Source organism: Miscanthus floridulus, chromosome 7, assembly GCF_019320115.1.
Source record: "Miscanthus floridulus cultivar M001 chromosome 7, ASM1932011v1, whole genome shotgun sequence".
NCBI classification, from domain to species: Eukaryota; Viridiplantae; Streptophyta; class Magnoliopsida; order Poales; family Poaceae; genus Miscanthus; species Miscanthus floridulus.
This window is the reverse complement of record NC_089586.1, coordinates 102742311-102813742: the sequence shown is the minus strand read 5'-3', so window position 1 is coordinate 102813742 and position 71432 is coordinate 102742311. Positions and strand designations below refer to the sequence as shown.

The 71432-nt window shown below is 45.3% G+C and overlaps 3 protein-coding genes, 1 long non-coding RNA gene and 1 pseudogene across 21 annotated transcripts; 1 reads left to right on the top strand and 4 right to left on the bottom strand.

Annotated features, from left to right (window-relative positions):
• Window positions 1–47590: 47590 nt before the first annotated feature.
• LOC136464043 (14 kDa proline-rich protein DC2.15-like) lies at window positions 47591–48330 on the bottom strand. The gene has a single exon (XM_066463011.1). It carries the CDS (start codon window positions 48253–48255, stop codon window positions 47893–47895), a length of 363 nt encoding a protein of 120 aa, XP_066319108.1. The 5' UTR covers window positions 48256–48330; the 3' UTR covers window positions 47591–47892.
• A 3302-nt stretch (window positions 48331–51632) lies between these two features.
• LOC136467454 (uncharacterized) lies at window positions 51633–58242 on the top strand. 15 transcript variants are annotated; one of them, XR_010761581.1, is made up of 12 exons: window positions 51633–51873; window positions 52279–52471; window positions 52615–52687; window positions 52979–53084; window positions 53382–53505; window positions 53581–53663; window positions 54680–54803; window positions 54879–54961; window positions 55977–56100; window positions 56176–56258; window positions 57267–57390; window positions 57466–58036. It is a non-coding gene; the product is annotated as an uncharacterized lncRNA (long non-coding RNA). The 15 variants fall into 15 exon arrangements; XR_010761576.1 differs by adding an exon at window positions 58094–58242 and having other exon boundaries at window positions 52279–53084; window positions 57466–57548; XR_010761582.1 differs by adding an exon at window positions 58043–58150 and having other exon boundaries at window positions 52279–53084; window positions 57466–57548.
• A 207-nt stretch (window positions 58243–58449) lies between these two features.
• Window positions 58450–60458, bottom strand: LOC136467453 (putative pentatricopeptide repeat-containing protein At1g03510). Of its 3 annotated transcripts, none has more exons than XM_066466166.1 (3): window positions 60096–60458; window positions 59316–60007; window positions 58450–58834 (listed from the first exon to the last, which is right to left on the bottom strand). In XM_066466166.1, the coding sequence occupies exons 1-2, from the start codon at window positions 60146–60148 to the stop codon at window positions 59572–59574; spliced, it is 489 nt and encodes a 162-aa protein (XP_066322263.1). In that variant the 5' UTR covers window positions 60149–60458; the 3' UTR covers window positions 58450–58834; window positions 59316–59571. The 3 variants fall into 3 exon arrangements, 1 of the variants encoding a protein (XP_066322263.1); XR_010761573.1 differs by having other exon boundaries at window positions 58456–58834; window positions 60227–60458; XR_010761572.1 differs by having other exon boundaries at window positions 58467–58834; window positions 59222–60458.
• Window positions 60459–60775: 317 nt separating this feature from the next.
• LOC136464042 (uncharacterized) lies at window positions 60776–63435 on the bottom strand (annotated as a pseudogene).
• Window positions 63436–64478: 1043 nt separating this feature from the next.
• LOC136464041 (probable lipid phosphate phosphatase beta) lies at window positions 64479–65928 on the bottom strand. 2 transcript variants are annotated; one of them, XM_066463009.1, is made up of 3 exons: window positions 65263–65928; window positions 65058–65187; window positions 64479–64840 (listed from the first exon to the last, which is right to left on the bottom strand). In XM_066463009.1, the coding sequence occupies exons 1-2, from the start codon at window positions 65853–65855 to the stop codon at window positions 65091–65093; spliced, it is 690 nt and encodes a 229-aa protein (XP_066319106.1). In that variant the 5' UTR covers window positions 65856–65928; the 3' UTR covers window positions 64479–64840; window positions 65058–65090. The 2 variants fall into 2 exon arrangements, with proteins under 2 accessions (XP_066319106.1, XP_066319107.1); XM_066463010.1 differs by lacking the exon at window positions 64479–64840 and having other exon boundaries at window positions 64880–65928.
• Between the last annotated feature and the right edge of the window lie 5504 nt (window positions 65929–71432).

The window sequence follows — 71432 nt, the reverse complement described above, 5'->3', positions numbered from 1 at the left end:
CGGGCGAGAAGGGGTCGCGGACCTAGGCATCGGGTGTAGCCGAGGGATCAGGCGAGATGGACTCGTGGACCTAGGTGTCGGGCGTAGCCAAGCGATCGGGCGAGACAAATTCGCGGACCTAGGCGTCGGGCGCAGCGAGGGATCGGGCGAGTCGGAGTCACAGATCCAGGCGCTAGGCGCAAGGAGGGATCGAGCGAGTCAGACTCATGGATCTAGGTGCTGGGCGCAATAAGGGATCAGGCGAGTCAGAGTCATGGATCTAGGCACTGGGCGCAACGAGGGATTAGGTGAGTCAGAGTCGCAGATCCATGTGCTGGGCGCAATGAGGGATCAGGCGAGTCAGAGTCGTAGATCCAGGCGCTGGGCGCAGCCAAGGTGTTTGGGCGTCAGAGTCACAGATCCAGGCATTGGGCGCAACGAGGGATCAGGCGAGTCAGAGTCATGGATCCACGTGTTGGGCACAACAAGGGATCAGGCGAGTCAGAGTCGCGGATCTAGGTGCTGGGCACAATAAGGGATCAGGTGAGTCAGAGTCATGGATCTAGGCGCTGGGTGTAATGAGGGATCAGGCAAGTCGGAGTCATGGATCCAGGCACTGGGCGCATCGAGGGATCGGGCGAGTCAGAGTCGTTGATCTAGGCACTGGGCGCAACGAGGGATTAGGCGAGTCAGAGTCATGGATCCAGGCACTGGGCACAATGAGGGATCGGGCGAGTCGGAGTCATGAATCTAGGTGTTGGGCATAACGAGGGATCAGGTGAGTCAGAGTCGTGAATCCAGGCGCTGGGCGCAACGAGGGATTAGGCGAGTCAGAGTTGTGGATCTAGGGACTGGGCACAGCTGAGGTGTTTGGGTGTCCTAAGCCCCCAATCCCCATTAGGCTCAGTAGGGGTTGGTTTGAGTTTTCGTGCGTTACCCCATCCGTGGTTTTCGCAATCGGTGGGGCTGAGCTAACGTCGCTTGCCTCGATGGCTCGAGTGATGCACTCGGTGAGCTCGCAAACGGGCACGTTCGAGTGAAATCCAGGTCCATCGTTCATTACGGGGTCGGCATAGCCCTCATGTGACATTCCATTGCTCCTTAACCCATGTCCCAATAGATGCCTGGGTCATTCCAGAGACCGACCTGGGTGGCCCACTGGCCTCCCCTCGATGGAGATTCTGTAGGCATGGCTCGACATTAGGATCAAGCGAGAAGGTTGAGATGACCCTGTCCACTTCAGAAAAGACTATGCGAGGTCTGCTAGGGCTCATATGTGTTTTCTTCCCTAGCTCTGTTTGATGCGAGGTGGCCTTGAGCCCTTCGTGGGCTAGCCTTCAAACCTTGATCAGTTGAAGCTCATGTTGAATGAGGCAACTGCGGCTTCGTGATGCAACACGGAGCATTGTGATGCATTTAACTGCATATGCGATGCTTCAGAAGGGATGAATGTGTGGATGTGTGTATGAATGACAGCAGATGAATGAATGATCATATAAAGAAATAGTGGGGGTTTGGTAATATCACCTTGATGACTCGAGTGACGAGATTTGAGGAGCTCCTATCGGATATGTCCGACCGGGATCCGTGCTCATTGTTCGTGACGGAGTCAGCATGGCCCACATGGGGTGTCCCTATGCTCCCTACTTGTCTCTCGGCGTTTGCCTGAGCCGTCCGATCGACTCAGGAAGCCCGTTGGTCTCTCCTGGGTGGAGATCACATCATTGGGCCCTTCCAAGTTTTGCCTAGGAAGGCGGTGGGCCACCTACATGCGGTTGAGCCTTGTTTCCCATGCCTGACGTGCGGTATTGGTGGGCCATGCCCAAGCCACGTCCTGTCTGACCGGGTACCATATCATTGGGCAGGGAGCATCCCATCAGTCAGGGCACGTCCCATCGTATCCCATCCGCATTGAATGGGGGAAGAGAGAGGGGTTTTCACCCCAATCCTTTGCCTTTCCCCAACTGCCATGCCTCCACTTTAAATACGGGAAGGGAGAGGGCTTTTTGCTGCAATCCTTCGCCTTTCTCCAACTGCTACCTTTCCTCCTTCTTCCTTCTCGCCAAGAGTGCTTGTGTGACACGGCGGTTCCTAAGTGAGAGGGAGGGTAAGCGAGGGGGATAACTCACAGATCTGTTTGTGAATCCGGAGCGCAATGTTGAGTTGGAGGCCATCCGAAGCGGTGCTGGCCGCCTTCACCGAGAAGGGGTTGCTTCCGCCGAAGGAAGTGGCGCACTAGATCCTACGCAGGCTCCTTAATGAGTAGGGCCTAGAGCTACAGCACCTCAATCCGACTGGGGTGCTGCACATCACCGGCTTTGTCACTGTCTGTGAGGCCTTCATCGGGATGGAGCCGCTTGTGGATTTTTTTCTAGTGGATCTTCACCGGGCGAGCTTTGTCGGAGGGGAAGCCACCTAGGACCACACCGGTGGGGGGGTTCGCCCCTGTAGCTGCTCAGGTTGGCTAGTTTATAAAGTTTGATGAGATGTTAGAGACATCCTACAACTGTGGTGGCCATACTTTGGTAGGCAGCATCCCTGTCTAGGAGCTACTCCATTTGTGTGGGAAAGTCTAGAGCTCCATGCTCTTTTGCTGAGCATCTATGGTTGCGATGCCCTTGAGGTACCCGTTGCGCTCGCCGAAGTTGAGGGAGCAGAACCGGGCGGGGCCCTTGCAAGTCTCCGAGTTGTGGGTGATGGAGGCTCACCGTGCGAGCATGGCTGAAGGCATGCATCAAGAAGACGTCACCTAGCCTGCGGATGGAGCGTTGCCCCATTGGAGGGCGAACAACCTTTATCTACGCCGGTCATGTTGTCAGCCGATGCCGCCGAGAGGCCACAGTAGAAGTAGCCAGCAGATGTAATAGTTTAAGTTCATGGGGGGAACCCCCGTGTGAACAGTTGTATTAATGAATACATCAATTTTCATTTTGTGATGAATTACTTCGTTCGGGGAAGCTTGTCCCGTCCGTTCCTTATTTTTACGTTAGCATAGCTTTTTTTATTCTTTCTTTTTTGCACCTGCCCATTCGTTTCGTAGGCTGCAACCTTAAGAGCCCATGTGTGGCCCGCGAGGCTCAGCTGCTCGTAACCGTAGGTAGAGGCAGGGCACGATCGGTCGGAATGTTGAAGCAAAGTTATGTAAGATAATTAAAGGAACTGACTACCCTTTGAAAGGTCCTAATGGCTAGAGGGGGGGTGAATAGCCTAATAAAAAGTTCTACAACAACACTTAACAGAATGGTTAGACAATTATGAGGCGAAGCAAGTGTTGCACTAGCCTACTCAAAATACAAGCCACCTACCACAATTCTAGTTTAGATAGTATCTATTCACACAATAGCTATGACACTAGCCTATGTTAGTGTGCTCTCAAAGGCTAACTAAAGAGCCACACCAACCAACCAAGCAAGCTCTCACAACTAGTTACACTAAAGAGCTTGACAACTAGTTTGTGGTAATGTAAGAAGAGTGATCAAGGAGATTATACCGCCGTGTGGATAAAGGAACCAATCAATCACAAGGATGAATAACAATGAAGACCAATCACCTCGGAATCAATGATGAACACAATGATTTTTATCGAGGTTCACTTACTTGTCGGCAAGCTAGTCCTCGTTGTGGCGATTCACTCACTTGGTGGTTCACGCGCTAATTGGCTTCACATGCCAAACCCTCAATAGGGTGCCGCACAACCAACACAAGATGAGGATCACACAAGCCACAAGCAATCCACTAGAGTACCTTTTGGCTCTCCACCCGGGAAAGGTCAAGAACCCCTCACAATCACCACGATCGGAGCCAGAGACAATCACCACTCTCTGCTCAATGATCCTCGATGCTCCAAGCCGTCTAGGTGGTGGCAACCACCAAGAGTAATAGGCGAAATCCGCAGCGAAACACGAACACCAAAGTGCCTCTAGATGCAATCACCCAAGCAATGCACTTGGATTCTCTCCCAATCTCACAAAGACGATGAATCAATCATGGAGATGAGTGGGAGGGCTTTGGCTAAGCTCACAAGGTTGCTATGTCAATGAAAATGGCCAAAGGTATGAGCTTCAACCGGCCATGGGGCTTAAATAGAAGCCCCCATGAAATAGAGCCGTTGTACCCCTTCACTAGGCACAACGCGGGCTAACCAGACGCTCCGGTCATGTTGACCGGACGCTGGACCTCAGCGTCCGGTCGCCCGATGATAGCCATGTGTTCCAATCACAATGGTCACTTGAGTTGATCGGACACTACGCACAATACTGAACGGACGCTGAGCCACCAGCGTCCGGTCATTTCCAGTAAGGTTCCAGAAATGCCTTTTGCCCACCGGACGTGTCCGATCAAAGACCCTAGCCTCTGTGTGCTGCCTGACAACAGGACCGGACACACCTCTCTAGCATCCAGTCGTTCAAGATCCAGCGTCCAGTCGTTTGACCGACGCCAGCATCTCTGCTGGTACAACTGACCGGACGCACCGATTCCACTGGAACCAGTGTCCGGTCACCTTGTGACCAACGAGACTAACTCCTCTTCACCTCTAACTTCTTCACCCTTGCTCAGATTTGCCAACCACCAAGTGTATCACCTTGTGCACATGTGTTAGCATATTTTCACAAACATTTTCAAGGGTGTTAGCATTCCACTAGATCCTAAATGCATATGCAATGAGTTAGAGCATCTAGTGGTACTTTGATAACCACATTTCAATACGAGTTTCACCCCTCTTAATAGTACAGCTATCAAACCTAAATGTGATCACACTCTCTAAGTGTCTTGATCACCAAAACAAAATAGCTCCTATGGTTTATACCTTTGCCTTGAGCTTTTTGTTTTTCTCTTTCTTCTTTCCAAGTCCAAGCACTTGATCATCATCATGGCATCATCATTGTCATGCTATGATCCTCATTTGCTTCACCACTTGGAGTGTGCTACCTATCTCATGATCACTTGATAAACTAGGTTAGCACTTAGGGTTTCATCAATTCACCAAAACCAAACTAGAGCTTTCGCCCTTTTGTTTGGGTAAAAAATGTATTTACCATATGATAGTAAAAAAGAGGTGGTATCGCACCCTCATGGAGCCCCCAAGCGACCCGGGCCAAAAGTGTTTGGGCCAGGGTGCTTTGTAGGAGCGAACGGTGAAGGAAGAAAAAATGATAAAGACCGAATTTTAGGGGAAGAAACGACATAACTGTTTGATGTTCCAAGTGTTGGTGAGAATGTTGTCGTGGTCGTCCTTCAGTTGATAGGCGCCCGGTTGGATCACTTCGGTCACTGTATAGGGTCCTTCCCATGGTAGGGAGAGTTTGTGCTTCTCCTTAGTCGATTGGGTCCTTCGAAGCACGAGGTCTCCGACCTCAAGGATCCTTCCTCTGATTTTCCTCTCATGGTACCTATGGAGAGTCTGCTAGTAGCGAGCGGAGTAGATGATGGTCGTCTCACAGGCCTCCTCGAGTAGGTTGGCTACATCTTGTTGAGCCTCCATGGCTCGGTCATGGTCAAAGGCCTTCACTCTTGGGACACCATGGTCGATGTCAGAGGGCAGCACTACTTTAGTTCCGTAGACTAGGAAGAAGGGCGTGAACCCTGTGGATCGGTTTGGGGTCATTCTCAGGCTCCAGAGGATCGCTGAGACCTCTGCAACCCATCGCCCAGCATACTTATTGAGTCGGTCGAAGATGCATGGCTTAAGTCCTTGGAGGACCATACCATTGGCACGCTTGACCTGACTATTAGTATGTGGATGCTCGACCAAGGCCTAGTCGATCCTAATGCCGTATCCATCACTGAAGTCTAGGAACTTCTTCTCAGTGAAGTTAGTTCCGTGGTCAGTGATGATACAGTTAGGAACACCAAACTGGTAGATGATGTCAAGGAAGAATTTGACCGCCTCTTCCGAGCGGATGTTGGTGATGGGCTTCGCCTCTATCCACTTGGTGAATTTGTCCACTGCTATGAGTAGGTGAGTGAAGCCACCAGGGCCCTTTTTGAGGGGTCCTACCATGTCGTGGCCCCAGACCACAAATGGCCAGGTGATGGGAATGGTTTGGAGCTCCTGTGCTGGTAAGTGAGTTTGCCGAGCGTAGAACTAGCATCCCTCGCACCTGTGGATGACCTCCTCTGCATCTCATAGTGCGGTGGGCCAGTAAAAACCTTGGCAAAAGGCTTTTCCGACCAGCGACCTCAGGGCCACATGATGTCCACAGATTCCGGCAAGGACATCGAGGAGGAGCTATTTCCCTTGATTGGTAGGGATGCACTTCATGAGTACCCTCGATGGACTTCGCTCACCTACTTGTGTGCCATACAATGTGAAATGCACATTCAAATGCACCATACAATGTTCATGAGCTTGCTCCCCCTACTTGTGTGCTCAAAGTTTCAATTGATCCCTTTCCATTTATCATATCTCTTCTCTTATGCCAAGTTCTCCCCCTATCACTTGTATCTTTATTTCTCTTCCCCTTTGTGTTGTCTTTTCACTTATCTTTGTGCACTATCTCTCCCCCTTTTGTCACTTATGTCTTTGTTTCACTTATATCTTTGTTTCTCTCCCCCTTTGTCATCAATGACCACAAAGACTTGAAATATAGATAGTACCACTTGTGGGGTCGAGATTATCAATGTCAATCAATGGGGTGAGGATTATATTCCCAAATTTGGTCTAATCTAGATCATTTACCAAAGTTATTTAACTCGGTTTGATCCAAGGACAAGCTTCTTCACACCTCCAAATAAGGGTTATCTTGTACCATGTTGAGTTAAATACTTAGAGCTCATTTTCTAGATCAAACACTAGGTTTACAAGCCCATAAACATGTCATATGCTACTACTAGATTAAGTCAAGCATAGAAGCAATAGTGATATCATATAAACATCAAAATCATTTGATTTTTATGAATGAGCCTAATAAAATGGAACCACTTGAATGGTCCTAATAAAAAAATATGACTAGATGCACTAACCATGTCCTTAGCAAGGATGTATGTCATGCCAATCAACTTTTACCTTAGATAGCTCGAAGGAGAGGCATGTCATAGTGAGTGGGGGTGCATCAACACATATTTGAGAAATCTAATATGTTCAACTCATTCCTTAGCTTTCAAAACCTTTTCTCATCTAATGGATTGGTGAATATATCGGTAAGTTGATCTTCGGTGCCAACACTCTCAATGCAAACGTCCCCTTTTTGTTGGTGATCTCTTATGAAATGGTGGTGGACATCAATGTGCTTTGTTCTTGCATGTTGAACTGGATTGTTGGTTAACTTGACTGCACTCTCATTGTCACATAGCAATGGCACTTTCTTGAACTTGATTCCAAAGTCACTCAAAGTGGCCTTCATCCAAAGTACTTGTGCACAACAACTACCGGCGGATATGTATTCGGCTTTGGCGGTTGATAATGCAACAATATTTTGCTTCTTTGATGACCATGAGACAAGTGATCTTCCCAACAATTGACATGTGCCTGATGTGCTCTTTCTTTTGACCTTGCATCCCGCATAATCCGAGTCAGAGTAACCAACTAGCTCAAACTTTGCTCCTTTGGGATACCACAAACCAACATTTGGTGTATGCTTCAAGTACCTCAAAATTCTCTTTGTAGCCTTCAAATGACTTTCTCTTGGCGAGGCTTGAAATCTTGCACACATGCACACACTAAACATGACATCCGGTCTTGATGCGGTCACATAGAGTAGGCTTCCAATCATAGACCGATACAACTTTTGATCCACCATGTTTCCACTTGTATCACTATTCAAGTTGCTATTGGTTCCCATTGGTGTGCTAATGACTTTGCTATCACTCAAGCCAAACTTCTTGATCATGTCCTTGATGTACTTGCCTTGACTCACAAAAGTACCATTCTTCAATTGCTTGATTTGAAGACCAAGGAAGTAACTCAACTCTCCAATCATGGACATCTCAAACTCATTAGCCATCATCTTTCCAAACTCATCACAAAAATCTTGATTGGTTGATCCAAATATGATATCATCAACATAGATTTGCAATACAAATAGATCTTTTCCAATTTTCTTGATGAAAAGAGTGGTGTCAACCTTGCCCATTGTGAACCCTTTAGAGAGTAGGAAGTCCCTCAATCTCTCATACCATGCTCTAGGTGCTTGCTTCAAGCCATACAATACCTTCTTCAACTTGTACACATGGTTGGGCTTCTTGTCATCATCAAAACCAGGAGGTTGCTCAACATACACTTCTTCATTGATGTAACCATTTAGAAATGCACTCTTAACATCCATTTGATAGAGCTTAATGTTGTGGGCACAAGCATAGGCTAGCAAGATTCTTATTGCTTCTAATCTAGCAACCAGGGCATATGTTTCTCCAAAGTCAAGACCTTCAACTTGTGTATAGCCTTGTGCTACCAATCTTGCTTTGTTCCTTACTACTATCCCATCTTGATCTTGCTTGTTTCTAAAGACCCATTTGATTCCAATTACATTGTGTCCCTTTGGTCTATCCACTAATTCTCATACTTGATTTCTTGTAAAATTGTTCAATTCTTCATGCATAGCATTCACCCAATCAACATCCATCAATACTTCATCTATCTTCTTTGGTTCAATGGATGACACAAATGAGAAATGCTCACAAAATGAAGCCAATCTTGATCTAGTTTGCACACCTCTTGAAATATCACCAATGATAGTGTCCAATGGATGATTCCTTGCAATATTGGTTGGTTGGAGGATTGGAACTTGATTGCTTGCACTTGCTTGATCATTGGGTTGAGATGATGTACTAGCCACTTGATCTTGTTCATTATCATGAGATCCACTTGCACTAACTTGATTTGCATCATCTTGCACATTTGAGTTAGAGAGCACTTGCACTTGATCATCTTCATCATCATTCACTTGCCTTGACCTCAATTCACCAATATCCATGTTCTTCATGGCATTTGAAAGTTGAATGCCTCTAACATCTTCTAAGTTCTCATTCTCTACTTGTGAACCATTGGTTTCATCAAATTCAACATCATGAACTTCCTCAAGAGTACCACTATCCAAATTCTAAACTCTATATGCTTTGCTTGTAGTGGAATAACCAAGTAGGAATCCTTTATCACATTTCTTGTCAAACTTGCCCAATCTAGTGCCTTTCTTCAAGATATAGCATTTGCAACCAAAGACCCAAAAATATGCAATGTTGGGCTTTCTACCATTCAAGAGCTCATATGGTGTCTTCTCTTTCAATCGGTGACAATAGAGGCGGTTGCTACAATAGCAAGCCGTGTTGATAGCTTTGGCCCAAAAGGATTGACTCACATTGTACTAACTAAGCATAGACCTTGCCATATCAATGAGTGTTCTATTCTTCCTCTCAACAAGGCCGTTTGATTATAGAGTGTACTTGGCTGAGAATTGATGTCTAATTCCAAATTTATCACACAACTCATCAATTCTAGTGTTCTTGAACTCACTACCATTGTCACTTCTAACTCTCTTGATGGTTGTTTCAAACTCATTGTGAATGCCTTTGACAAATGATTTGAATGTTGCAAATACATCACTTTTGTCCACTAGAAAGAATACCCATGTGTATCTAGTGTAGTCATCCACTATCACAAATCCATATTTGTTTCCACCAATACTAGTGTATTGAGTTGGCCCAAACAAATCCATGTGTAATAACTCAAATGATTTACTAGTGCTCATCATACTTTTCTTAGGATGGGTGTTTCCAACTTATTTGCCGGCTTGATAAGAGCTACAAAGCTTATCCTTTTTAAACACAACTTCTTTCAAGCCTTTAACTAAGTCATGCTTAACCAATCTATTCAATTGTTTCATTCCAACATGACCAAGCCTTCTATGCCATAACTAACCCATGCTAGACTTAGTGAACAAGCATATAGATAATTTAGCTTCACTAGCATTGAAATCAACCAAGTATAGATTCTCATATCTAAAGCCTTTGAAAATCAAGTCAGAGCCATCTACACTTATGACCTCTACATCATCTACCCCAAATATGCATTTGAATCCAAGATCACATAATTGAGCTATGGATAGCAAATTGAAATTCAAGTTCTCAACTAGCAACACATTGGATATGCTCATGTCATTGGATATTGCAATCTTACCAAGCCCTTTGACCTTGCCTTTGCCATTATCACCAAATGTGATATTATCATAACCATCATTGCCATTGGTGTTGATTGAGTTGAATATTCTTGCATCACCGGTCATGTGTTGAGTGCACCCACTATTAAGAACCCAATGCCTTCCTCTGGCTTTGTAATTGACCTACAAACGAATTTCAATTCTTTTTAGGTACCCAAACTTGCTTGGGTCCTTGAAGGTTAGTCACTAAGCTCTTTGGTACCCAAATGGCTTTCTTCTTTGAGCCCATCCATGGTTTACCAACGAACTTAGCCTTCACACCATTTGTACTCTTAGTAAGCATATAGCATGAATCAAGCTTTATGAAGGATACATTAGCTTGTGATTTCTTGTTCATGCATTTTTGCTCTACATGACCAACTTGCTTGCAACTATTGCAAAACCGATCATTGTTCTTCACAAAACTAGTCTTGTGAGGAGCAAAGGCCGCCTTGTCTTTCTTGGGGGTGTAGCCCAATCCCTCTTTGTAGAAAGAAGCTCTTTGGCTACCCAAGCACATAAGCAAGCGGTCCTCACCACCATAAGCCTTCGCTAAGGTGTGAGTGAGCTTATTGTCCTCCTTCTTGAGGTTCTCATTCTCAACCACTAGTGAGACATCACAAGTGAGACCATCACTACTAGATGAGGTAGTAGTGGAAGTGCTACAAGAAGGGTTAGTGGGAGCAACAATGATAGGCATAGATTGTGATTCATCAATTATATCACAAGTTAAACCTACATTGCAAGTTTCAACATGATTCTTTTTATTTTGCTCATCAAGCAAAGAGGAATGAGCCTTTTCAAGCTTTTTGTGAGCTTTGCCAAGCTTCTCATTGGCTTCCTCTAGCCTCTTATGAGATGCATTGAGCTCATTAAAGGCTTGCTTAAGGTCTTTTAGTTCCTTACGCAAGCTTTTGCATTCCCTTCTCTTGATGTCAAAGTGTTCTCTAGCATCCTCTAGCATGTTAAATAATTCATCTTTAGTAGGTTCATCATTATCACTATCACTATCATTTTCATTTTCATGTTCATTTTCATCATCATGTTCTTCATCACTTTCATCATCACAAGATTGTACCTTAGTGGCCTTAGCCATGAAGCATGATGAATATTTGAAGAGAGAAGGCTTTTCATTCATAGCAATGCTTGCAAGAACCTTCTTCTTGGTGGTCTTGTTATCATCACTATCATCATCATCATCACTTGAGGAAGCATCACTATCCCAAGTGACTACATATGAACCACCCTTCTTCTTCTTGAATGCCATCTTGTCCTTCTTCTCTTTCTTTTCCTTCTTGTCCTTCTTCTTGTTCTTCTTATTGTCATCATCATTGTCGCTATTGTATGGGCATTGAGCAACAAGATGATCTTTGCTTCCACACTTGAAGCACCTTCTTGACTCTTCTTTGTTCTTGGATGAAGACTTCTTCCTCCTAGCACGGTAGCCCTTCTTCACCATGAACTTGCCAAATCTCTTGACAAAGAGAGCCATCTTCTCATCATCATCATCCCATGAATCATCATCTTCACTTGATGTTTCTTACTTAGCTTTGCCCTTGGATGATGTGGCTGTGAATGCCACGCTCTTCTTCTTCTCATCCTTCTTCTTATCTTTCTTCTACTTCTTTTCTTCCTTCTCATCTTCATCTCTATATGTATCATCGGTCATGATGTCTCCCAACACTTGGTTTGGTGTCATGGTATCCAAACCACTCCTCACTAGAATTGTGACCAATGTGCCAAATCTTAAAGGTAAGCATCTCAAGAACTTGTGGGAGAAGTCCTTGTCCTTCACCTCTTCTCCAAGTGCTTTGAGATCATTGATAAGCACTTAAAGCCTATGAAACATCTCCGGCACACTCTCATCCTCCTTCATCTTGAAGCTTGCAAACTTTTCTTTGAGGATGTATGCCTTTGCACCCTTCATGGCTTGAGTGCCCTCAAATGATTCTTCCAATTTCTTCCAAGCCTCATGTGCCATCTCAATATTCTTGATTTGCTCAAATGTTCTCTCATCAATTGCATCATGAATAGCACTTAGAGCAATGTCATTATTTTGGAGAAGTACTTCTTCGGCCACGGTGGGATTCTCTGGATCACCAATCTCAATTTTGGTTTCTACCACCTTCCACACCTTTCTATTGATTGACTTGATGTGTGTGGTCATCTTTGATTTCCAATAAGGATAATTTGTGCCATCAAATTGGGGTGGCTTCTTGGTGTTGTTGATTTGAGCCATTTTTACACCGAAGGTTGTTAAGCCTCAAATCACGGTGACCTCGGCTCTGATACCACTTGAAAGGTCCTAATGGCTAGAGGGGGGTGAATAGCCTAACAAAAATTTCTACAACAACACTTAACAGAATGGTTAGACAATTATGAGGCGAAGCAAGTGTTGCGCTAGCCTACTCAAAATGCAAGCCACCTAACACAATTCTAGTTTAGATAGTATCTATTCACACAATAGCTATGACACTACCCTATGTTAGTGTGCTCTCAAAGGCTAACTAAAGAGCCACACCAACCAAGCAAGCAAGCTCTCACAACTAGTTACACTAAAGAGCTTGACAACTAGTTTGCGGTAATGTAAGGAGAGTGATCAAGGAGGTTATACCGCCATGTAGATAAAGGAACCAATCAATCACAAGGATGAATAACAATGAAGACCAATCACCTCGGAATCAATGATGAACACAATAATTTTTACCGAGGTTCACTTGCTTGCCGGCAAGCTAGTCCTCGTTGTGGCGATTCACTCACTTAGAGGTTCACACGCTAATTGGCTTCACACGCCAAACCCTCAATAGGGTGCCGCACAACCAACACAAGATGAGGATCACACAAGCCACAAGCAATCTACTAGAGTATCTTTTGGCTCTCCACCGGGGAAAGGTCAAGAACCTCTCACAATCACCACGATCGGAGCCGGAGATAATCACCACTCTTCGCTCAATGATCCTCGCTGCTCCAAGCCGTCTAGGTGGTGGCAACCACCAAGAGTAACAAGCGAAATCCGTAGCGAAACACGAACACCAAGTGCCTCTAGATGCAATCACTCAAGCAATGCACTTGGATTCTCTCCCAATCTCACAAAGATGATGAATCAATGATGGAGATGAGTGGGAGGGATTTGGCTAAGCTCACATGGTTGCTATGTCAATGAAAATGGCTAAAGGTGTGAGCTTCAACCGGCCATGGGGCTTAAATAGAAGCCTCCACGAAATAGAGCCGTTGTACCCCTTCATTGGGCACAACGTGGGCTGACCGGACACTCCGGTCATGTTGACCGGACGCTGGACCTCAGCGTCCGGTCGCCCGACGACAGCCACGTGTCCCAATCACAATGGTCACTTGAGTTGACCGGACACTGCGCACAATACTGACCGGATGCTAAGCCACCAGCATCCGGTCGTTTCCAGTAAGGTTCCAAAAACGCCTTTTGCCCACCGGACGTGTCCGGTCAGAGACCCTAGCCTCTGTGTGTTGCTCGACAACAGGACCGGACACACCTCTCCAGCGTCTGGTCGTTCAAGATCCAGCATCCGATCATTTGACCGACGCCAGCATCTCTACTGGTACAACTGACTGGACGCGCTGATTCTACTGGAACCAGCGTCCGGTCACCTTGTGACCAACGAGACTAACTCCTCTTCACCTCTAACTTCTTCACCCTTGCTCAAATGTGCCAACCACCAAATGTATCACCTTGTGCACATGTGTTAGCATATTTTCACAAACATTTTCAAGGGTGTTAGCATTCCACTAGATCCTAAATGCATATGCAATGAGTTAGAGCATCTAGTGGCACTTTGATAACCACATTTCGATACGAGTTTTACCCCTCTTAACAGTACGGCTATCAAACCTAAATGTGATCACACTCTCTAAGTGTCTTGATCACCAAAACAAAATAGCTCCTATAGTTTGTACCTTTGCCTTGAGCTTTTTGTTTTTCTCTTTCTTCTTTCCAAGTCCAAGCACTTGATCATCATCATGGCATCATCATTGTCATGCTATGATCCTCATTTGCTTCACCACTTGGAGTGTGCTACCTATCTCATGATCACTTGATAAAATAGGTTAGCACTTAGGGTTTCATCAATTCACCAAAACCAAACTAGAGTTTTCACCCTTTTGTTTAGGTAAAAAATGTATTTACCATATGATAGTAAAAAAGAGGTGGTATCGCACCCTCATGGAGCCCCCGAGCGACCCGGGCCAAAAGTGTTCGGGCCGGGGTGCTTTGTAGGAGCGAACGTTGAATGAAGAAAAAATGATAAAGACCAAATTTTAGGGGAAGAAATGACGTAACTGTTCGATGTTCCAAGTGTTGGTGAGAACGTCGTCGTGGTCGTCCTTCAGTTGATAGGCGCCTGGTTGGATCACTTTGGTCACCGTATAGGGTCCTTCCCATGGCGGGTAGAGTTTGTGCTTCTCCTTAGTCGATTGGGTCCTTTGAAGCACGAGGTCTCTGACCTCAAGGATCCTTCCTCTGATTTTCCTCTCGTGGTTGTAACACCCAAAAAAAGCCTCTTTTGAAATAGAGCTAAAATGATTTATTTATGAATTTTGTGCACATGAAATATAGGAAAATAAAAATTTTGATTAATTTAAAATTCATCATAAGGTAGTAACATGTGTGAGCATACATGCTGTTGCATCTTATTTATTGTGATGAATGATGTTGATCCAGAACTCCAAAGTATATTGGAATGTTTTCGAAAAGAGTTTGAAAATGGCTTTGAAATAAAAGAAAAGAAAGAAAAGAAAATTAGAGAATAAAAGTATTTCAAAGTTGTAAAATTTATTTTTGGAAACTTACCAAAATTTCTCATTTATATTTGAGATGAAAAGTATATTGAAAACTACACTTGAAATTGATTTGAATCTGGCTTAGGATTGAAAACTAGAAAAAGAAAATGATTTAGAAAAAGAAGGAAAAAGTCCTCTCTCATTTTGGCCCGAGGGCCCATGTTTTCCCCTTCGGCCCACTCTTCCTTCTCCCTCTTTGCTGGCCCAGCCCCTCCTCCGTTCCCTCCTCCTTCTCGGCTTTGGCCCGCTCGGAAGCCCAGCTCACGCGCGCAAGTCATCGGCCCAGCTCCACCGCGTGGCCCGCAGCCACGTCTGCTCACTGCGCGGCCCAGCTCAGCACCGGCCTTCCTCGGCTTTTGCCGCGTTGCCCACTCGGCCTACGCCCACACCACACGTGCGCGTCCGTTCTCCCTTTCCTCTCACTACGCCGTTGGTCCCACTCAACAGCGCTGCCGTCTCCCTTTCCTTCCCCGCGCGCTCACCTTTCCATTTCTCACCGCCGATGATGGCGCACCACGGATGGAAGCCGCCGGTCCTCCGCGCATGCAAGGAAGGCAGCAAATCGACATTTGGATTCATCACATCTAGCTCTGACCCATAGTCAGATGAATCTAAACTATAAAGAGTTAGAAGCTTCTCAAGCTAAACCTACTTCACATGAGGTATGCATAGATGGGTGGACTATCACCTATAAGGAGTTTCAACCTCGAAAGACCAAGCAAGCTAGAAAATAGATCAGTCAAACCAAGGTGAATCTTCAGAGTCAGAAAGCTGACAAAACACCAAATAACAATTCCATAGAGTATGACATCATAAAAGACCTAGCTAAGAGAAGGTGTCATCATTGCCAGCAGGAAGAACATTATGTTAAATCTTGCCCACAGAAGAATCAACAAGTACACCATGGAAGTAGCTAGAGTCAGATCACTATCGGACTGCCACCAGGAAGTGTTAGTGATACCCAACCTAAAAGAAACATTTGGTGAAATTGATGAATGAAGAAGTTATGCTAGACTACCCAAGATCCTTAGTTAAGAAATAGGAGTTTGTGCCCTTTATGTAATAAAAACGATAGTATCGTAGGTTGAGTCAATGATTGAGTTGTGCATATTTAAGTGCTTTGTTGATTTGTCATTATGTTTATGCTTGTTTTGAATCTTTGTAATGACTGCAATGATCTTGTTGGGTGTTCCCACAATTTCATTTAGTTTATAGGCCTAAGATATAAGGATTAATGGAATAAATAGTTGTGTTATCATTTTCTTCTATTTTTCCTATTCTATCTTTGGAGCAGTCTGTCTTTATCGGTTCATATCTCTGATTTTGGATGAACAAAAGTCATAAGGAATTTTTGGACAACAGTAGACTCCAATCACAAGACGATGCAAGCTATACTTTGGTGTCCCCTAGTTTATCCTTTCCTAAGGGGGGTAGCCAAGTTGAAGGGTTTGCAAGATGAAGTTTTCTTGCATTCTAGTGTATCATGTGGAAGAATTGGATATCCTGATGGTTGGGGTTTTCTCTAGTCTTTTATATTATCAACCCTTTCTTATCATCTCTTAAAGCTACAATAAAGAATGCTATGAATGACTGAATCCTAATGCATATATGTTGGAAACAGATGGCCTCTACCAGGAGAAGTGCTTCACAAGATGTTGGAAGGAATGTTCCCACTTCTAACCCATCGCCGACAAGTCCCCCAACTAAAGAGCAAGCTTTGATGACGCAGACTCAGCTGATGGAAGAGAAAAAGAGAAAAAATGATCTTCAATGCCAGCTAAGGAACACTCATCCTCGGTTTGCTACGCAACCAAAATATCAGTCACTTCCTACGAATCTACTTGTGAGAATAGATCAGAATCAGTATCAGCAACCCGATGATGAAGTGCAACAGGTCAGCTCTCAAGAGCCAGAACAAAATGTCCATGGGAAGCAGGTGCATGGAAATAAGTTAAAACGGAATTACATCCTTGGAAAATTGAATAATGTGGATATGACTACCATTCATGGAGCTAAGGAGGTCATTTATGGATAGATTGTAGTAAGCTCAACCAATGCTATGGTGATGTTTGATCCCAGTGCGTCACATTCGTTTATCTCTAGTGCATACGTAAAAGAACATAAGATAACTATGCTACCAATGAGGAAACCAGTGATTGTTAAGTCCCTAGGAGGAGAAATGAGGGCAAACCGCATATGCCCAAAAGTTAGTCTTGACATAAAGGGGATAAAATTTGAAGCAAACCTTATTGTATTAGAGTTAGTGGACGTTGATGTTATTCTTGGAATGGGATGGATGTCTGCATGTAAAGGAGTCATCAAGTATGCCCAGCATTCGATGCTTCTAACCACACCATCAGGAGAAAGAATTGAGTATGAGGGTTTTCAACCTGCACCTGAGGAATATGACAATGGAAATGATCTAATAGAAGGTGTGAATACTGAGGATAGTAAAGTTGACTATGAGTTTCCAGATGATGGTGTAGAGGAACAAACACCCTTAGAGGAGCTCCATCCGTCAGATGGTGATTATCCAGTTAGAATCTTAGAAAGAGCCCAGGGAACTCTTAAGGGAGAAGTGCTTAATGTGTGTAAAGTTCAATGGAATAATCAATTAGAGGAAGATGCAACTTGGGAAAATGAGAATCAATTGAAGATGGATTTTCCTCATCTCTTCGAGGTGTAACACAACTACATTAGAAGTCAAGATGGGGGTGTCATATGAAGTTAGTTATGCCCTTGAGTTTAAGATTTCTGTATTCAAGACAGCTGTATCCCTTGACTTAAAGGGGTAGTCCGTGTGTCCAAATCTTTTTGTTCTTAAGCTTTGCAGATGAGACAGATGTAACTTGTTAAGCTGGTTTACAATGCAAGTTGAAATGTTGGAAAGTTTATCTCAGTTCTATTCCTGGTTTTGTCTCCCTTCCTTGTTCCTAGTTTTTTTTCGAATCTCGGGATGAGATTCATCTTAAGGGGGGTAGAATTGTAACACCCAAAAAAATGCCTCTTTTGAAATAGAGCTAAAATGATTTATTTATGAATTTTGTGCACATGAAATATAGGAAAATAAAAATTTTCATTAATTTAAAATTCATCATAAGGTAGTAACATGTGTGAGCATACATGCTGTTGCATCTTATTTATTGTGATGAATGATGTTGATCCAGAACTCCAAAGTAAATTGGAATGTTTTCGAAAAGAGTTTGAAAATGGCTTTGAAATAAAAGAAAAGAAAGAAAAGAAAATTAGAGAATAAAAGTATTTCAAAAGTTGTAAAATTTATTTTTGGAAACTTACCAAAATTTCTCATTTATATTTGAGATGAAAAGTATATTGAAAACTACACTTGAAATTGATTTGAATCTGGCTTAGGATTGAAAACTAGAAAAAGAAGGAAAAAGTCCTCTCTCATTTTGGCCCGAGGGCACACGTTTTCCCCTTCGGCCCACTCTTCCTTCTCCCTCTTCGCTGGCCCAGCCCCTCCTCCGTTCCCTCCTTCCCGGCTTTGGCCCGCTTGGAAGCCTAGCTCGCGCGCGCAAGTCATCGGCCCAGCTCCACCGCGTGGCCCGCAGCCGCGTCTGCTCACAACGCGGCCCAGCTCAGCGCCGGCCTTCCTCGGCTTTCGCCGCGTCGCCCACTCGGCCTACACCCGCACCACACGCGCGCGTCTATTCTCCCTTTCCTCTCACTGCGTCGCTGGTCCCACTCGACAGTGCTGCCGTCTCCCTTTCCTTCCCCGCGCGCTCACCTTTCCATTTCTCGCCGCCGATGATGGCGCACCACGGATGGAAGCCGCCGGTCCTCCGCGCATGCAAGGAAGGCAGCAAATCACCGCAGCCCTGCTCGCCTTTCCTTTTTCCGCGCCCCGTCCCTCCTATAAAGCCCCGAGCTGGACCCCTCTTTCTCCCCCTTTCCCATCCGCACGAAGCTCGCACTCACCGCCGCCGGTGAATCCCCGTTCCCGAGCATTAACCTCGACGCTGACGAGTCCCAGAGCTCCGAAGTTGTCCCCGCACCCGTAGGTACTATGATTTCTCGGTTTTGGCCTTGATTTGCCCCGATTTCCTCTCACCCGTGCTCCACTTCTCTCTCTAGATTGCCGCCGCCGTCGACCGCCCCTTTGGAGCCTCCTCGAACGCCAAGCTCCGTTCCAATCAACTCGCGGTGAGCTCCTACTGCTCCCCATGCCTTCGGTTCATCAAATAGGGCCCTAGAACGACGTATTGGCGAGCTTCGAACCACCGGCCATGGCGCCACCGCGGGGATCGCCACCCCGACGAACTCCCCGTTTCTATTTTGGTGCCCTACCGACTTCGCAAGCGCCTGTAGATTGTTTCTGTGTATTCGGATTCGATTGGGATGGCCGGAATCACCGCCACGGCGTCCACCGCCGAGCTTGGCACGCCACCGGTCATGGTGTGGCCATGGGAGTCATCTTCTCTGGTGAACCTTCTGTGTACTTGTGCCAGCGCCGTTAGATCTTAAAAGAACGGCCACGATTAGATACCCTTTCGGCTTAAGTGTCCAGTCCACCGTGGACTCGTGGACGTGGTCCACGGAGCAAACGCACCGCGTCCACCGTACGCGTGGTGAACCGCACCACTTGCGCAGTGACACATGGCGCCAAGTCAGCAGCCACGGGTCAACCCACGGTCAGCCATGCACATTTTGCAGATTAGCCCCCGGATTTCCAAGTAATCAACCCGCAGTCCGTTCTAGTTCAAACCAATTATAATTCAGCCCTGTTTTTATTCGTTTAGGACCCTGTAGTTTCCAGATTTAGTGTACGCAGTCCAAAATCCGTTTAAACTCATATTTTAATTATTTTAATTCAAAATAAGTTCGAGTTATTTACAGGAATGCCACTAAACCTTATTTCATGCGTAACTTTTGCGTTTTAAATCCGATTTGACCCGTTCGAATTGCGTTAGGATTGTATTTACGTATTCTACAGGTTTATACAACTGTTAGGCATGTTTGCAACACTTGAAATTCATGAGTAGATTTAATCTATTATTTAATTAAAGGAAAACTTGTTTAAATCATAACTTATTCATTTTAACTCCGAAATAGTCCATTCAAGTTGCGTTTGTTTCATAACGACGTGATCTATGCATTAGTAATGATGTTTACTATATTACTATTTCATAAAAATCATAGTTTGAATCATATCTTGATTAAAGATTATGCAACTGGATTTTATAAATAAAATATGACTTGTTTTACTTTTGTTTTATAATATAAATCCAAAATTGACTTAATTCAATCCATATTATTTATAAAATATCTTTTGTATATGAGTTCATATGGATAACATAAATGAAGCCTATAGTTACTTTTCCACGTATACAACAAATCTCTCGGTAGTTGTAACTTTTCAACCATAGCTCCGATTAGCGTGCTTCTCGCGACTATGTGTACGTAGCGATGCGTAGAATCGTGTTTCAATCTCTTTTACTTAATTTTCTATAATTGGTGTACTATTCTGATATAGATGCAATTGTATGCTATGCATGTACATGTATGGATGTTTGTGTGGTGATATATGGTTCAGTCAATCGGTGAGGTTTACGTGGTGATTAAGAAGCAGTTCTCTGAAGACTAGAAGCTAAGAACTGGAAGCAAAAGATTAAAAGTGGAATACTAAAGGCTTTTGAGCGTATTGCTTTGGGGGAAAAGCAAGTTAAGGCAAGTATAGCATGGGACCATCCTTGTTACCTATTCACATTTAATCACTTAATTCATATTGCATGTGTCTACCTTGTTGCCAATAAGGATATCCTAGATATTTGATATCTTGTACCTTGAAACCTTTGGGTTATTGCATGGAATAGTTTTTGCTAGTGCTTAATCAAAACCATGATCTTGTAACTTGACTAATGATATATGCAATAAACATTAAAACATGACTTTTTAGTAACATGGAATCAGGGGGCTGGAGTGTTTAGCTACTTTCTAAATGCTCTAGATTCCTCTCCCTAAGGACTCATCTGTAAGTGATCATCCGGGACTTACAGTACAGCTGTGAGGGTCATATGGCTCTGGCTTTAGCTCAGTATGAGGACCTTTTCTAGCTTGTTAGTGGTTACCTTTACGGCGCAAGAGGGGCTCCAACGGGTATGATCTTGGTCTGCTAAGTAGATGCACTTGCTAGTCACTACTTGGAGAGGGGTTCATGCTTATTGATGGGAAAACCTTAGCGGCCCTAACTTGTTAGACGAACCTTTGAAAGGCTTCATAGTGATCCCTGCCGACCTTCCTTAGTAGTGGGTCAAGAGGCTGATCACCTCGGGCGAAAGGGTAAATCACGACTCACAGTGAACGTGTACAACCTCTGTAGAGTATAAAACTGTTATAACAGCCGTGCTCACGGACACGAGCGGCCTTGGACCCTTATGGAATAGAGATTATCACTAATGGATAATAATGATGATGCTAATAATTGATTGTTTATGCTATACATTACTCATGTTTACTTGATCATGAGTTTATGGGCTTATGGATAAACTTGTTGCCAGCCAATTGCTAAAAAGATGATCTATTAAAGCTAATCGCAGTTAAACCAGTGTCAACCCTTTTGAGCCTCATGAACCCCATGATATAATTGTTAAGTACGACATGTACTTACGCTTGTTTTACTTTTCTATACATTGGATAAAAATCCCGGATGGGTACCAGATTGCCAGTCTGGAAGAGTTAGGCTTGTGGTCAACCAGTCAGTCGTCCCTGTAGATTTGGAGTCTTCGCTAGAAGATCGGAGTCAACTTTCCGCTGTCTATACTATGAGGGTACTTTTCTTTTACTAATACATTATGTAATAAGTATTGTCTTTTGATATTACCCTTATTTGTGGCTATATGTGAGATTTGACTTCCTGGGCTCACATATAGGGTGTATCTAGTTTTGTCTTTAAAACGGGGTGCTACAAAGTGGTATCAGAGCAATGCTGACTGTAGGACGCAAGCCTAGTTAGAACTGGACGTATTAGCATGCCTTCATCTCTGCTTACTTCTTGCTTTCCCTCTAACCTTGTTATTTGCAAAAAGTTATGCTCACTTCCATCTCTGTTCTGTTATGAAAACCTTGTCTCTATCCTAAATCCTCTCTTTTCATCTAAATAGATGGGTTGTAATGAAGAAACCACTAGCATCAGAAATTAGGAGGATCAAGCTATATTATCCGTGACTGCATTCGACAAGGAGAAGCCTGTAGCTATGCAACAACAAGTGCTAGAAGGAATAACTCAACATAGGAGTTTCAACAGTGCTTGTTACAAGGTCAAATCAACATACCAAAGGGACCAGTGAAGAGACAAGTCACAAAAGCTTGGAAGAAGATGAAGTGTCCTACATTCTAGTTTGCGCAGCGGAAGCGTGGTGGTACTCAAGGATGTAAGAGAGAACTCAAAGTATTAAATAATGAGGGTGTTCATAGCAAGTCTCTTAGAGGTTAGGATCCAAGTCAGTGCTGTAAACATTTTGGTTTTCCCTATTTTTAGGACAAAGTCTAATAAGAAGGAAGTTAAGGTGAACCCGAGTTGTGAAACTAATATGGATAAGAAGAGAAAGGAGGTCTCAACAGAGCAAGTATTGGGAAGCAATCGACATTTGGATTCATCACATCTAGCTCTGACCCATAGTCAGATGAATCTAAACTATAAAGAGTTAGAAGCTTCTCAAGCTAAACCTACTTCACATGAGGTATGCATAGATGGGTGGACTATCACCTATAAGGAGTTTCAACCTCGAAAGACCAAGCAAGCTAGAAAACAGATCAGTCAAACCAAGGTGAATCTTCAGAGTCAGAAAGCTGACAAAACACCAAATAACAATTCCATAGAGTATGACATCACAAAAGACCTAGCTAAGAGAAGGTGTCATCATTGCCAGTAGGAAGAACATTATGTTAAATCTTGCCCACAGAAGAATCAACAAGTACACCATGGAAGTAGCTAGAGTCAGATCACTATCGGACTGCCACCAGGAAGTGTTAGTGATACCCAACCTGAAAGAAACATTTGGTGAAATTGATGAATGAAGAAGTTATGCTAGACTACCCAAGATCCTTAGTTAAGAAATAGGAGTTTGTGCCCTTTATGTAATAAAAACGATAGTATCGTAGGTTGAGTCAATGATTGAGTTGTGCATATTTAAGTGCTTTGTTGATTTGTCATTATGTTTATGCTTGTTTTGAATCTTTGTAATGACTGCAATGATCTTGTTGGGTGTTCCCACAATTTCATTTAGTTTATAGGCCTAAGATATAAGGATTAATGGAATAAATAGTTGGGTTATCATTTTCTTCTATTTTTCCTATTCTATCTTTGGAGCAGTCTGTCTTTATCGGTTCATATCTCTGATTTTGGATGAACAAAAGTCATAAGGAATTTTTGGACAACAGTAGACTCCAATCACAAGACGATGCAAGCTATACTTTGGTGTCCCCTAGTTTATCCTTTCCTAAGGGGGGTAGCCAAGTTGAAGGGTTTGCAAGATGAAGTTTTCTTGCATTCTAGTGTATCATGTGGAAGAATTGGATATCCTGATGGTTGGGGTTTTCTCTAGTCTTTTATATTATCAACCCTTTCTTATCATCTCTTAAAGCTACAATAAAGAATGCTATGAATGACTGAATCCTAATGCATATATGTTGGAAACAGATGGCCTCTACCAGGAGAAGTGCTTCACAAGATGTTGGAAGGAATGTTCCCACTTCTAACCCATCGCCGACAAGTCCCCCAACTAAAGAGCAAGCTTTGATGATGCAGACTCAGCTGATGGAAGAGAAAAAGAGAAAAAATGATCTTCAATGCCAGCTAAGGAACACTCATCCTCGGTTCGCTACGCAACCAAAATATCAGTCACTTCCTACGAATCTACTTGTGAGAATAGATCAGAATCAGTATCAGCAACCCGATGATGAAGTGCAACAGGTCAGCTCTCAAGAGCCAGAACAAAATGTCCATGGGAAGCAGGTGCATGGAAATAAGTTAAAACGGAATTACATCCTTAGAAAATTGAATAATGTGGATATGACTACCATTCATGGAGCTAAGGAGGTCATTTATGGATGGATTGTAGTAAGCTCAGCCAATGCTATGGTGATGTTTGATCCCAGTGCGTCACATTCGTTTATCTCTAGTGCATACGTAAAAGAACATAAGATAACTAGCTACCAATGAGGAAACCAGTGATTGTTAAGTCCCTAGGAGGAGAAATGAGGGCAAACCGCATATGCCCAAAAGTTAGTCTTGACATAAAGGGGATAAAATTTGAAGCAAACCTTATTGTATTAGAGTTAGTGGACGTTGATGTTATTCTTGGAATGGGATGGATGTCTGCATGTAAAGGAGTCATCAAGTATGCCCAGCATTCGGTGCTTCTAACCACACCATCAGGAGAAAGAATTGAGTATGAGGGTTTTCAACCTGCACCTGAGGAATATGACAATGGAAATGATCTAATTGAAGGTGTGAATACTGAGGATAGTAAAGTTGACTGTGAGTTTCCAGATGATGGTGTAGAGGAACAAACACCCTTAGAGGAGCTCCATCCGTCAGATGGTGATTATCCAGTTAGAATCTTAGAAAGAGCCTAGGGAACTCTTAAGGGAGAAGTGCTTAATGTGTGTAAAGTTCAATGGAATAATCAATCAGAGGAAGATGCAACTTGGGAAAATGAGAATCAATTGAAGATGGATTTTCCTCATCTCTTCGAGGTGTAACACAACTACATTAGAAGTCAAGATGGGGGTGTCATATGAAGTTAGTTATGCCCTTGAGTTTAAGATTTCTATATTCAAGACAGCTGTATCCCTTGACTTAAAGGGGTAGTCCATGCATCCAAATCTTTTTGTTCTTAAGCTTTGCAGATGAGACAGATGTAACTTGTTAAGCTGGTTTACAATGCAAGTTGAAATGTTGGAAAGTTTATCTCAGTTCTATTCCTGGTTCTATCTCCCTTCCTTGTTCCTAGTTTTTTTCGAATCTCGGGACGAGATTCATCTTAAGGGGGGTAGAATTGTAACACCCAAAAAAATGCCTCTTTTGAAATAGAGCTAAAATGATTTATTTATGAATTTTGTGCACATGAAATATAGGAAAATAAAAATTTTCATTAATTTAAAATTCATCATAAGGTAGTAACATGTGTGAGCATACATGTTGTTGCATCTTATTTATTGTGATGAATGATGTTGATCCAGAACTCCAAAGTAAATTGGAATGTTTTCGAAAAGAGTTTGAAAATGGCTTTGAAATAAAAGAAAAGAAAGAAAAGAAAATTAGAGAATAAAAGTATTTCAAAAGTTGTAAAATTTATTTTTGGAAACTTACCAAAATTTCTCATTTATATTTGAGATGAAAAGTATATTGAAAACTACACTTGAAATTGATTTGAATCTGGCTTAGGATTGAAAACTAGAAAAAGAAAATGATTTAGAAAAAGAAGGAAAAAGTCCTCTCTCATTTTGGCCTGAGGGCCCACGTTTTCCCCTTCGGCCCACTCTTCCTTCTCCCTCTTCGCTGGCCCAGCCCCTCCTCCGTTCCCTCCTCCTTCCTGGCTTCGGCCCACTCGGAAGCCCAGCTCGCGCGCGCAAGTCATCGGCCCAGCTCCACCGCGTGGCCCGCAGTCGCGTCTGCTCACTGCGCAGCCCAGCTCAGCGCCGGCCTTCCTCAGCTTTCGCCACGTCGCCCACTCAGCCTACGCCCACACTGCACGCGCACGTCCGTTCTCCCTTTCCTCTCACTGCACCGCTGGTCCCACTCGACAGCGCTGCCGTCTCCCTTTCCTTCCCTGCGCGCTCACCTTTCCATTTCTCGCCGCCGATGATGGCGCACCACGGATGGAAGCCGCCGGTCCTCCGCGCATGCAAGGAAGGCAGCAAATCACTGCAGCCCTGCTCGCCTTTCCTTTTTCCGTGCCCCGTCCCTCCTATAAAGCCCCGAGCCGGACCCCTCTTTCTCCCCCTTTCCCATCCGCACGAAGCTCGCACTCACCGCCGCCGGTGAATCCCCGTTCCCGAGCATTAACCTCGACGCCGACGAGTCCCAGAGCTCCGAAGTTGTCCCCCGCACCCGTAGGTACTATGATTTCTCGGTTTTGGCCTTGATTTGCCCCAATTCCCGATCCTGATGCCGTATCCATCACTGAAGTCTAGGAACTTCTTCCCGGTGAAGTTAGTTCCGTGGTCAGTGATGGTACAGTTAGGAACACCAAACCGGTAGATGATGTCAAGGAAGAATTTGATCGCCTCTTCCGAGCGGATGTTGGTGATGGGTTTCGCCTCTATCCACTTGGTGAATTTGTCCACTGCTATGAGTAGGTGGGTGAAGCCACCAGGGCCCTTTTTTAGGGGTCCTACCATGTCGAGGCCCCAGACCACGAATGGCCAGGTGATGGGGATGGTTTGGAGCTCCTGTGCTGGTAAGTGAGTTTGCCGAGCGTAGAACTAGCATCTCTTGCACCTGTGGATGACCTCCTCTGCATCTCATAGTGTGGTAGGCTAGTAAAAACCTTGGCAAAAGGATTTTCCAACCAGCGACCTCAGGGCCACATGATGTCCGCAGATTCTGGCAAGGACCTCGAGGAGGAGCTATTTCCCTTGATTGGTAGGGATGCACTTCATGAGTACCCTCGATGGACTTCGCTTGTGGAGTTCATCGACGATGGCGACGAATGTCTTGGCACATCGAGCGATCTGTCGAGCTTCAGTCCTTTTGGGTGGGAGAACCTCCTTGAGGAGGTAGGTGAGTAGCGGTGCTCGCTAGTCGGTTTGTTCGAGTGCCAACATGGCGGCGTCGGTGGGCGACGTCATCATGGAGGCACTGGGGTCGGTGCCCCCAAGCGCTGGTTTAGCGTCCGGGTCGGAGCCCCCGAGTGCTGGGTTGGCGTCGGGGTGTGTCTAGATTGGACCTTCTAGGATGCGGGCGGATGGCTCATGGAGGTCATTGATGAAGACCCCGCTCAAAGATAGATCCCGCCTGGCGGCCAATTTTCCAAGAAAATTGGCGGCATTGCTATCCTTTCGGGGGACGTGATGCAGCTCGATCCCCTAGAATTTGTCCTTGAGCTTTCGCACCTCTTAGCAGTATGCTGCCATGAGGGGGGTTTTGTAGGGGGACTCCTTCATGACCTGGTCGATGACCAGCTCTAAGTCGTCGTGAATGTAGAGTCTCGTAGCACCAAGCTCGATGGCGATGCGTAGTCCATTAATGAGGGCCTCGTATTCTATGGTGTTGTTTGGGGCTGAAAAATGGAGGTGGATGGCATAGCGGAGCCTACTCCCATCTGAGGAGATCAGAACCCCCCAGCCCCTGAGCCAGGCGCCATTACGGACCTGTCGAAGTACATCGTCCAGTACTCGTGGGTGACGTCTAGGGTCGATAGCTGGACCTCCGCCCATTCAGCGACAAAATCCGCGAGAGCCTGAGGCTTAATAGCAGTACAAGGGATATACCTGATGTCATGGCCCATGAGTTTGAGTGCCCACTTGGAGATCCGTCCCGCGGCGTCGCGGTTGCGGACGATGTCTCCGAGCGGGTATGAAGTGACGACCACGACTTCGAGGTCGATGAAGTAGTGCATGAGCTTCTAGGTCACCATCAGCACGGTGTATAGGAGTTTTTGCACCTGGGGGTACCGGACCTTGGGGTTGATGAGTACCTCTCCAACAAAGTATATGGGTCATTGGACCTTAAGGTGGTGTCCTGGCTCCTCCCTTTCGATGACTAGGGCGGCGCTTACCACGTGGTTGCTTGCCGCAATGTAGAGGAGGAGGGGTTCTCCCTGTTCGGGAGCGACAAGGATTAGGGCCAATGTTAGTGATGCTTTGAGGCTATCCAAAGCCTACCGTGCTTCCTCAGTCCAGACAAACGTGTCTGTCCTTTTGAGTAGCTTGTAGAGAGGCATCCCTCATTATTCGAAATAAGGCATCATTATCTATTTAGCAAACTAATTATTCCAGAGCTACAAAAATTACAGTGAGTACCTAATATTGCTAGGAGCCTACTGTAAAAATTTTAGATCCAACACTATTACCAATTTATCACAACAAATCCTACAAGTTATCTTTTTATAATATTAAGTACCTTAAATTAATTATATGGCTTCCAAGAATATTATCAAATCATGTAAACAAAATACACTAACAGGTAGATCATGATCTTAGGAGACTAACAAAATTGGTTTCACAAATTTTGGATTCCTATACCATCTTATATTGATTTTACAAATCTGCTTCAGCATTCAATTAGGAAATACCTCAAAAATAAAAGAGGGCCGACTGCAACAAACTGGGCCAGCAGCCATGCGCGCGGCCTGCCGACCAGGCGTGGCCCAGCCGCACGGTAAGGGTGCGGTGGCCCACTGGGGCGCGCGGCCCAGTGCACAGCGCGGCAACCGGCCGGCCCAAGCGGCGTAGGTGGCGGCCCAACGCGGGCGAACAGCCTAGGCGCAAGGCAGCCCAACCAACAGGTGTTTTTTGCAAAAACAACCCTACGCTTATCTCTATTCAACGTTAGATCCAGAGTCCTATTTAAATGAGTCATGTATTTCATAGTAAAGACCCTATATAAAATATTTGCTTGGATTTATACCCTCGCTTCCTCCTAAAAATAGAGGGCCGACGGGGAGCACTGGCCGGCGACGGGAATGGCATGACGGTGCCGGGGAAAGTCACGGCGGTGGCGGAGCAACCACCGGCGAGCCACACGGGGACCCACGCGGCCTTAGGCTGGCCACGGCAAGAGCCAAGCTGGCCCACGGCAGCCTGCCCGCACGAACCGAGGTGGCGGCAAACCGGCTATAGCGGCGCCAGCTAGACGGATGGCGTGGAGGAGGCGGAGGCGCACTCGGCCATCCTCTGGGTGATGGCGGACCTCCTCGGTGACCTGGGGTAGGGGGCGCGCCAGCGCCGCAGCTGCAAATGGTGAAGCCATGCTGGTGCGGATGGGACAACGTGGGGTGGCATCGTGGCGGTGTGCTCGGTGATGTCGACTGTGGGCAACACGGCATGGTCCGCAACGGCGTCGGTGGTCTCGGCCCTGGACAGAAACAGGGACGCGGCACGGCGACAGAGCAGAGGGCGAGAGAGCCGGCGCTGGAGCTCGACGGTGAGGCAACACATGGGAGGGCAGCACAGCGGGGCTCGGGCGCGCTGGAAAGGCAATGGCCCAGAGCAGGTCGGGCCATGGGCGACGTGGATGGCGGCGGTGCTCGCGGTTAGGCCGGTGCCAGCAGCTCACGTGCGTGGGCGTGGCATGTGGCAGCGCGCTTGCGCGTGCTGTGGCCAGCAATGGGAGCAGCGCCGGTGCCAGCGGAGGCCACCCAGGAGCAGCTCGGTCTTCAGCTTAAGCACAAGGGCAAGGCGAGCTGGGGATGGCGCATCCACCACGGCAGCAGAAAAAGGAGAGACGAGGAAGCAAACGCACGTGGGCGGTCGGCCAAGGCATGCGCAGGGCAGTGCCAACGAGGGTTGCACGATGGGACAACAGAGGCAGGCAAAGAGACAAGACAAGAAAGCAGAAATAGAAAAGAACGAAGAAAACAACGTGAGCGACCCGACCAACTTTATTAATGCCAGGACAGGGCGGTGTGCTTCGGTGGCTTAGCAGATCGACGAGACGATGCGAGCAGTAGGCCGGCATCTTTCTTACAGGCAAAAGACAGTGGACGCGTAGCAGCAAGGACGCTCGCATAAGGCGTCGGTCGCAGGACACAGTGGCATGGATAGGATGGCGCATAGTTACAATGCCAGACGAGTATGCTGCATGCCAGGAAAATAATTGAAACTGTTGCGCTCTCTTTCTCTTGCCATTTTGTGCTTTCACATCATCACTTGAATTTGTGAAGCTGCCAAATGGACAGCTGTCGCAGGTACGTTATCAAATTATCGTAGGGACTAAAATGAGCCTATATGTAAACATGTCACTAGAGCAAGGCTATATATATATATATATATATATATATATATATATCGTTCGATTTATTAATGGACTTTATTTTATTTATACAAGTTGCTTTTCATGTTTAATCTAACAGAACAAACCATCCGCCATTTACTTGCTAGAATTGTTATCGGACATTCCTCAACATTTCTACACACTGCGTAATTTAACTTGGGCGTTGATTCGAGTCCACAAAACTGAGACACCAGATTCACTTATCACATCAAGTACATTTTTAATCCAAAAAAATCTGAGAAACTTGTTTTGAAAATTTTACTTAGGCCTAAATCACGGTGCTAAACGAGCTCGTAACACCAGAAGTGTTACAACCAACCCCCCTTAAAAAGAATCTCGTCCCGAGATTCGAAGTAAGAACCAGAAGAGGGGAAACGTGATTACCTTTCATAGATCAAGGATTACACAAAAGATTACACGAATTTAAATACTAAACCACATGGGGATCTAGGGATACATGGTTAAGAGCAACCTGGTACAACTGAGACTTAATCCAGAAGTCGAGATAGACGAGGATAATGGAGAAACAACAAGATAATGAGTATCCAAAACATGGCATAGGTCCAACAGATCCAGAAACAGTCGACTAAGAAGTAAAACATAGCGAATCCTAGGACCAACTAACCAAAGGGAACTTGAACTTCTTCGGAACCAGATCCTTCTTCTTCTCAGATTATACCATCAACTCAGACTGACGAACTAAGCTTCACAGTGTCGACTAGACTTTGTAGCTCTACTCCAAGTGCGAGGGGAATGGGGATGGAGAAGAAGAGCAAGGACCAAGGGCATTTTATAGTGGTGAACAGAGGTGGGGTGCAACACACTAGAAATAGATGCGGCGGGGATGGGATACACAGATGATACATGCAGTGGAAATAGACACGGCCATGGTGCGCTCCCTACACAAGCGAGCGTATAGGAAATAAAGGAGAGGAGATAAGTGGGTGCGCTCGACGAGGGAGGCGTGCGGGCAGTCGTGTCCCTAAAAGAAGAAACAAAGGTGAGGGAAGAGGGTCCGGTATGAGGGACGAGGCGTGAGAGTCGAGAGCCGACCGGATGTCAGAGAAAAGCAAAATCGCATAGTGCACAAAGACGGCGAGTGTGGCACGATGCCGAGGCTACGCAAGAACGATGCGATAATGGACCCGACATAGATGGCGTTCGTAGGGCATGTAGTGAAATAATCTAGCATGCGCAGCGTAGTCGACTAATACAAGGATTAGGACATGACATCCACTCAGACTTTCACAATCACTCCTGACTACCCAAGGCTAACCTTCCTTACTACTCTTCTTTTTCTTTCCTTTACTCGACCACATCCATCTTTCATGTAGACTAAGACCATGTCATACAATCTTCCTCCAAAACCACCTCCTCTTTCTTACTTTGAGAGAACACTCTTGCATCAACCCATTATGGATTTCCTGTTGGAACACCTGAATATTTCCAAGGAAAATTATATTGTAGCAAAAGCAGTATGGCAGTGTAACTTGGTAAAGGTACTTGGTTAACAACCTTGATACTAGCACATGCCGAGCAGCATCACATGTGGTAGCTGTTCCATAGGGAGCCCTCGGTTTTGTTGTGGCACCATAAGCTAATAACCAGGCAACTACTACCAACTTACACGCCATGAAGGTGGTGGGATCATAGACCACAGAGTAAGGGGAGTATTGCAAGGGAAGATTCAAACAACAAGGGTTCCCTTCACAATGAGGGACAAGGAATTCAAATCCAATGGTGGATTTGGTTTAAAGATATTCAAGTGTTCTACTGGGACATCCACAATTAGTCGATACAGTGTCCTATGTCATCCAATCATGGCTGGTCAGCTGGTATCTGAATGGCAACTTCTCTTGTAACCCACTTAATATCTCCCTTAGAAACCCTAAACACGTCTAACGGGACTTAGGGGTAGATGGATGCAATAAACACAGCGAAATAAATAAAATTCATATTCTGAATGGTCTTATATGGGTACATCATACAGGCATTCAGTCTCCCATTCACGACACAGCATTCACCTACGGTCAGATGATCTCAACAACTATGGATGAAATCAATGGCAAGAGTACAATACCTGAGGACAGCAATGAAAAACATTACTACTTGGGGTACAGCATCACAAGGCAACTAATCTACACCTTCTCGTGGCAATGACTGAGTGAGAGGAATCAATGGCTCTTCTTCTGACACTTCCGACGGTGGAGGTGTTGGCGGTGCTGTAACACCAGTTCTTCTTTCTAGCAGGTGGATAGGGATCCCTTCCAAGATCGGGGAATCCTGCCTTTCAGCAGCCAGCATCCTTTGCTTGGCCTTGGTGACAAGATAGGCCTCACATAGCTGATGGACATGCCGGTCTTCAGCCTCCTTCAGAGCTTCCAACATGGCAGTCTCCTGTCTCTTAGTAGCTGCAGCACTGGCATGCGCTTCGGCGAGCTGCACCTGGAGCATCCGGTTGAAGATCTTGGCTTCCTCGGCTCGATGGAGGTAGCTCCTCAGTTCCAAGGCTTGCTAGTCATACTGCTCATCTAGAGCAAGCAGGTACGTGGTCAAGTGCACCATGGTAGGACTATCTTCTTGCGCATCCTGCCCTTGCAAAGCCTCCATGCGAGCCCTCCATGCCCGCCAATTCTTGTCCAAAGGTGGAAAGAACCTCATGGGGGTACGGTCAATGGGCTCTTCATAGATCTAGCAAAGGTACTATAAGGCTTTGCGGGCCACAACCTGGTAGGTGTCAATGAAGCTAAACCCGATTACGGTCACACTCCAGGCTTTAGTGAGGTCAGGGAACTCCTCACTCTTCCTGATGTAGACGGTAATCTCACACCACTCGGTGCCATGCTCCTCATACTCATGGCCCTCATACTTGGGACGATCTCTAACTCCGAGCTTTTGTAGGGTGGCATGCAGGATTCTGGGAAAACCCTCAACGTTCAGGCAGTAACTACTAACCCAGGCTCCTGCCATCTCTAGCGGTGGTGTGAGGAAGGCTGAGTGAAAAGCTGGCTCAAAGGAAAAGCTAAGCGAGTCAAAGTGCACTGAGTGGTGGTACCAAAGGCTAAGCCAGGCTCTACTTATAAAGGCAGAACGTTCAGTGGCCCTGACGCGGTCCACCAGGGTTCCTGCGTGGGATCACTATGACTGAATCGACCAAATTCCACGCGTTCGAGGCGAGCGACGTGCGATGCCATTACTGACTAGTACAACTACAGGGCAAGGGTATGACAAGAGCACAGAAAAAGGGGTACGGGAAGACATGGGTCACGACCGACATGAACCATGGATGAACACGGAGCACGAAGCCACAATGCAGACCTAACTCTAGAACAGGAACGTGTTAGTCGTGCACAATACGATATGTGTGACACCTATGGATGGCGTATCTGCAAGTAGTACGACACTACAATGCACAATAGGATATGCATGAATGCATGTCCTATATGTCCTTTCACTGATGCCAACATATAGGGCAACCGTTCTTAAATTTTTGGCACATCATTTTCACCCTGTAGCTAGTCGGTACTATTGGACTGTGCTTGAGTCAGTGTACCTACAGAAAACTGATTAAGCCTACCTAAGTCAGCAGAGTGCCATCTATCATGTATACATAACCATAGTAGTAGGGCTACTTATATAACTTTGCATGCAAACGTCCTATTCTTTTGAAAAGAATTTGTTGTTAAATTTTATTTTAGAAAATGTTTTCGAAGCCTTATTTCCTCATTTATGCTCTGATACCACCTATGGCAGAACCGTCTAATCTAATGCCTCCTAGGAGTGCTTGTCTTCCATTAGACACTAAGCACTCAGGGGAGAACACTAAATTACTCGGTTCCGTCTGGCACACCCCACGGGAGAACCCAAAAATCCCCTTTTTGCCATCAGGATCACAAATGAGAGAATAAAGATTACAACTTCCTTAACCATTTCTTACATCACTTTAATACAACATCAGAGTATAATATTTATTATTATAATAGTGGAATGTAATCATATTATCAGAGTAATGAACAATTTAATTTAACAGCAGAATATAAACATGTGATCAGAATTACAGCGGAAATAATTATCTAATCATGACATGATGAAGCATTGATAAATAAACTAGGACAATAGATTATAAAACTTTTATTTATAAAAGCATTTGGTGAGAGTTATAAATAACAACTACGGTCGCAACGTAAAGAAAATCCTCGCTGAGCCCACCAGGAGGTATCCACACACAAGGGTCAGCTCTAGCATCCACCTGTCACCTGCAACAGGGGGAATAAAACCCTGAGTACGCAATTGTACTCAGCAAGATTTACCCGATAGGAGGAAAGAAAAGACTCCAAGGATATGCAAGGCTATCTGGCTTGTGGGTTTATTGCATCTACAGGAAGCATTACTAAGCATGCGTTCTTATATTTGATTTTTATTAATAGCCGCATTGGTTCATTAACTAACCATTCTATGTAAGCACCTGTGCTACTTTCAAGCAGGTGGTAAGCAACCAGATTTCCCTTTTCCATCTTCCATCTTTCATCTTTCAGTTCTTACTACGATGCTAAACCGTAGACAAGCCATACCGGAACGCCCGGTGATTCACGAATCAATGCCCCCAGCTGGGTACCCCAAAAACACACGCCCTGCTTGTACCCAAGGCACAAGTAGGACCAACCCGTCACCCTTCTGTCCTGGGGTCCTAGGTCCCCATTCAAACTAGGACTCCAAGCCCCCGCCCCTGAGTCCCGGACTCAGTGCGGTGCAAGGACCTCCTCCACCAAAAAGAAACCCTAACAGTCGGTACGAAAAGAGTCAGAACCCACAACAAGAGAGCAACAAGTCTTCCAAGCACCCATCCCCAAGTATGTGCTCGGGATAATAAGTCTATGACTTACCTAGAGCCTTATGCACTGGCCGGTCCTTAACCGACACAGACAGGGAAAGCAGTGTAACCAAGCCATGCCCTGCGTCCATGGCGACACAACTTCTTACACCCACCAATACCCAAACCACATCCCTGTCTAGTCACCATTTTTCTTTTCCACCATTTATATTTTCCAAGTGATAATAATCCAATAATATATTTCCTATCTCTCATGAGTGACAGCCATCACTCGACTTCTACCGAAGTCCTGTAGCATAGCAATCTACACAATCATGTCATACTAGTAAGACTCATAGGATAAAGATATATATATATATATATATGCAAGTGGGTTTCATTCAACTCCTTAAAACTTAATGCACAAGTATAATTTAAACTACAGAAAGTAGGGGTTATGCACCGGGGCTTGCCTAGGTAAGATATATATTAAAAAGTTAGTATCTGTATCTTCAGATTATCCACCATCAACTGGATAGAAAGTCCATTGCATCATCTCCTGGAGAGAATACCATTATACCACCTTTGGAATCTCAATCATCCTTCAATTGATCCGTTGATCCATCATCGTACCTATTTGATATGCAATGCGATGTAATGCAATGACATAATTAATCGACTGCAACCGTGACTCGAAAAATAGGATTTACGTCTCTCAAGTTAACGAGCTAGTTCTAACGACGATCGTACTTAGACTACATATCCATGTTGTCGAATAAGACGCTATTTCTAAACAATTATTTTAGTTACATAACCCAAGTTGTTTCTTTGTTTCATTCTATCGATTTAATCATTATTCGAAATAGGGCATCATTATCTATTTAGTAAACTAATTATTCCAGAGCTACAAAAATTATAGTGGGTACCTAATATTGCTAGGAGCCTACTGTAAAAAATTTAGATCCAACACTATTACCAATTTACCACAACAATTCCTACAAGTTATCTTTTTACAATATTAAGTACCTTAAATTAATTATATGGCTTCCAAGAATATTGTCAAATCATGTGAACAAAATACACTAACAAGTAGATCATGATTTTAGGAGACTAACAGAATTGGTTTCACAATTTTTGGATTCCTGTACCATCTTATATTGATTTTACAAATCTGCTTCAGCATTCAATTAGGAAATACCTCAAAAATGAAAGAGTGCCGGCTGCAACAAACTGGGCCAGCAGCCGTGCGCGCGGCCTGCCAACCAGGCATGGCCTAGCGGCACGGTGACCCACTAGGGTGCGTGGCCCAGCGCACAGCGCGGCAATCGGCCGGCCCAAGCGGCGTATGTGGCGGCCCAACGCGGCGAACGGCCCTGGCGCAAGGCAGCCCAACCAACTGGCGATTTTTACAAAATGACCCTACACTTATCTCTATTCAACACGAGATCCAGAGCTCTATTTAAATGAGTCAAGTATTTCATAGTAAAGACCCTGTATAAAATATTTGCTTGGATTTATACCCTCGCTTCATCCTCAAAAATAGAGGGCCGATGGGGAGCACTGGCTAGCGGCAGGAACGACATGACGGGGCTAGGGAAAGACACGGCAGTGGTGGACCAACCACCGGCGAGCCGCACAGGAACCCACGTGGCCTTGGGCTTGCTGTAGCAAGAGCTGAGCTAGCCCACGACAGCCTGCCCGCGTGAAACAAGGCGGCGGCAAATCGGCTGCAGCGGCGCCGGCCAGATGGATGGCGTGGAGGAAGCAGAGCCACGCTCGGCCATCCTCCGGGTGATGGTGGACCTCGGTGACCCAGGGCAGGGGACGCGCCGGCACCGCAGCTGCGCGCGGCGAAGCTGTGTCGACGTAGACGGGACAGTGCGGGGAGGCATCGTGGCGGTGTGCTCGGTGATGGCGACTGCAGGGCAACGCGGCATGGTCTGCAATGGTGTTGGTGGTCTCGGCCTGGGTGGAAATAGGGACGTGGCATGGCAATGGAGCGAAGGGCGAGAGAGCAGGCACTGGAGCTCGACGGCGAGGCAACGCACGGGAGGGCAGCGTAGTAGGGCTTAGGCACGCTGGAAAGGCAGCGGTCTAGAGTAGGCCAGGCCAAGGGCGGCGGGGACGGTGGCGGTGCTCGTAGTCAGGCTTATGCTAGCAGCTCACATGCATGGGCGTGGCATGGGGCAGCGTGCTTGCATGTGCTGTGGCCGACAATGGGAGCAACGCCGGTGCTAGCAGAGGTCACCTAGAGCAGCTTGGTCTTCGGCTCAAGAACGAGGGTAGGGCGAGCTAGGGATGGCGCATCCACCACGGTAGCAGAAAAAGGAGAGACGAGGAAGCAAAGACACGTGGGCGGTCGGCCAAGGCGTGCGCAGGGCAGTGCCAACGAGGGCAGCACAATAGGACAATAGAGGTAGGCAAAGAGACAAGACAACAGAACAGAAATAGAAAAGAACGAAGAAAACAACATGAGCGACCCGGTTGAAAGCTCTAGTTTGGTTTTGGTGAATTGATGAAACCCTAAGTGCTAAACGAGTTTATCAAGTGATCATGAGATATGTAGCACATTCCAAGTGGCGAAGCAAATGAAGATCATGACATGATGATGGTGATGCCATGGTGATGATCAAGTACTTGGACTTGAAAAGAAGAAAGAGAAAAACAAAAGGCTCAAGGCAAAGGTATAAATGGTAGGAGCTATTTTGTTTTGGTGATCAAGACACTTAGAGTATGTGATCACATTTAGGTTTGATAGTTGTACTATTAAGAGGGGTGAAACTCGTATAAAAATGTGGTTATCAAAGTGCCACTAGATGCTCTAACTCATTGCATATGCATTTAGGGTCTAGTGGAGTGCTAACACCCTTGAAAATATTTGTGAAAATATGCTAACACATGTGCACATGGTGATACACTTGGTTGTTGGCACATTTGAGCAAGGGTTAGGAACTTCACCGGCGGAGTGCGGACAGTCCGATGGTGCCACCGACGCCCTAGACAGAAAAGATGGAGGTCACTGTAAGTGACCGGACGCTGGTCTCGGTTGGACCGGTGCGTCCGGTCAATGGCAGTAGAGGGCGCGCAGCGTCGGTCTCTGACCGGACGCTGGGTCACTTAGTGACCAGATGCTAATAGGGTGCGTCCGGTCCTACTGACGTGGCAGCGCATAGGGGAGTCGCCGTGTGACAGGACGCTGGGTGTGTCCGGTCGAGCATGACCGAATGCGTCTAGTCGTGAAAAATCGTTTCTGGATGCTTACTGAAAACGATCGGACGCTGAGGTCTAGCGTCCGGTCACATTGCAGCAGCACATCCAGTCATCACTTGACCATTGGGATCAGGCACTTAGTATTTGAAGAAAGGGGACACGTGGCGTGCATCACATGACCGGACGCTGAGGTCCAGCGTCCGGTCAATCTGACTGGTGCGTCCGGTCGGCCCATGTTCTATGCAGTGAGGAGCCCAACGGCTCTATTTCATGGGGGCTTCTATTTAAGCCATGTGGCTAGCTCAAGCTCACTCTCTTGGCCATTTGCATTGACATAGCAACCTTGTGAGCTTAGCCAAAGCCCTCCCACTCATCTCCATCATTGATTCGTCAGCTTTGTGAGATTGGGAGAGAATCCAAGTGCATTGCTTGAGTGATTGCATCTAGAGGCACTTGGTGTTCATGTTTCACTATGGGATTCGCTTGTTACTCTTGGTGGTTGCCGCCACCTAGATGGCTTGGAGCAGCAAGGATCGTCGAGCGAAGGTTGGTGATTGTCTCTAGCTCTGATCGTGGTGATTGTGAGGGATTCTTGACCTTTCCCCGGCGGAGAGCCAAAAGGTACTCTAGTGGATTGCTCGTGGCTTGTGTGATCCTCATCTTGTGTTTGTTGTGTGGCACCCTATTTAGTGTATGCATGTGTGCAAGATTTCAAGCCTCACCAAGAGAAAGTAATTTGAAGGCTACAAAGAGAATATTGAGGTACTTGAAGGATACACAAAATGTTGGTTTGTGGTATCCCAAAGGAGCAAAGTTTGAGCTAGTTGGTTACTCTGACTCGGATTATGTGGGATGCAAGGTTGAAAAAAATAGCACCTCGGGCACATGTCAATTGTTGGGAAGATCACTTGTTTCATGGTCATTAAAGAAGCAAAATAGTGTTGCATTATCAAACGCCGAAGCCGAATACATATCCACCGGTAGTTGTTGTGCACAAGTACTTTGGATGAAGGCCACTTTGAGTGATTTTGGAATCAAGTTCAAGAAAGTGCCATTGCTATGTGACAATGAGAGTGCAATCAAGTTGACCAACAATCCGGTTCAACATGCAAGAACAAAGCACATTGATGTCCGCCACCATTTCATAAGAGATCACCAACAAAAGGGGGACATTTGCATTGAGAGTGTTGGCACCGAAGATCAACTTGCCGATATATTCACCAAGCCAATAGATGAGAAAAGGTTTTTCAAGCTAAGGAATGAGTTGAACATATTGGATTTCTCAAATATGTGTTGATGCATCCCCACTTATATGACATGCCTCTCCTTCGAGTAATCCAAGGTAAAAGTTGATTGGCATGGCATACATCCTTACTAAGGACATATTTAGTGCATCTAGACATCTTTCACATTTAATAGGCTCATTCATGAAAATCAAATGAATTTGATGATTATATGGTACCACTATTGCTTCTATGCTTATTTTTTATCTAGTGGTAGCATATGACATGTTTGTGGGCTTGTAAACCTAGTGTTTAATCTAGAAAATGAGCTCTAAGTGTTTAACTCAACATGGTACAAGATAACCCTTATTTGGAGGTGTGAAGAAGCTTGTCCTTGGATCAAACTGAGTTAAATATCTTTGGTAAATGATCTAGATTGGACCAAATTTGAGAATATGATCCTCACCCCATTGATTGACATTGATAATCTCAACCTATCTACATTTTGAACCTTGGTGGTTATTGATGACAAAGGGGGAGAAAAACAAAGATATTAGTACATGGGGAGAAAAACAAAGACAAAGATATTAGTGTACTAAGATTATGAAAAGACAACAAAGGGGGAGAACTTGACATAGGGGGAGAGATATGACAAACGAAAAGGATCAATTAAAATTTTGAGCACACAAGTAGGGGGAGCAAGCTCATGAACTTGTATGGTGCATTTGAATGTGCATTTCATATGTTTGCTTGCATGGCACAAGTTTTAAATTTCAATATTCATGCTTGTGTGGTGTATGCTAGTTATAGGTTTGAATGATGAAATGAAAATCTAGCATGCATAGGTTATCTAGTGATTTCATTTCTGAGTGTTTCCAAGTGGTATCAAGCTAACCATGGTGCTAAGGATGGTATAATAGTGCACTCAGATTGATATCATGCTTCAAAGGTCTATCTTTTATACCTTAGCATCATTTGGTATACATTGTCTCCTATATTTCCTATCTAAGCATATGTGCAAGCTATAATCCAAATTCTTAGCACATATGTAGGGGGAGCCATTGCTACCATTTGGGGTTCATGAAACTTGTCCATATCCTTTTACACATGGTAAAAATGCTTGGGCAAGCAACATGGATTCAATCGAATTTTAATTCATATCTTTGTGTAAGGGTTGTCATCAATTACTAAAAAGGGGGAGATTGAAAGCTCTAGTTTGGTTTTGGTGAATTGATGAAACCCTAAGTGCTAACCTAGTTTATCAAGTGATCATGAGATAGGTAGCACATTCCAAGTGGTAAAGCAAATGAAGATCATGACATGATGATGGTGATGCCATGGTGATGATCAAGTGCTTGGACTTGAAAAGAAGAAAGAGAAAAACAAAAGGCTCAAGGCAAAGGTATAAATGGTAGGAGCTATTTTGTTTTGGTGATCAAGACACTTAGAGAGTGTGATCACATTTAGGTTTGATAGCCATACTATTAAGAGGGGTGAAACTCGTATTAAAATGCGGTTATCAAAGTGCCACTAGATGCTCTAACTCATTGCATATGCATTTAGGGTCTAGTGGAGTGCTAACACCCTTGAAAATGTTTGTGAAAATATGCTAACACATGTGCACATGGTGATACACTTGGTGGTTGGCACATTTGAGCAAGGGTTAGGAACTTCACCGGTGGAGTGCGGATAGTCCGACGGTGCCACCGGTGCCCTAGATAGAAAAGATGGAGGTCACTGTAAGTGACCGGATGCTGGTCTCGGTTCGACCGACGTGTCCGGTCAGTGGCAGCAGAGGGCACGCAGCGTCGGTCTCTGATCGGACACAGGGTCACTCAGTGACCAGACGCTGACAGGGTGCGTCCGGTCCTGCTGACGTGGCAGCGCACAGGGGAGTCACCGTGTGACCGGACGCTGGGTGTGTTCGGTCAAGCATGACCGGATGCGTCCAATCGTGAAAAATCATTTTTGGATGCTTACTGAAAACAACCAGACACTGAGGTCCAGCGTCCGGTCACATTGCAGCAGCACATCTGGTCATCACTTGACCGTTGGGATCGGGCGCTCAGTATTTGAAGAAAGGGGACACGTGGCATGCATCGCACGACCGGACGCTAAGGTCCAGCATCCGGTCGGCCCATGTTCTGTGCAGTGAGGAGCCCAATGGCTCTATTTCATGGGGGCTTCTGTTTAAGCCCCGTGGCCGGCTCAAGCTCACTCTCTTGGCCATTTGCATTGACATAGCAACCTTGTGAGCTTAGCCAAAGCCCTCCCACTCATCTCCATCATTGATTCGCCATCTTTGTGAGATTGGGAGATAATCCAAGTGCATTGCTTGAGTGATTGCATCTAGAGACACTTGGTGTTCGTGTTTTGCTGTGGGATTCACTTGTTACTCTTGGTGGTTGCCACCACCTAGATGGCTTGGAGCAGCAAGGATCATCGAGCGGAGGTTGGTGATTGTCTCCAGCTCTGATCGTGGTGATTGTGAGGGGTTCTTGACCTTTTCCCGGCAGAGAGCCAAAAGGTACTCTAATGGATTGCTCATGGCTTGTGTGATCCTCATCTTGTGTTGGTTGTGCGGCACCCTATTGAGGGTTTGGCGTGTGATGCCAATTAGCGCGTGAACCTCCAAGTGAGTGAATCGCCACAACGAGGAGTAGCTTGCCGGCAAGCAAGTGAACCTCGGTAAAAATCATTGTATTCATCATTTGATTCTGAGGTGATTGGTCTTCATTTATATTGATTCTTGTGATTGATTGGTTCACTCCTCGATACGGTGGTATAACTATCTTGCTCTCTCTCTTTACATTACCGCAAACTAGTTATCAAGCTCTTTAGTGTTCCTAGTTGTGAGAGCTTGTTAGTTTGGTTAGTGTGGCTCTTTAGTTAGTCTTTGAGAGCACACTAACTTAGTGTAGTGTCATAGCTATCGTGTGGTTAGAGAAAATAGGAACTAAAATTGTGGTAGGTGGCTTGCCTTTTTAGTAGGCTAGCGCAACACTTGCTTCGCCTCATAATTGTCTAACCGGTTTGTTAAGTGTTGTTGTAGAAATTTTTATTAGGCTATTCACCCCCCTCTAGCCATTAGGACCTTTCACCGGCCAACTTTATTAACGCCGGGACAGGGCGGCGTGCTTTGGTGGCTTAGTAGATCGACGGGATGATGTGAGCAGCAGGCTGGCCATCTTTCTTACAGGCAAAAGACAGCAGTCGCGTAGCAGCAAGGACGCTCGTATAAGGCGTCGGTCGTAGGACACAGTGGCATGGATGGGATGGCGCATAGTTACAATGCCTGGCAAGTACGCTGCACGCCAGGAAAATAACTGAAACGGATGCGCTCTCTTTCTCTCGCCAGTTCGTGCTTTCACATCATCACTTGAATTTGTGAAGCGGCCAGACGGACAGCTGTCGCGGGTACGTTACCAAATTATCGTAGGGACTAAAATGAGCCTATACGTAAACATGTCACTAGAGCAAGGCTATATATATATCATTCTATTTATTAATGGAATTTATTTTATTTATAAAAGTTGCTTTTCATGTTTAATCTAACAGAACAAACCATCCGCCATTTACTTGCTAGAATCGTTATCGGACATTCCTCAACATTTCTACGCACTGCATAATTTAACTTGGGCGTTGATTTGAGTCCACAAAACTGAGTCACTGGATTCACTTATCACATCAAGTACATTTTTAATCCAAAAATTCTGAGAAACTCATTTCGAAAATTTTACTTAGGCCTAAATCACGGTGCTAAACGAGCTCATAACACCAGAGGTGTTACAGACATAGCCTATCTATCGAGCCACCGCTCCCTCCGCACCCCCTGTTCTGTTCACTCTCTCCTGCTCCCTCTCCGTAGGTCTCCCACCTGGTGCTCTCTTCCTCATGGAGGAGCTCGATTTTGCAAGGAAGAGCTCAATCCAGTGAGGAGGGTCCTAGATCCGGCCTGGGCCCAAGAGGCGACCACGGGCGGCCTTGGGATGCGGAGGCGTGGGTTCAAGATGCGTCAGCGGCGCGGGTCCGAGATGCGACAGCGGCGTGGATCTGAGCAGCAGCAGCCGGCGGAGGTCCGGGATGCGGCGGCTACAGTTTCCACGAGGGCCAAGGAGGCAGCGGCGGCGTGGCTTGGGAGGCGCGTAGACACGAGATGCGGCAGCAGCGCCGGTCCGTGATCTCGCAGCGACGCTAGTTCAAGATGTGGCAGCGGCGCGGGATGTGGCGGCGCAGGCCCATTAGGATGCACTCAGGAAGGAGCTGGTCATTCGAGCTCTGAGGAGGACGAGGCCACGGCGGCGGCGGCCACCACTACCCACGACGGCGCGCGCTCCAGACATCACTACAATGTGAGACAGCCCTCCATCTTCCCTTGTGTAATTTATCTGCTTATGTAGATGAAATTATGGTTTGATCTCGTCATCTCGTGTGTGTGTGTGTGTGTGTGTGTGTTTTTATGGCTGGCCGCTAAGTTTGGACTCGATATCGTATCGATAAATGTTTAGTGAACTGCTAGATAAATTAATCTTTGATTTGTAAGTGTACTACTGCTACATGTTTTTTCATCATTTGTAGAACATGATTTTAAACTAAATGCAGGTCAAAAAATACTGGTCTCGAATATGAATTAGTTTTCTCAGTAAACATCACCGAAGAGAGCACTAGTTTGCTGACAAAAATAATTTTGCCATTAAGAACAGTTACCTGCTTGTCAGGCACCTTATGTAGTAATTCTTATTGTTATTTTTCCCCTCCAATCTAAGATTTCTGAATTGGTCTCTCTTATTTCTGAATTGATTACAATATTAAGTAGAACAGAAAGCTTTGTGAACAGTAGTCTTATCTGTAAGATGACGATTTTACATACAGATATACAGTATTCCATGAAACGAGTAGACTTGCATCTATTTTTTTTGAAAGGGCCTCTCATGATATATTTGTACCATTTAATTGTTTGAGCATTAACGAAGTGTAACCGTTTTGAGTCATTCTTTTCATAAGGTTGTACTTCATTAGTCAAACTTTGATTTTAAATGAGCAATACATTATAGTCACTGTATGTGTATGTGCTATTCACAAACAATCCATTTAATAATAGTACATGACTACCTGCGGTTGTGCTTGTAAAACATGCCATTTTGTTTCAAAGTCATTATCAACTTTTCAGTTTTTTTGGAAAACTTTTCACTACGGAATACCCTTATATTCAGATACCTAAATTTTTACTGCATATGTGCGTTAGTAACTAAGATATAAGTTGATTTGTAGTAGCTGCTGCAGCTATCAGTCCTCTATGTGTTTAATTTCAGTATGTAATATGAGTTTGCAGCATGTGTCAAAACGGTTATTTGATTTTGAGAAAAATAATATATTGCAGTCTGAAAGTCCAATGCTCCAAGGGGACTACGTGGAAGATGCAATCACTACATTGAGTAGTGGCACACCGTACACAGGAGTTGCAGCATGTGTCAAAACTATTTATTTTGATTTTGAGAAAAATACTATTTTGAGTAGTGGCACATTTTTTGGTACACCGCACACAGAGGAGCAGGGTGTTCCATCTCTATCGCACTTGGCTTCCACATTTATTCTTCTATGTATAGTTGCTACTTTCTACTTGTGTTGCTTGCTCGGCCTTAAACTCGAAATAACGGCAGAACTTCTATTCTAGCATGATAGTATCCTAAGTTTGTCGTCTTTGCGCATCGAAGCATGAGTTTTTTTATATGGTCACATATGCAAAGCCATGCCATTTTTTTATAAAAAATGTAGAGGTGTCGTGGCCAAGTGGCAATGCAAATGCTAGTTGTCAGTTGTTGATCTTATTTCTAATTGCTCTCTGTTATGAAATTTTGTAGTGTGAACAAATATAATATGAAATCTACTCGCTGCGAAGACTCATGGATAAGACATGGATTAAAGATGTGCACTCATGTAACTCTTTTGGTGCTTTAGTTTGCTGGATGATGTACACAAGCATATGGTGTACAAGACAAATTGGATGTAACATATATTGACCTCTATCTATCTGATATATATATGTGTTTGTGTACCTTCATATGACATGTGGACACTATATTAAGCTTGAATCTAGGTATGATATGTGATATGTGCTACATGTTTTCTCATTGTATTTTTTTGTATATTTATATTGTCCCGTTGAACCATCTGTCGCTATAAATACATGGGCTATTGGATGGTCTGTCGGTATATGCTTGGTAACACATCATCTGTCGCTAAAAACTAGCAATGGACTATCTGTCGCTATAAATATTCAGGGCAGCAGACTGTCTATCGCTAAAAGTACTGTCTAACGCTAAAGATTTTTAGTGACAGGACTTACACCATCTGCACAAGTCTGTCGCTATAACTTTTTAGCGACAGATCGTCTGTCGCTGTATCCGCTTTCAGCGTCAGATCGTCCATCGCCAATCTCAGTGTTGTGGTGGTAGTGAATAATGTCAGTATGATCACACATTGATGCGAGTATTCAACTAAAAATAGGTATATAAACAGAAGTATATAGGCCCTTTGTTGATTGCCCATAGAAGCATCATATCTCGTTGGAGAACTAGAGAAGCTCTCCTTAGATAAAAAGTTGCATGATTGGTGGGCCTTACTTTTTTCTTTTACATGGACACTGATATATGGGAGTGTAGCCCACATGTCAACTCTGGTTGCACAGGCGTAGAAAGTGTGCTAGGCAACTCATCATTGCATGAGATTCATCCTCAACGCCGAGGAGTCGGGCAGTAACTGAATCCACTATATACTTCCCTTTTTCTTTGATGTCGTGGCAGCATATTTGGGGTAGACAGTGTCTCCGGTGGAGGAGGGAGAAGGTGGTACGTGGAGGAGATATTATATTAGAGAGAATGCATTGCAAGCAGTGCGGATCTTGGGTGTTGGAGAGGGAGATGGTGGAGGAATGACACGCGTGGAGAAATGATAGAGGTGGCAAAGCAGTGCAATCATGGATGAGGGAGAGAGGCGGCGAAGTGGTGTGTGTGTGGAAGGGAGAGTGACGCCTTAGCGGCTCATGCATGGATGAGTTAGAGAGGAGGCGGTTGAGTGGCTCTTGGCTCGCACACCACTTAACTTAGCATTTATTTGGTTCGATTTGCTGTTAGATGTTAACTATGAAAAAGCTGATTTGAGCTATGTGACGTGGAAAAACTATAAGTTATTTGGTTAAAGCAACTATAAAACCCACCAGGGGTGGATCTAGCACAAGGTCAACCAGGGTCGAGCCCCTCCTATTGCTGCCGACATAATAGAGGCCCTCCTACAAGTTTTTTGCCATTAATGTTTAAACAGAAATAAGGAGGATGATCCCCTCCTAGCATATGTTTCTAGACCCATCAGTCCATCACTAAAACCCACCCTCTCTCTCTCGTCTCCCTTGAAACTATTGTGAAATTCCTCTCTATTTCCACCCATTTGGAACAACAGAAAGCAAAAAAAGGCAGGGTTCTAGGCGTTGTGAAAATTATATTACGTGGAAACAGTAGCTTCTGAACATGTAGCTTCAAGTTCCATCAATTTAGTTGGTGTTTTGCTTTTTAGCAACAGAAACACTTTATGTGCTTAACCAAACACAACTTTAATTTCTAGAATCTGGAGAGGTGCTTTGGTAGCCGTCGCACAGGGTAGAGAAGTTTGGCGGTTTGCTGCTTTGTGGTATTTGCAACTTTTTATTTATTTATCTTTACGCTCAAGCCGAAACAGTTGTAAACGCGGATCCAAACCTCTGTAACTTTGTGCTCGCTTCTGCACGTAGTATACATATATTAACTTGTTCCCAACTGAGACTAATAACTAATTAATAATAATATATCTCTCTATCCCTGAATAAATAGATTTCTAGAGTTGTCTTAAGTTAAACTTAGACCAAATTTCTAGAAAGACCCGTCAAGATTTATGACTTCGAATCAGTATCGTTAGATATATCATATATTATATTTTTATAATGTGCTTATTTTTTATGTCATAGATGTTGCTACTCTTTCATATATAGTTAGCCAAACTTAAGATGGTTTGACTTGCACGGATTCTAAGAATTGATTTATTTGGGACGGAGGGAGTATATATTGACACATGTGTACTCCATCCGTCCGACAAAGAATATCATTCTCACCGTCCGAGAAGACAAATAATTTAAATTTTGACTATATATATAAGGAAATATTAGTATTTATGGTGTATAATTAGTATCATTAGATAGATCACTGAATATATTTTCATAATAAACTATGTGGAGATATAAATGTTGGTAATATTTTTTTTATAATTTTAGTCGGATTTAAGAAAGCTTACCAACACGCATCGCATAATGAGACTCAAGATAGGAGGAGTACACTAGTACACTCCTAAAAAGTACGTGGTAGCCAATACATATTCATACGCTCAAGTACGGCAAGAATATAACCAGAACATGCATGCAAAACACTGAAATAAACCGCAAACCAAACTTGATTGGAACTTAGCACCGGCATACAAGTGATCGCCGGCTCTTTACAACAAATGCACAGGGACGTTACAACAAATGCACAGGGACGAAAGAGGCTGGAAAATTACAAATCGACAGCACGGCCATATGTGCATGCATGCGCATGCATGCAGACTAGTCGTACCTCGTACGTGGAAAAGCAATCAAACCATGCATCATTCAAACCGAACCGAAAGGAGAAGACGTGTCACGTACGTGCGCGCCCATGCATGCGTGCAAGGAGGCAACGCACGTCGAGGCGTTGGTGATCGAGGCGCTCAGCACTTGAAGCCAGTGGGCACGGTCTTGCCGCAGTAGTTGAGGATGAGGCTGAGATCGATTGGCAGGTTGAGGTTGATGCCGAGGATGTTGCCCTTGATGGCGGTGCAGAGGCAGATGGCGGCCTCCAGGTCGACGAGCCCCTCCAGCAGCGGGCAGCATGGCTCCTTGGGCGGCACTCCCACCTTAGCCTTGATGAGGCCCAGCACGTTGGCGCACACGCCCAGCTTCAGCGCGTCGCGGGGGCACGTGCCGGACGACGACGGCGTGGGCGCCGGCGGCGGGGGGCACGTCCAGGCGCTGGCTACGCCCAGCACCACCAGGTTCACGGCCAGGAACAGCGCGAACGCCTTGGACGCCATTGCTCGATCACAAGCTAGCCTGCTCCTTCTCGCGCAGATCACTCTAATCAATGTAGTTAGAGAGCTCTTAGCTTGTTTGCGATGCTTTGATCACGGTGCAAATACCAGGGGTATTTATAGTCGAGCCTTGGGATTTAAGAAATCGGTGCACTAGGCACAATAGCGTTCATGTGAACCCGGCCGGCCATTATGAGCCCGTTCGCTTATTGGTCTTATCAGTCAGCCAACAGTGTTTTCCTCTCACAACAAACCGGCAACAGCCGGGCTTATCAGCCCAGAAACCAACCAGCGAACAGGCCGATGCATCCATGTGAACCCGGTTAGGAAGAGTCGATCTGGATTATTATGCCTACATGCGTATAACTAGTGTTTTCCCCTGTACGGTCTCGAATATTTTGTGCACGGCTTCGGTTGGCTCCGCAAATGGCCAAGATCGCTGCATGGGCTGGCTCGCACTCACGCTTGTTTTCATATGATCATTGGGTGCTATTTTAGCTTGGGATCTTGGCGTATCAGACGGTGCGTAGCGTGCGCAAGTGGTGCAAAGGCATTGGATGTCAAGCAAATGATGATTAAAAATGAATGTGGCGTGGCTGCGATCATCCATAGGATGCGCAAGAACCAAGGCCAGAGGAATAGCATGGCGCAGGGCCACTGGAGACAGGAGTTCATCTATCTTTGCTCTGTCCTTTTGCAAGAGCTGTTTGGGACCAGGTTCTCTCCTGGGAGAATTTCAGGGTGCATCTCCCACGACAGGACCCTACATGCATGGCTAATCGGTGGGAGGAAGAGGGGAGCAAGGTGCCCAAATAGGAACGCAAGCGGTTCAATGGAATACTAATTTACATTGTGCGGAACCTGTGGAAAGAGAGGAATAGGAGGATCTTCGAAAACGTCCACATGACGGCGCAGCAGGTGGCCTCGTTAGCAAAAGAGGATATAATGCAAAGACATAAGGCAATGACGTTTGCTAGGTGAATCCTTTTCGCACATAAGATAAGTCCATGTCTCTTTTTCTTCACACATTTTGGCTTGCCATATCTTAACAATTATAAACATTTACATGTCACAAAATTTCTCCATCTATCCCAAATTAAATCCAGTTCTAGAGTTGTCATAAGTCAAACTATTTTAAGTTTGACCAAATTTGTAGAAAAGAGCACCTATATTTACTAGTATATTGCCCGTGCTAACGCTTCGGTGACATTTAGGGTAACACATTAAACAGTCATTCATCAAACTTTGTAAACAACTAACCTTATCTTATGAATTTGAAAAATATGGTAAATCTAAATCAATCTATTATACTTAATCAATGGTTATTACAGATGTATCAGCCTGCTTCCTCCTCCTCCTCCAATGGGTCCACCAAACCGATGTCGTCGCCGCCACCCGTGGCGCCCTAATGCCACGCCCACTCTCTGCTCCTCCTGGCCCGGTGTGCACCAGTGCGACCGCGCCGGCCACATGACCAAGCTGGTGCTGAAGGGCCTCAACCTCACGGGCTCCCTCACCGCTGCGCTCCTCGCACTGCTTGCCGAGCTGCACATGCTGAGCCTCATGTCCAACGCCCTCCTAGGCCCCATCCCGGACCTCACCATCCCACGATAACTTGCACTTATCATGGAGAACAGGGGTGTTTGGATTCAGGGACTAAAGTTTAGTAGATGTCACATCGGGTATTTAGATACTAATTAGAAAGACTAAACATGGGTCTAATTAGACTTAATAGATTCATTTCGTAAATTAGTCTCAATCTGTGCAATTAGTTTTGTAATTAGTCTATGTTTAATACTCTAAATCAGTGTCCAAACATTTGATGTGACAGGGACTAAATTTTAGTTGGGGGAACCAAACACCTGGGCAAGCATTGAAGCTTCATATTCAACATTGGTCAGAGTATCATTATCCAAAGTTATGGCTATGTCAAAGTTCCAATTCAGTAAAACACAATGTTATAGTCCCAGCAACAGATATGACATCACTAGGAAATCATCATCATCATCAAATCAAATCAAATCAAATCTTCAGTTTCTCAGCCGTCACAGTGCCGGTCTGTTCCCTGGGTCGTCCGATTCTTCCATCGACGGCCTCCGGCTTCCTACAGTAATATAGTGCCTCGTGCCTCTAGGGCCCTTCGATGCACGCCGATAGTCCATCTCGCGCCTCTGTTCCAGGGCACAAGGCCTCCTTATCCACACAACCTACTCCTCCATCGCCGTCGCCTCCGCACTAAAGATGGCAACGGGCACAGAATACCCGTGTACCCGTGGATATCAAACCCGACGGGCGAGGATACGGGCGACAGAGTGCATCCACTAGCACGGGTGCGGGCAGAGTTTTAAACCCAACGGGCATTTGTTAACGGGTAAGAAAATAGCCTATCTGTATCCGTAAACCCGCCTTACCTACCTGACATGTGGGGTCACGGCCAACCAAGTATATATTGGAAGACAAACCCTAGAATCCCCACCCGGCCACCCCAGCGCCGCAACCAGGGTTCGCCCGCGACGCATCCCTTCGCGGAATCGCACTGCACGATTGCACCGCGGCCAGTCCGCTCGTGCCCCTGCCCTTTGCGACCATCACGGCGCCGTAGCCCGCCGCCCCGCGGCCCTGCCCCGTGCCAGAATGTTGGTGGCCGCTGTCCGCTGGCCTCCAACCCCCTCCCGCTCGCCGCTCATACAGGGGCTCGGCGCGACCGCGCAGGCGGCGTAGCGTGCTCGGCCACCGCCCGCTCTAGGCTGGGGCTCGACGACGGCGCGTCGCGCCTCCCCAGACCCTAGTGGCAGGCGGCAGGCATCGCACCTCCGGGCTCCGGCCTCCCAGCGCCGTTGCTCCTCCACTCCGGCCTCCCTCAGACGGTCAGACCCCCAGCCCCCAGTTCCCCACTCGCGGCTCCCCCAGTTCCCCACGGCGGCCGGCCTCCCCCCTCCGACGCCGGTTGCCGGACACCGGCCTCCCCGCACCGAGCCACCGAGGCTCCTTCGCCGTCTTCCTCGCTCCGAGGTTCCGACGCCGGCCCCCATCCTCCCTGCTCCAAAGCTTCGACCCAGGCCTCGCCCCTCTTCGACGCTGGTCGTTGGACATCGGCTTCCCCGCACCGAGGCTCCTTCGCCAGCCACCGTCCTCCCCGCTCCAAGGCTTCGACGCCGGCCGCCATCCTCCCTGCTCCGAAGCTCCGACCCAGACCACCATCCCCGCCTCGCAGGCTGCCGTCTCTGCGGGGTATACGGGCATGCCCACGGGCAAAACATGCCCGCGGATAGCAGGCGTGGGCGCATAGTGCTGCCCATGGCGGGTGGCGGGCGCGGGCACAGATATATTGTCGTGGGTGCGGGTTTGTGATTCATATACCCGCGCGGATTTTACCGGTTGCCATTTTTACTCCGCACGACCTGCTCGCACTCCCTTCCTCCTTTGGACGGCTCCGCCCGCCGCCAGTGCAGGAGCCGTCCCCATCGCCGCCTCCGCCTTCCCTCCTCCCCGTACCTGCTGTAGCAAGCGCGGATGTCGTACCCATCGCCGCATCCGGCCTCCCTCCTCTCCGTACGTGCCACAGAGAGCACGAGCGTCGTCCCCAACTCCACATCGCCGCCTCCGGCCTCCCTCCTCCCGGTACGTTCCCAAGCGAGCGCGGCCGTCGTCCCCATTCGGACTCCCTCCTCCCTGTACAAGTGTACATGCCGCACCCGCTTTCTCTCCATGAGGTACTGAGCCGTTCAGTGTTCCTCTCCATGATGCTGCGCTGCTGCCGCAATACTTGCCCCCCTCTTGGCTGGCACCCACCAGCGGCCGTCTGCCTCTTGCTCCTCTGCTCATCTAGATATTGGAAGAAGGAGAGCAGAGCTATTTCCCGTGTTCTGCCCCCATGCTTCATGGAGAAGCATCTTTGTGTTGCATGATTAGGTTTCCTACCTTGATTCGGCATTAGTCATATTAGTCAGTTACAGTCTTCGATATGTAAATTTATCTGTCGATCTCAAACATACATTTTAATTGTGGTGGCATGTATTCTTTCAGGCAATCACTGGACTGTGTGCTGCTGCTGTGGTTGCAGGCTGGCGCAATTTGTGCTGTGTATAGCCTGTCATGAAAATTACGAACCCAACTGAGTTGGGAATATAGGGCATGATCTATCTTCGGTTCAGACTTCAGAGGTGCAGATCACGTTCATGGGTTTATTTGAATTGATGATGTATTTATTTATTATCGGGTATCCTCTCCCTGATCTCTGTTAATTGTCAATTTCTTGTGAAGGTTGCCACAGCACCTTTCCCCTCTTTTGTGACTCTGTCTACATTTTTATTTTATTTTTTGGTATGTGCCACCTGTTCATTTTTTTTTTGTCCCCGCAAGAGGATGGTTCCTACAAATTGCATGCTGTGGTTAGTTCACCGCAAAAACATCAAATGAGGTCATCTTTTTTCAGGTCTGACACTACTCTTCCCTTCTTTGCTCATAACCAAAGTTTTGCTCCCCTCAATTCTGTGCTCCACTATATGTATAAAGCCCAACAATAGGGAGAGTGCTGGGAGAGCATGGAATTCAGTCTTTCATCCAGGACGTGTGATTACCCCCTGAATTGTGCCTTCTTACACCTACTTGCAGACCATATCTTAATTGCAGGACCATGTGTTACCTTTCGTTATTATGGAATTAGCCCATTTAAAGTTCCCACAATTTCCTCATTACTTTGCTCGATATGCCTTCGATTTTTCAGGCAACCAAACTAATGTTGGAACTGGTAGTACTAATATTTCACAACATTATGATATGTTGGAATGTTGGATTGATCCATTGAGAACCTCAATAACACATTATGGAATGTAAGGACTGCTCATGCTTACATCAATGTACTCCAAATTCGTTTATTCTGTTTACTAATCATAGTGAAATGCTACATGATTTTCATGCCTCCACCTTTTTGTCCCATACAAATTTGAGCTAAGAGACTCCAAACCTTGCTTACTGAATCAGTTTCGTATTCATGTTAATAGCAAGCCGCTGTTAAACAAAACCTTAATAGGAAACGGTGTGATCTTACTAAAAATACCTCAATGCAAAGGTTTACTGCTTTTTCCTCTAATTTTACATGGACTCACTCTAATCTTAATTGATTTCAGTAACCTTTTTGCATGATGGAATGTCCTGGCCGACCTTATATGCATAAAGGCACAGTTTGTTTGAAAATAGCATAGTACACAAGGGCTGATCTGGTGGCTTCCTGATGCTCTGACTATAGGAAAGGTAATATCTGCTGAAATATCATGACACCACAATTCCACATTCTGATTTTTGACCATGCCATTTCCTTTGACATAGAGACTGCATAGAGGAAGATGATGAATCTGTCTTAGAGAGTCAAAGGCTAACGAGCTGTGCAGAATGCTCAATGCAGACTTCAGGTTGAGGCTTAGCTATCGTTTCGATGCAATTTTTGCATTTCTTCAGAAAAATTTAGTATCATTTGGTACATCTCATACCTGAAATATGTAAACAAAGTACTAATTTTCTAGCTCATATTTGTTCAGATCAGTGCATTTATCAGGGCTTCCCTACTTTACATATAAATAATAGTCTTCAGTTACGTTCTTAAGAAATCGTTTACTTCATGATATACATAACCCACTAATGGGTATCTACATTTTTAACGTTCAAAATCGATAATGGTTGCCTGTTTTTTTAACAATATGTTGATGGCTTTAAACATAGTTTCCTCATTTGTCACAGCAGTAATATCTTACATGAAAGCTGACCAATGTAATCCAGCTACAGGTGACCATTGTGCTTACTATTTAGCCTAACAATATCATGTCAAGCAGCATTGTGTTAATAATGTGCCCCCCCCCCCCCCCCCCCCCCCCGATATTAATAATGTACCTCCTGAATTGTGCCTTCTTACACCTACTTGCAGACCATATCTTAATTGCAGGACCATGTGTTACCTTTCGATATTATGGAATTAGCCCATTTAAAGTTCCCACAATTTCCTCATTACTTTGCTCGATATGCCTTCGATTTTTCAGGCAACCAAACTAATGTTGGAACTGCTAGTACTAATATTTCACAACATTATGATATGTTGGATTGATCCATTGAGAACCTCAATAACACATTATGGAATGTAAGGACTGCTCATGCTTACATCAATGTACTCCAAATTCGTTTATTCTGCTTACTAATCATAGTGAAATGCTACATGATTTTCATGCCTCCACCTTTTTGTCCCATACAAATTTGAGCTAAGAGACTCCAAACCTTGCTTACTGAATCAGTTTCGTATTCATGTTAATAGCAAGCCGCTGTTAAACAGAACCTTAATAGGAAACGGTGTGATCTTACTAAAAATACCTCAATGCAAAGGTTTACTGCTTTTTCCTCTAATTTTATGTGGACTCACTCTAATCTTAATTGATTTCAGTAACCTTTTTGCATGATGGAATGTCCTGGCCGACCTTATATGCATAAAGGCACAGTTTGTTTGAAAATAGCATAGTACACAAGGGCTGATCTGGTGGCTTCCTGATGCTCTGACTATAGGAAAGGTAATATCTGCTGAAATATCATGACACCACAATTCCACATTCTGATTTTTGACCATGCCATTTCCTTTGACATAGAGACTGCATAGAGGAAGATGATGAATCTGTCTTAGAGAGTCAAAGGCTAACGAGCTGTGCAGAATGCTCAATGCAGACTTCAGGTTGAGGCTTAGCTATCGTTTCGATGCAATTTTTGCATTTCTTCAGAAAAATTTAGTATCATTTGGTACATCTCATACCTGAAATATGTAAACAAAGTACTAATTTTCTAGCTCATATTTGTTCAGATCAGTGCATTTATCAGGGCTTCCCTACTTTACATATAAATAATAGTCTTCAGTTACGTTCTTAAGAAATCGTTTACTTCATGATATACATAACCCACTAATGGGTATCTACATTTTTAACGTTCAAAATCGATAATGGTTGCCTGTTTTTTTAACAATATGTTGATGGCTTTAAACATAGTTTCCTCATTTGTCACAGCAGTAATATCTTACATGAAAGCTGACCAATGTAATCCAGCTACAGGTGACCATTGTGCTTACTATTTAGCCTAACAATATCATGTCAAGCAGCATTGTGTTAATAATGTGCCCCCCCCCCCCCCCCCCCCCCCTATATTAATAATGTACCTCCTGAATTGTGCCTTCTTACACCTACTTGCAGACCATATCTTAATTGCAGGACCATGTGTTACCTTTCGATATTATGGAATTAGCCCATTTAAAGTTCCCACAATTTCCTCATTACTTTGCTCGATATGCCTTCGATTTTTCAGGCAACCAAACTAATGTTGGAACTGCTAGTACTAATATTTCACAACATTATGATATGTTGGATTGATCCATTGAGAACCTCAATAACACATTATGGAATGTAAGGACTGCTCATGCTTACATCAATGTACTCCAAATTCGTTTATTCTGCTTACTAATCATAGTGAAATGCTACATGATTTTCATGCCTCCACCTTTTTGTCCCATACAAATTTGAGCTAAGAGACTCCAAACCTTGCTTACTGAATCAGTTTCGTATTCATGTTAATAGCAAGCCGCTGTTAAACAGAACCTTAATAGGAAACGGTGTGATCTTACTAAAAATACCTCAATGCAAAGGTTTACTGCTTTTTCCTCTAATTTTATGTGGACTCACTCTAATCTTAATTGATTTCAGTAACCTTTTTGCATGATGGAATGTCCTGGCCGACCTTATATGCATAAAGGCACAGTTTGTTTGAAAATAGCATAGTACACAAGGGCTGATCTGGTGGCTTCCTGATGCTCTGACTATAGGAAAGGTAATATCTGCTGAAATATCATGACACCACAATTCCACATTCTGATTTTTGACCATGCCATTTCCTTTGACATAGAGACTGCATAGAGGAAGATGATGAATCTGTCTTAGAGAGTCAAAGGCTAACGAGCTGTGCAGAATGCTCAATGCAGACTTCAGGTTGAGGCTTAGCTATCGTTTCGATGCAATTTTTGCATTTCTTCAGAAAAATTTAGTATCATTTGGTACATCTCATACCTGAAATATGTAAACAAAGTACTAATTTTCTAGCTCATATTTGTTCAGATCAGTGCATTTATCAGGGCTTCCCTACTTTACATATAAATAATAGTCTTCAGTTACGTTCTTAAGAAATCGTTTACTTCATGATATACATAACCCACTAATGGGTATCTACATTTTTAACGTTCAAAATCGATAATGGTTGCCTGTTTTTTTAACAATATGTTGATGGCTTTAAACATAGTTTCCTCATTTGTCACAGCAGTAATATCTTACATGAAAGCTGACCAATGTAATCCAGCTACAGGTGACCATTGTGCTTACTATTTAGCCTAACAATATCATGTCAAGCAGCATTGTGTTAATAATGTGCCCCCCCCCCCCCCCCTATATTAATAATGTACCTCCTGAATTGTGCCTTCTTACACCTACTTGCAGACCATATCTTAATTGCAGGACCATGTGTTACCTTTCGATATTATGGAATTAGCCCATTTAAAGTTCCCACAATTTCCTCATTACTTTGCTCGATATGCCTTCGATTTTTCAGGCAACCAAACTAATGTTGGAACTGCTAGTACTAATATTTCACAACATTATGATATGTTGGATTGATCCATTGAGAACCTCAATAACACATTATGGAATGTAAGGACTGCTCATGCTTACATCAATGTACTCCAAATTCGTTTATTCTGCTTACTAATCATAGTGAAATGCTACATGATTTTCATGCCTCCACCTTTTTGTCCCATACAAATTTGAGCTAAGAGACTCCAAACCTTGCTTACTGAATCAGTTTCGTATTCATGTTAATAGCAAGCCGCTGTTAAACAGAACCTTAATAGGAAACGGTGTGATCTTACTAAAAATACCTCAATGCAAAGGTTTACTGCTTTTTCCTCTAATTTTATGTGGACTCACTCTAATCTTAATTGATTTCAGTAACCTTTTTGCATGATGGAATGTCCTGGCCGACCTTATATGCATAAAGGCACAGTTTGTTTGAAAATAGCATAGTACACAAGGGCTGATCTGGTGGCTTCCTGATGCTCTGACTATAGGAAAGGTAATATCTGCTGAAATATCATGACACCACAATTCCACATTCTGATTTTTGACCATGCCATTTCCTTTGACATAGAGACTGCATAGAGGAAGATGATGAATCTGTCTTAGAGAGTCAAAGGCTAACGAGCTGTGCAGAATGCTCAATGCAGACTTCAGGTTGAGGCTTAGCTATCGTTTCGATGCAATTTTTGCATTTCTTCAGAAAAATTTAGTATCATTTGGTACATCGCATACCTGAAATATGTAAACAAAGTACTAATTTTCTAGCTCATATTTGTTCAGATCAGTGCATTTATCAGGGCTTCCCTACTTTACATATAAATAATAGTCTTCAGTTACGTTCTTAAGAAATCGTTTACTTCATGATATACATAACCCACTAATGGGTATCTACATTTTTAACGTTCAAAATCGATAATGGTTGCCTGTTTTTTTAACAATATGTTGATGGCTTTAAACATAGTTTCCTCATTTGTCACAGCAGTAATATCTTACATGAAAGCTGACCAATGTAATCCAGCTACAGGTGACCATTGTGCTTACTATTTAGCCTAACAATATCATGTCAAGCAGCATTGTGTTAATAATGTGTCCCCCCCCCCATATTATAGTTCCTTTCATCTTTCTATATTTTGTACTGCTGCTTCCAGCCTCTCCATCTTCATTTTGTGGTTCACATGTGAGCATGGCAACTGATACAGGCATGATGTCTTGAACTACTGGAGCTAAGAGAAAGAACACTACCTACCTACCTTGATACAACCAATGTCATGTATAATTTCGTGAATAGTAATGATACAGTACGGTAAACAGTTCAGCGAGATGTTCCTTTGGTTATATCATGTCAATATCAACCACTGTTCGCAAGACAAGTGTAAATATTAACAAGGTACATGTTGGCCTTTTGCTTTGTGCAGCTCTACTGTAAACACAGGGAATGCAGACATATACACCTTTTATATGTGCATTATTTAATACAAAAGTTAAACTATAGTTCAGCCTGCCCGCAGCGAAGCGCGGGTTGCCATCTAGTTCCATGAATTTAAAACCCACTATTCCTCTTTGCAACTTCTAATCCGCATCAACAAAGGAAGCAGTGACACAAAGATAAATATCATCATTATAGTTATCACCAGTTTCTTTATACCTCCACTTATCAACAGCAAAATTCAACCCCCAAGATGTTTCAGATATGGACTACAGAGTACCCTTTCCCCTAGCATAAAATCTCGGTCTAAAGTTGAGCGGCTTAAGAAGATAAACAAAACGCTGAAAGCCACTTCCTTCAACAAGTGAAAGCAATTGAGATCAGGACCAGCATTGCTTTCAGCATCTTAATGAAAAGACTCCAAAGGATAAGTGCATCTATTACCAGAGTCAGCACTGCCACCATCTCATTTCAGTATCAAGAAACACCTGATGCCCATCATTGCTTCTATTACCTACACAAACATAAATCTCAACAATGTCTGCTGCACCTTTTGTAAATTTCAAAACAAAAAACATAATAGAACCTAAAGCAGAAATGGCATTGTTGTAGAATATTTTACAATCTTAATTGTGCCACTAAATTTAACCAAATGTACAGATTTCAGTACGAGCAATTCACAACACATAAAACAAGCCATAAAAAAAGTTTCCTTTTTAATGAAAGTACACATGTATGCAAACTTTAAAATGAAAAGAAGAAATTAGCCACCACCAGCAAGCCATAAACGACGAGTATCTTTGTTCCTACTGCAGATACAATCTTATGCTTCTCTTTGGACCACTGTGAAAATTATATTTTAGAATACTTACTGTAAGGGGATAACAATTTAGCTACTAACCTTTGGACCAAGATTCGAAAACAAAGACTCCAGCATTTCAATACCAACAGCCAACTGAATCATATCTGAATAACAAAGACTGTTGATTACTAACCTCCTTGCACTGTCCATGCCGTGCATAAGCATTCAACATGTCCAAAACACGACACCTCTGCCATCAGTCTCCTGTTGTGCAAGGCCGAACACACGCTCTGCTTGGCGGATAAGCCCGCACTTGACATACATGTCCACAAATGCGCTGACCAAGAACAAATCCGCCTCTATACCTCCCAACCTCCTGATCGCATGACCATGCGCCTGGACGCAAAGATCAACGTTTGCCACCTCGCTGCATGCCAGCACCACAGCCGTCATCGTGTACCCGTCGACCGGCAGCAGTAGCTCTGAGAACTCCTCGCGAACCCCAGCACGGGCGCCCACTTATCCGCGCCCACGTAATCAGCGAGAACGGCGTTCCCGAAGACGCCGTTCTTTGCGGGACTTTCGTCGAACAGCCTCTGGGCGTCCAGGTACCGGCCGGACCCGCCGTATGACGCGGCGAGCGCGCAAGACACAAAGACGCTACCGAACCAGCCGGACTTGGAGGCGAGCGCGTGGAGCGTCTCCGCGGCGGAGGGCGTGGAGTGGAGCGCGGAGCAGAGGGCGTACGAGTCGAGGGGCACGCGGCCGGATGCAGAGGAAGGAGCCCGCAGGGGGCTCGAGCCGTACCATGAAGAGGTCAAGCTCCTCGTCGCCGGACGGCCCTCCCGCGGCCGCGACGGAGAGCGGCGGGGGGCACGCGGCGATCTGCGCGTCAATGCGGGGGAGTTAGTCGGAGGGCGTGGCGACGCGGAGGCAGTACGAACGTGCGCCTCCAGGGGGCGCTCGATCGTACAGCAGGTGCGACGCGATGGCCGCCTTCTCCCTCTCCCCGTCCACGGCGACCATAGGCGCGCGGAGGAGGAGGGCAAGCAAGCGACGGCCCCGCCCGGCCGCGCGGCCTCGCCTAGCGGCAGCGCGCCTCACCGTCCTTGCCGCGTCCCCGCCCTGCAACGCCTCTGCCACGGCCTCGCCTTGCCCGGCGGCGGCTGGTCGGCTCCTCCAGCGGCAGGGAATTGCGGAAAGCGTTGATGATTCATTTTTTCGGGAAAAAAAAAGGCAACGTAGGCATTGGGTGCTTCTGGGATTCGATCCCTGGTGGCGGTGTCGGAGGGGCCTGCGGGGCTGGGGTTCGTTTGCGCGCAGGAGGACGAGGAGGTTGACACATGTGATTTGGACCGTTGGATTTGAGCGAGTTAGGACGGAGAAGGTTTATAAGTAAATCTGCACAGTCTGTTTTGAAGGTGTCGATTTTCTAGGTATATTTTTTTTTATGGATGGGTGTCTTTTCAATTTTTGGGTTTAGCAAAAAAAAAAAGTTGGTGAATTATGATGTTTCATCATTCATAATTCATAATTCTATACAAGCAAATTCCTTACTGCAAGGGAAGGCGTCTATGTTTGTGCCTCTGGCTCTGGCGCAAATTCAAGCAAGGGATGATGAAGTAGTTCGAACTGATTAGCTTGTTCTAAACATCGTATATTAATTTGTATAGAAGTATAAACGTGAACAGAACTAGCAAACACACACGTGTTCCAAAATTGAAGATCTGTTCATATGGACACTACTTCAAACCCAAAAACACCCTATCTGTATGTATTGTGGACTATTTTACTATTAATGTATTAATGTATATATATCTGTACTAAAAAATGGAGCAATAGACAAAAGACGGTAGAGCCGTGCCGGTGCCGCAAAATGATAAGCTTTGCTTCCGAACATCAGGTATCCAAGAAGTGAAGATAACAAGAAGACGAGCAGCACCAAAGTCGCCGAGAAGCCCCCAGGAGACGACGCCTTTGTTTTCCGGAGGAGATCCTGAAAAGGAGCAGCTTCGACCGTTAGTGATCAGAAACCAAAGCTGGAAACAGCAAACAGAGTCGGAGAATGAGTTTTTTTTTTTTTTTTACGCCGAGGTTGGAGGACTTCTGGTCATAGGCAAACAGCGACAGCTGCTGGTGCTGTTAACTTATTTGCAGCAAAAAAACAGCCGTTGCACAGTGCCAGCAGAGAGAAGCTACAGCTGCTGGTGCTGCAAATAAGCTGTAACTTATTTGCAGCCGAACAGTCTGATATTATGACTTCATCTCATCTTGCATTATATAACCTTTTGTAGAAAAAAGATCAATCCCCAAAAATTGTTGAACTTGGTGGTTTGCTTAATGTAGCAATAATTTAACCAGCTTCTATGCATTATCAGGATGATAAAAACATATTGCTCATTAATTTCCTAAATTTTTAAATGTTACTTTTTCTAAAAGGATTAATAAAACTGTAAAGCGCCAAAAATATTATGGAACTCATAAAACTATCACATAAGAGTAAAAGGGAAAGATTCAAATTACTCACCTCAAGTTTGTCTTATGTTTAGATAACCCCTAAACTAATGTTTGATTTGATTTACTCCCCAAACTATTTCAACTTGGTCCAATTTACCCATTTGATTTTTTTCTCCATGTACAAGTGAAGTTTTAATTTCCAATTATGTGAGGTGATAGCAAACATCATAGGTTGTGTAAGCAAGTGCATCATAGCTTTTTATCATTATTTTGATAGTTGATGATATCAAATAATAATAAATTAACACTAGAGATACAAAATTGTATGAAACATAATGATGGAAAACCCAAAATGTACTTTTAGCATAAATTGTGATGTCCGCTATCACCTCACAAAATTTGTAAACTAAACTCAGCTTGCAAGTGGAGAAACAAAAAAACACAAGTCTTGTTAAGGGATATAAATTGGACGGAGTGAAATAGTTGTGTGTGGGGGTGTTTAAATCGAACCAAATGTTCTGGTTATCCAGATATAAGCCAAACTTGTGTAATTTGAACTTTTCCAAAAATATAAAAGGGTTACTTAAGAAAAGTAATGTAAATATGAAATAAATAAAGCGACTAGTCTCTTCAATACTTTTATTTCTAGAAAATAGAGAGGGAAACACATCAGAAGAAAAAGTCCTACCAGCTCTTTCTGAATCTTCTTGTTTTCCTCTGCATATCTACTTTCCAATTCTAACTTGGATACAGAGTCATCCTGAAAAGGTCCTGTCAGCTCTTTTCTGAATCTTCTTGTTTTCCTCTGCATATCTACTTTCCAGTTCTAACTTGGATGTAGAGTCATCCTGAGAGTCACAAAACAATCAACGACATGTCAGGGATAAAGTGAATGTTCAGGGCAGACAGTATACAAATATTTTGAAATTCTAACATCCTGGATTAATGGTGCCGATAATCATGGTGGAATTAATATAAGGAATCAAATTTCTCAATTGTCAAACGTTATTCTGGTACAAAAACAATTGTAAGAGAAAGGTATTCACATTACAATTAAACAGGAGCATGTTGTCTTCTTACGATAGATTTTTTTTTCTGTCCTCTTTTTTTTTCGGGTTGAGGGAGGGGTTGCAGATATTATGATAGAGTTTCATGAAAACGAAACTATTCAGTGAATCAATATCATCAAAGCACAGTATTTCCATGATCACTGAAGTTAAATCCGTTTTTTAAGATTATATGCTATGCAACAGGTGATCAGCACAACATCCATATTTGAATCTGAGAGAACACAAAGACAAACGATATTTAGGTGGAACTAGAGTCACCTCAGCATCTGAAGCTTGTGATCTACATGTATGCCCTTGTCCTGCTGCCTGAAAAACAATGGAAGGCACCATTCATATTACACTAGGAACGACCATGGCATCATTTGCTCACATGCAGTAAGGCCTGAAAAACAATGGAAGACACCAATCGCTTTAGCCTGATTCTGATGCACAAGATTGCATCTTTGACCAAAACAAATTCATCAAATTTGTTACCTTGAAAGCCACCCACTGATCGGTCTTGTTGATGAGCTCAAGACATGCAGAATTGTGCTTCTTGGGCTCGACTGCTCACGGCGTCAAACACAGAGGACCCGATCAGTCTGATATGCCGAAAGCACAGGCAACAAGAAACACAACGAACCAGGATAAGTACAACTGTACAAGCACTTACATGGCATCTTCAACTCGGAAGGACAGACCCGAAGCAGCGTGTTACTCATGGCAGCGATCAAGAAACAAGGATCAGGAGGGGAAATTGAGCGCCCCGCTTTCTCCTCTCCTCTCCTCTCGAGAACCAAGAATTCGGAAGATCCAATCCAAGAACCCGAAAACTGATGAAATAATATCCAAGACGGGGGCCCCCGCGACGTTTCCTGCTCCCGGAAGCAAAAGTATCGGGACACGAGAGAGACAAATTAAAGCCATGTTATGACGAGTACGGCAGCGCAGGGCTGAGGGCTCGGTCCTTTCGGTAGAGGGAAGAAGAAGAACCGAATCGGAGGACGAGATGGGCTCGGACTCTGGAGGAGGGTGGAGTTTAGGTTGGCATAAACTAAGGTATAGGAGGCCGAGTAATGATTGGCTGCGGGCTGCGGCGGTGGCGCCGTCCATGGGTCTCCCCACTGCAATCCTTTCGCCGTTTCACGCGTTGGTTGGCAGAAGTGGTTGGATTCGGGCAACCCCAAGTCCGCGAGCACCGCCCATTGCCAGTTAGGATCGTCTGGTGATCGCGCCGCCCACCCTGGCGGACGTGTTGCCTTGTCACCTTGCGGCCGTCGACGAAAACGAGACACCAGAATACCAGAATGAAGTTTCATCAGTGAACCTTTTGCCGTAAACTGCAAAAAGGCCAGCTGCCACTGTTGGATGGGGATCTCTCATCTTTTTGTGAGCCTGACGGTGCCTGGCCTCTGCAGGCGCCACAGTGAACTTGGGCAGAGTTTTGCTGTCCACCTCATCTGAGGATCGGTCGTTTTACCTGAAAGTCTGTGTTTCCGCAGATTATCATTATCCCCGTTGCTGTCGGTAAGCGTTCGTTAGAATGATGATTCAGACGCCAAAAACTTGCTGTCCTTGTGAACTGCGTCCCACGATCTAACAGGATTGAAGATATTATTAGATGCACTGTTGTTGCTGCATTATTGGCGGTCTCGCAGACAATGATTCTAAATTTCGTAGCAGTCTTTTCCTTCACTCCCAGCTCTCTTGCCAGCGATGGCGTTCAATTCCCATGTCCTACTCTGATAACGCATTTGAAATAAAAATTACTCTGATACCCCATTTGAAATAATTTTTTTTTATTTAACCAGGTTGGTTTAGTTGGCATCTTCAAATCAACAAGCAGTTTAATTCCCATGTTTCATTTTCTTGTGCTGATTACACTGTGATCTACTTCGACTTTAACAGTTCCAGGGGTGTCCTCGCCTGAGAGCAGCACTCCGCATATACATGAATAGCACTAGTTTGATAACTACTACTACAAATCAAACTAACAGCGAGTGTATCACAATCATCTTGTTTACGGGTGCATCTAAATGAATTATGTGCGCTGCATCTATACACATGACACATAACCACTGATGCTGGATGTCTCCAATGCAGAGCAACCAGCAGTGAAGACTAAAACAGCCTAGCGATGATGCTGGATGTCTCCAATACAGAGCAACCAGTAGTGAAGACAAACAGCCTAGCAGCAGGTATGTAGCCGCACCTGGAAGTGGAAACAAAATCATCACAGTAATTGAGCATAAGATTATGACTGAAGAATATGGATACATGAGCTATGTAGGTTCATGTATCATATGCATCAAGCCAGAGTGAAAACATTGCTTGGTGGAAAAATTAAGTACATCCCACTTTTTTGGTGGTAAGCCCTAATCCTAGAAAGTAGAAACAGCGTGCCTGCTCAGCAAACTTCAATTGCTTACCATATTTTTCGCTTTGTATTGAGAACAAAGCAATTACAAGCGCACCAGAGGGCGCAGACAAGTTTGCGTAAGACCGCCACACTTAACGCCTGAAATGCTTACCGAAATTGCAACTTCGCAAACAGCAACGCTGTATCACAGAATGGCGGATTAGTGGTACTACAATAACAAGGATTAGCATACGAGGAAGGTGCTTTGGGCGCACACGAATCTCAAGAGCAAGTTGCTGAGCCAGGCCTCGAACACGCCGAGGCAAGCCCCAGCGACGACGTCGAGGACGTAGTGCCGGCCAAGGAGCACCCTGGACGCCGACGTCGCGGTGGCCCAGAGGAACAGCGCCTCGCGGGGACGGAAGCCGCCGGCGGAGAGGAAGGAAGCGACGAGGAAGGCGCGGGAGGAGTGGCCGCTGGGAAAAGACCAGTGGTCGGCGGCGACGGCGACGTACATGTCCTTGGCGTTGTAGGCCGGGCGCGGGCGGCGGACGACGACCTTGACGAGGCCGACGAGGATGAGGTCCAGCACGAGGCCAGCGACAAGGCCTGCCAGGAGCGGGGAGGCCGCCCCGGACGCGTTGGCGTTGGCGGGGGACGCGGAGAGGAGGAGCAGGGAGATGGGGACGGGCAGCCAGATGCGGCCGTCGCCGGCGATCTCGAGCGTCTTGAGAAGGAGGCGCGGCACCGGGAGGAAGAGGGCGTGCAGGCGGAGGGATACGGCCGCGTCGAGGCCCCGGACACCGCCTAGGAGGGTGGGCTTTGACGGCGCCAGCGCCCGCGGCGAGGTGGTGGTTGCGGTTGCCATGCGCGCCGGCAGGGGCGATTGGGGAAGTTTGTCGAACTGGAATCGTGGCCGAGGGGAAATCCGACGAAGCAAGATCTCGTTTCGGTGGGTTCGACCCATTGGGCCTTCTTGTCACTTAGATATTGGGCTCAAAATGGCAGAGTTATACGAGGAAAGAAATCCATTTGACATCCCTAGTTTTCATCGAAGCCTGATTCGCCTCTTCTAAGCCCTTGTTTAGTTGGGCCTCAAAGTCCAAAAAGTTGCTACAGTACCTGTCACATCAAATGTTTGTGGCCCGTGCATGGAGCATTAAATGTAGACGAAAAGAAAAACTAATTGCACAGTTTGGTGGGAAATTGCGAGACGAACGTTTTGAGCCTAATTAGTCCATGTTTGAACACTATTTGCCAAATAAAAACGAACATGCTACAGTAGTCCCAAAATCCAAATTCACTCAACTAAACAAGGGCTCATTGGAAAAACCGTTTGTCCCCTCCCAAAAAAAAATGGAAAACCGTTTTTCTCTCTCTCTTTATTTCTTTATAAACCGTCTAAATGTGCTCCCATGGACGGTTCTGAAAGCGATTTTGGTTGACCAAGGCTACATCAACCACGATACATAGTGATAAATCAGATTATGTTAATAATTCAAAGCACGTCAGCCATACCGCTAAACGCGGTAAATCGCACTGCGTAGATAAATGTAGGAGTTAATTAAACTTTACTGAAAAATGTAGGAATAATTAAAATTATATAAATACTTTTAAAGAAAATCTGCAATTAACAATCCTAAAATCTACTTTAATCTTAGAAGAATATATACATTTTGCTTTAGCTCTAAAATTTGAAAGTGGTTCATATCTTCCTAAAATCATACTATACATTGTGGTGCTAAGCTTGAAATTATTTGAAATTTATATACTCTCCATTTGATGTTTATTTGTCTGTAGATGCTTTTGTAATCTAATTGTCTATGTTGCTAACCAGACCATGAAAGCTGACTTCGGTCACAACACATGCCATGTGCTCACGTAACCACCTCATTCTCAATCCTAATTAATAGGAACAAATGGGGTCCCTTTATACGTGTGCACACTCACAACATGAACGCACACACATCCATCGCCAGTGAGCGTAAATCTTGATATTCATAAAGTCGTTATAGACATATCTTGAAGTTGATAGTTTCACAATGTTTTGTTAACTTATTTCCACATCATTCTTATATGTGATCATGTCGATTTTGTGCTAATAAATCAAATCTCACCAAACTAGCACGTTTGTAAACAAGAAACATAAAATAAAAATGACATTTCTTTGTGACATGGTCACATCTAGCTAGTGGGCCCTGTCCGAGTCAACATAGACTAATAACTCTAATAGAGCATCTACTAGCAAATAAATATCAAAAGGAGACCACATAACATTCAAATAGTTCCAAGCTAGGTACCATATGATGGAGCATGATTTAAGAAAAAACATTTTTATGACTTTTTTTATAAAACATTTGATCTGTTTAAATTACCAATGTAATCTTGTTTACGTCCCTCACGTATGGTGTGACGCCCACGTGGCATAGTGAGAGGCGAAGCTACTCATTAATTGTATGTATCACCCGCTAAAATTTTGAAAACAGTAATTATAACTAAAATTTCACCATATATGTATCACATATGACATAAGTCTATGCACTCATACAAGTGTACCCCTCTTCAATTCACTCTAGCTTCGTCACCAGGTACAATTGATGTGCGTTGTATTAGTTAAAACCACATTCAAAACCGCTTAGAGATCAAATTTGGACGGTTTTGAAAGTTAGATGAGGTAAAAAAAATCCTCTTTCCGTCTGGAGAACTTCAACAATAGTTAGGGAGGCCAAATGAATTTTTTTCCCCGATGCATGAACCTCTTCGTATTACTGTACTGTGGGCTTCGTGGCTTCCTGTCTCAAAATCCTATGGTGTGTACTAGGGCCTGGTTTAGTTGGCGAAATTTTTTGGAAAATAGTACTGTAGTACTTTCATTGTTATTTGGTAATTAGTGTCCAATTATAGCCTAATTAGGTTTAAAAGATTCGTCTTGTGAATTTTGTCTAAACTGTGTAATTAGTTTTATTTTTTATTTATATTTAATGCTTCATGCATGCGTCCAAAGATTCGATGTAACGGGGAATCTTGAAAATTTTTGCAAAATTTTGGGAGCACTAGCCCGTACCCGTAGTGCGTTTGAGCTCAGAGAAACAGTGACAGAGTTGAGCATATATACGAACGTTTGTTGCCATTCTTTTACATGAAAGATCCGGGCAAAGTGGCGGTACAGCATAGCACTGTGCGTCTGTGGTCTGTGCTGCCTGCGTCTGCCGTCTGCGTGGGCAAGAAACGGCCAACGCTGCATTCTGCATTTCTGCAGAGCATTTGACGGGCCAGGACGAGGCCGCCGATATCGGCCGCCGGATCGAGAGGTCAGCGAGTTTGGCGCGCATGGGGCAGTGGGCGCGGCAGGCAGGCCGCCTCGCGCATGGGCCTTTTGGCACGGTCGCGCACGCACGCACGCAGGAGGAGGAGGAGTGGCAGCGGCAGGGCGTGAGCGTGAGCAAGCAAAGGCTGGCCGTGATAGCGATGCATCGGAACTCACACCCGTACGTTGCTGGTCAGTGATCGCCCGTTGATTATGCGTCGATTTGACTTTGTTTGAAATTTAGCCCTTGTTTAGTCCGTGAAATTTGGAATTTGGGGCTACTGTAGCACCTTCGTTTTTATTTGGTAAATAGTGTCCAAACATTGACTAATTAGGCTTAAAACGTTCGTCTCGCAATTTCCCACCAAACTGTGCAATTAGTTTTTCTTTTCGTCTACATTTAATGCTCCATGCACAGGCCGCAAATATTCGATGTGACAGGTACTGTAGTAACTTTTTGGACTTTGAGGTCCAACTAAACAAGGGCTTAAAATTCATAATATACGGACTGCAGTGCAGTACTATCTGAAGCATTTAACTCGGGTTTCCTGATGACTGATCTCGCGTTGTCCCCCCACACATTATGTTAGTTCCACTCTCACAAGCTCAAATTGCAGTGTTTCCACAACTACTACTATACTCATATATATTTTTTTACCACCTCCCTCCTCGTGGGATCAAAATCAAACCAAATTGAATCGACAGAAAGCGCACACGCATGAGCCAATCTGGTGCGAATGCGTCGAAAAAGTGCGGTGGCCATATATACCCTCTGCGCGCGAGGGCAAGAAAGGTCGCTTTTGGCACCATACCTGCCGGCCTTTAGTTCCAAACACGACTAGACGAACCAACCTACTCCTACGTCAGGGTATGTACCGTGCTACGCATGCGTACTTTGTTCAGTGAATGACCCTGCCTGCCCTTTTCAGCCTGTTCGCTTGTTGGTTTCAGCCAGCCCAAACCAGCCAGCCAACAGTGTTTTCCTCTCACAAAAAACCAGCACCAGCTAGCCCAAACCAGCACCAGCCCCAACCAGCGAACAGGCCCACAATTAACCGTAAATCCATCCGCATTTTCGGAGCGGCAGAGAGTACGACGTACTACTCCTGGTACCTTTGTCTGGCATGTAATTTGGGCATATATATGTTGCTAACTTGCTATCGGGCCTATTGGCTAATTGAGCCATGTGCAGAAGAAAACAAAGTGATCAGAGATGGTCGTGCACGGCACTAGGCCAGCATTTACAACTTATCTTATGAGCCGTACTTTTTTAGCGAAGAATAGTTAAATTACTGATCCAACATGTTTTAAGATTAATTAACGGAATCATCACGGATGCCTACTTCTTCTTCGCCTGCTTTTTTGTGGCCTGCCGTGCCGACGGGTGAGAATGCGCATCGCCCGAACGGCGCACGCATGACGCGTGTGACAACCAGCGAACAGAATTGTCGGATACCGTGAGAAGGGGTACCCTAAGCAAGATCCAAAAAACGACTGCTTAGACTTCGAAAAGATCGAAACCAGCTAAACGCTGCTGGCCTCGGCCGATTCTCCGACTCGCCCGAGGCCCCATCACCGCGGGCCTCGGCCGATTCCCCGCCAAAGGCCTCGGCCGGGCCACCGACCCTCCGTCTCGCGCAAGGCGGGCTCGGCAGCACTCCGCTACCTCTTCCTTCTCCCGTCCCTCTGGCAAAACGTCGTGTCGCATCAACTCAGCCAACTGCTGCCCCTGACAACAGCCGCATGCCCGGCACAGTACATGCAGAATGGCCGATGGGACAGGAGGCAGGACTGGGCAGGGGTTACCCGCCACTGTACTAACCACCGTGCACATGGGTTGACGCCCATGCCTCACTGTGCTGCCAACTCCTGCACCGAGGACAACGCAGCGTGAGGAGCCACGTCTGGGATACTGTGGCCTCGGAATCAGTACCCAGGAGCAATAATTCCCTCCAAGGCCTCGGTAGTTTGCTTCAGGGGCTCGACAGCCTGGGGACCCATGTCCGCCAAAGCCCCCCGCGATGGCTTGGCCTCGGCACCTACAGAGCCATAGCCCCCTACGACATCATCACGCGATGACCTGCATGTCCCCCGGACTGGGCAGGGGTTACCCGTCACTATGCTATCCACCATGCACATGGTTGACACCCATACCTCACTGTGCTGCCAACTCCTGCTCCGAGGACAACGCAGCATGGGGAGCCACGTCTGGGCTACTGTGGCCTCGGAATCAGTACCCAGGGCCAATAACTCCCCCCAAGGCCTCGACAGTTTGCTTCACGGGCTCGGCAGCCTGAGGGTCCATGACCACCGAGCCCCCCACGATGGCTCGGCCTCGGCATCTGCAGAGCCGCTGCTCCCTACGACGTCATTACACGGCGACCAGCACGTCGCCCGCCATGTCCTGCATCAAGCCGTACTGGAGCCCCACGACGCACAAGATCGAGTATGACCAGCATGTCACTTCCGCACGACGAGGACGGGGCCACTCCATCGACCATACCACAACAGTGGCCGGCTACAGGGCTCGGACACGCCACCCCATTTACAGAAGCGCTATGTAGCAACCTATGTACGGTCCCGGTCCTCCCTTAGAGTATAAAAGGGAGGGACTGGGGCCATTTCTGGGGGGGGACAAAAAAGACGAACACACCGATAGAACCACGCACTCCTACGCTGCTTGGGAACAACGCCTCAAGCAGCCCGCACCACACACGCCGAGACCTAGGGCTAGTTCCCTCTCTCACCTAGCTTGTAACCCCCTACTACGAGCACTCCGGTGCAAGGAATACAAGATCGATCTCTCGGACTGGACGTAGGGCCTCGATTGCCTGAACCAGTATAAACCTTGTGTCTCTTTGCACCACCATCCGGGATTAGGGGCACGCAGCACAAATTCACTCGTTGGTTGAGGGACCCCTGGTTCCAAAGCACCGACAGTTGGCGCGCCAGGTAGGGGCGTCTGCGTGTCAGCTTCGTCATCCTAGCAAGTTCCGGATGACAGACCCCGTACGACCATTGCGTCTCGGCACCGTGGTTTGGTTCGGAAGCCTAGAGTTCATGTCTCTAGGGCATGAGTACGACATGGTGCTCCTCACTCCTCGAGCCCCACCGTCCGACGATGAAGTCGCGCCCCGG

What these genes read in the sequence shown, in the direction of transcription:
- LOC136464043 (XM_066463011.1), bottom strand. Translation starts at nt 48,255, where the DNA reads ATGGCGTCCAAGGCGTTCGCGCTGTTCCTGGCCGTGAACCTGGTGGTG.
- LOC136467453 (XM_066466166.1), bottom strand. Translation starts at nt 60,148, where the DNA reads ATGGTCGCCGTGGACGGGGAGAGGGAGAAGGCGGCCATCGCGTCGCAC. An exon ending in GCCATCGCGTCGCACCTGCT is followed by an intron (nt 60,008 to 60,095) that starts GTACGATCGAGC and finishes ATTGACGCGCAG; the next exon opens with ATCGCCGCGTGCCCCCCGCC.
- LOC136464041 (XM_066463009.1), bottom strand. Translation starts at nt 65,855, where the DNA reads ATGGCAACCGCAACCACCACCTCGCCGCGGGCGCTGGCGCCGTCAAAG. An exon ending in AACTTGCTCTTGAGATTCGT is followed by an intron (nt 65,188 to 65,262) that starts GTGCGCCCAAAG and finishes TCTGTGATACAG; the next exon opens with CGTTGCTGTTTGCGAAGTTG.